A 72089-nucleotide genomic window follows, 5' to 3' on the forward strand; every position below is an offset into this window, starting at 1 on the left:
AACAATTATTTGTTGTGTGGCCCTTCTTCTTGCAAACAAAACAAGTTCTAGATTCTCTTTTCTCTTTATATTTTTTCTTTTTAGATCCTTGTTTATTCTTAAAAATGCTCTTACCCTTTCCATTATAAGGATTAAAGAAAGGTTTAAATTTTACCATATGTATCGTCTCTTTCAGTGTCAGTTCTCTCATATTCTCCATTGAGTGCAGTGATTAGCTCCTCCAGCTTAGGGGCCTTTGATCGCACCGCAACGAAAGTGATGAAATGTAATAATCCTAAAATTTCAAAAAAAAAAAAAAAAAAAGAAAAAAAAGAGAAAAAAGTGATGGTTCATATGAGCATGATGGTCCTTAGGGACCATCACTATTTTCAAAAGCTTTTACCTTGATTAAGCTTTTGCTCCTTGCCAAGTCCTTTAGTAGACGTGGTTTTCACGTATTAAAAGCGGACTTTTACGCGACACCTCATACAAGAGGTGGAGGCATTTTAAAAGAAATTAAATGGGACGAAGGGTAAGACATCGCCTAACAACTCCTTTCTCGCTCTCCCTCTTACAAACACAGTGAGCACCTCTCTCTAGCCGAATTCTTATCGGAAGCTTCCTCTCAAATATTTTAGGTAAGTGACTTCATCATCTTGAAAAATAATTCGTTCTTTTTAAAAATGAAATGAAATAATTATTTTTGCTTATTATCATGAATTTTAGGCGCGATAAGTTTTATACGCAATCGACTTTATTATTTTGAAAAATAATCTTTTTAATAAAATTGTGATATTTTATCTATGTTAGAAATTTTAAATGCTGTAAATTTATAGAAATAAATTTATTTATTTTCTTGTCTATTGTTAGAAAATTTTAGATGCTGTAAAATTATTAAAAATAAATGTGATATTTCTACTGTTAGTAAAATTGTGAGATTTCTTTCTACTGTTGTTTTTGAATATTTACATATTGTAAATTTCATGTGCAAATGTCTGCCTTATTATTTGAAAACTGATATTTTTCCATTTGATTATAGCATTGTCTGTGAAATATTTATTTGCAAATTGACATCTCGTAAATTGTGATAATTCCGTATTCTTGAATTTCTATAAGAGTTTTTTTTTACATATTAGATTGGCAATTATGCTAGAATGTCTTTACGAATTGCTACCTTTCTTTGAGCCCAAAATATTTGACTGGTTATTTTAGAATTGTTATTGAAAGTGATTGTTATTATTGGTTTCAGTGAAATTCATATTAATGATTTCAGTGATATGTTGAGTACATGATATTGCTACTTTCGAATGTTTAAAGAGATTTAGAAATACTTTAAGTATGCAAGTGGGCTCATCTGGTTTGCCAGTGAGGTATAAGTAGACCTATCTGGGACGCCGGTAGGGATTAAGTGGACTCATCTGGAACGCCAGTGAGGCACGATAATAATAATTACTTCTGCTTATTATCATGAATTTTAGGCGCGATAAATTTTATGCGCATGCGACCTCATTATTTTGAAAATAATCTTTTCTAATAAAATTGTGATATTTTATCTACTGTTAGGAATTTTAAATACTGTAAATTCTTAGAAATAAATATCTTAATTTTCTTGTCTATTGTTAGAAAATTTTAGGTACTGTAAAATTATTAAAAATAAATGCGATATTTCTACTTTTAGTAAAATTGTGAGATTTCTTTCTACTGTTTTTGAATATTTCGACAATGTAAAATTCATGTGCAAATGACTGCCTTATTATTTGAAAACTGATATTTTTGCAATTGATTATAGCATTGTCCGTGAAATGTTTATTTACGAATTAACACCCCATAAATTGTGATAATTCTGTATTCTTGAATTTTTATAAGAGTTTTTCTATACATATTAGATTGGCAATTATGCTAGAATGTCTTTACGAGCTGCTACCTTTCTAAATTTGAGCCAAAATTATTTGACTGGTTATTTTTGAAATGTTACTGAAAGTGACTATTATTAATGGCTTCAGTGAAATTCATATTAATAATTTCAGTGATATGTTGAGTACATGATATTGCTGATTTCGAATGTTTAAAGAGATTTAATAATACTTTAAGTATGCATGTGGACTCATCCGGTTCGTCGGTGAGGTATAAGTGGACTATTCGATACGTCGGTAAGGATTAAGTGGACTCATCCGGTATGCCAGTGAGGTATAAGTGGATCTATCTGGGACATCGATAGAGATTAAGTGGACCCATCAAGATGCTGATGGGGTATATAGGTGACCTACTTGGGACGCCAGTAGGGTAATTTGTGAAATCCTTTGAATTATAAACTGTAATTAAAATGTTATATGCATTTCAATATACTTAATTATGCATTTTTTAAAGTGAAACTGTTAATGCATTTCTGTTAATAGATCTCTTTTTTAAAAATATTGATATCTTTCAACTATGATTATTTTGAAGATTATGATGATCATTTACTGAGTAGCCAACCCATCAAATTATGGTAAACATTTTTCAGGATAACTGCGAGTTCATTTTGAGTGCTCGTCAGGATCAACTCTAGAAGATATTGTAGTTGTGCTTAAACTTTCTTTTATTACTTTGTAAGAATTCACCACTGTAAATTTGTCCTATCGAGAGATGTATATATGTTTTGACTGTCACATATCTGGAATATCAGTATTGTAAATTCTTGGGGCAGAACACTTATGGTGTCAGAGCAATAGGTTTAAGATTCTTAGGAATTTAAAAATAATGTACTTCAAATCACATTTATTGCGTGTATAGACTAGGATTAAGTCAAGATCCAGAATAGCTGAAGCTAATATGGAAGGCATTCACAAAGCCTTAGAAAATATGATTGCTCTAATGCAACATCAGATGGAACAATTCACCCAGGCAGTCAGTTACGGGAAATGGTGGGAGTAATATCAGTGATCCAAGGTACTCTTATTATCTTCCAAAAAGTTGCTTATGTTTTGATTGGTCCTGGATCTACTCATTCATTTGTGTCACCACACTTTGCATGCCACTTAAAGGTAGAACCAGAACAATTAGAGTACATTCTAGAGGTAGCCACGTCGATGGGAAATTCAAGGGACACCAATATAGTATACAAATCCTGTGTAATAAAGATAGAAGAAAAGGAACTGTTGGTTGATTTAATACTTCTAAAAATTCAAGATTTTGACGTAATCTGAAGCATGGATTAGCTTTCTGCATACCATGCAAGTATTGATTGTTACAAGAAATGGTTACCTTTAGTATTCTGGATCAACCAGTATCTTACTTCAATGGTATCAAAGAAGACTCCCCAGCATATTTAATCTCCTGTATTCAAGCTAATCGCTTCTTTCGAAAAGGGTGTCAAGGCTTTCTTGCTTATATAAAAGAAGATAGGAAGGAAGAAATCAATTTGGATACCACTCCGGTTATCCGAGAATTTCCCGACGTTTTCCCTGAAGAATTGCTAGGATTATCGCCTGACAGGGAAATTGAATTCTCTTTTGATTTATTGTCAGGGGTAGCCCCAATTTCTAAGGCACCTTACAGAATGGTACCTGCAGAAATTAAAGAACTTAATCAACAATTGGAAGAATTATTAGATAAAGGTTTCATCAGGCCCAGTGTGTCACCTTGGGGTGCTCCGGTACTGTTTGTTAAAAAGAAAGATGGGACCATGAGATTGTGTATCGATTATAGACAGTTGAACTAAGTGATAATGAAAAATAAGTATCCATTACGTAGATTTGATGATTTATTTGATCAATTACAAGGATCACAAGTGTTTTAAAAATTGATCTTAGATCTGGATACCATCAGCTTAAGATTATAAGTGAAGATGTTCCGAAGACAGCTTTCAGAACAAGGTATGGCCATTATGAAGTTTTAATCATGCCTTTTGGATTAACCAATGCACCAACTGCATTTATGGCTTTGATGAATCGGGTCTTTAAGCCCTTTTGGATAAATTTATTGTGGTATTCATCGATGATATTTTAATTTATTCCAAGAATCAGAAGGAACATGAGCAACATGTAAGAATGGTATTGCAAATATTAAGAGAAAAGAAATTGTATGCCAAATTTAGTAAATGTGAATTTTGGCTTGAACAAGTGACATTTTTAGGACATGTCATATCAAATGAAGGTCTATCAGTTGATCCTTCAAAGGTTGAAGCCATTGTTAATTGGAAACAACCAAGTAATGTGACTGAAGTTCGAAGCGTTTTGGGATTGGCAGGATATTTCATAAAATTTGTAGAAGGATTTGCTCGAATCGCAACCCCATTGCCTCGATTGACACATAAAACTGTCAAATTTGAGTGGACAAGTGAATGTGAGGAGAGTTTTTAAGATCTAAAAGTTCGATTAACTTCAGCACCTATTTTAACTATTCCTGAAGGGAGTGGGGCATTTGTGATTTATAGTGATACTTCATATAAAGGCTTGGGCTGTGTATCAATGCAATATGGGAAAGTAGTTGCAAATGCATCCAGACAATTGAAAGAATATGAGAAAAAATATCCAATTCATGACTTGGAGCTAACTGCAATACTATTCGCTTTGAAAATGTGGAGGCATTATCTATATGGACGCCAGTAGGGTAATTTGTGATATCCTTTGAATTATACACTGCGGTTAAATGTTATATGCATTTCAATATACTTAATTATGCATTTTGGAAAGTGAAACTATTAATGCACTTATGTTACTAGATCTCCTTTTGAAAAATATTGATATCTTTCAAACATGATTATTTTTAAGATTATGATGATCACTTATTGAGTAGCCAAACTCATCAAATTATTGCAAACATTTTTCAGGATAACTGCGGTTTCATTTTGAGTGCTCGTCAAGATCAACTCTGGAAGATATTGTAGTTGTGCTTAAACTTTTTTTTGTTACTTTAAACGAATTTGCCACCGTAAATTTGTCCTATCAAGAGATGTGTATATGTTTTGACTGTCACATCTCAGGAATGTCAATATTAGAAATTCTTGGGGCATGACAGTTGAGGTCCTCGCCGCTGTTCTATTGCTTGCTGGTTATCGCCTCCGATCGATGGTTGCCCTCCAGTTTGTGCTCGCTTTGCTAGGCTTCGTGTATCCCCTATGGCATCATCGAGTAGCAAGAAAGGTCCATCCCATAGGTCAACCTTTGCCCCGCTTAATATCAATCCGCTGGCCTTGGTGGTGGTGGATGAGGCGGTCGATCCTATTTTAGTGATGGAAGAGGGAGAGCTGGAGTTTCCACCTGATGCTGTGCTAGAAGACAGAGGAGGGGCTGAGGGGCCTAAGCTTGCAATGGTGGAAGTTGAAGCAAATGTGCCCCTTAATGTGCTTCATACTGAAGACCGGCCACTGCTCCTTCGTCTGACAACAACGTCTTATGGAGATTCTATCTTGGCCCCTGATGTGATTTCTTCTCCTTTACTGTCTCCTGAGGGCGTTGTACAAGATCAGTGTTGGGTTAGGGTTGGTTCTATTGTTCATTATAGCGGGATGGATTTTGATGTGCCCATTGGGGTTGTGTTCAAGGACATTGTTGAGAAACTTAGAGAGGGGAATGCAGCGAAGAATGACTTCTGTGAAGGGAAGGTGAACATATGTGATGTAGGGAAGAAGGATGTCTATGCTGGTGAGATGTCCCCTTCTAAGGAGGTCGTTAGAAAAAAGAAGAAGGGAAAGACTCCAATGAAGGGCATTAGATAGTCTGCTCAGCTATTGGCTCGGGGTCATTCTCCTAGTGCTGCTTTAGGAATTGTCATTCATGATGAATAGGTGATTGAAGTTAGTTCCTCTCCTTCCTCGTCATCTTTGGAAGTAGCTTTTAATGAGGCTATGGAGGATGCACTGATGCAGGAAGAGACCTATTTTGGCACCAGCAGGGATGGGTCAGGCTCTTCCCTCTCTCAACCTTTTTAATGTTGGTGCTTTCTCGGAATTTAAGAGGTTTGAAGACCTCAGAAGTAAGAAAGACATCTTTTTTTTTGTTTGCAAGTATAAGCCTTATGTACTTATTCTATAGGAAACTAAACTTCCCAGTCCCAATTCATCTGGGACTGGGGAGGTGTGGGGTCCTGGAGTAGTCGACTTTGTGGTGGGGCCTTTGGGGGACTGTGGATCCTACAGGATCTTGTGGGTCTAGAAGATGATTTTCAGTGCGGTTTGATGAATGTTTACAGTCCCCATATTTCTGCTCAAAAGGAAAGTTTCTTTATTGATATGTCTGATGTTATTTCTCAGTTTGATTATCCTCTATGCATTGGGGGGGATTTTAATTTCACTAGGTGGCCAGAAGAGAGTTCTCATGGTGGGGGATTACTGCTGCTATGCGCCTTTTTAACCGTTTGATAGAGTCCCATGCTTTGATTGATCTGCCCATTTTTGGCACGACTTTTACTTTGACTAATGGAAGTATCTCTAACTTGTCAATGTCTAGGATTGACAGGTTTATAGTGTCTGGAGAGTGGTTTGAATTGTTTCCCTTAGCATCTGTCAAAGCTCTCCCTAGACTTTCTTCTGATCATATTCCTATGTTACTATCATCTAAAATTTGGTCGGAGGGTCCTAAACCTTTCAGGATGGAAATAGGGTGGCAAAAGGAAAAGGAAGTGGTTGAGCTAATAAGTACTTGGGAGAATTCTATTTCATTTGGTTATTTAGACTTCCAAATATATAAGAAGCTCCTGAATATTAAACATAAGCTTATGGATTGGAAATAGTTAAGTACTTTTATGTCAAAAATAAGATTGATGTTGTTTTGAAATGTATAGAGGAGGCGCTGATGAAGCTATGCAACAGTCTGGGGTTTTATCAGAGGAGCTGGCTATGGCAAGAAGTGTCAAAGTGAATGAGCTTCAGGAGCTTAGAAAAGTGAATGTGTTGAAAACAAAGATCTAGGGTTAAATGGTTGAATGAGGGAGATTTGAACACCACATTCCTTCACGCCATAACTAATGCTCGAAGATGTCAAAATGATATTTCTGGTCTCTTAATTCAGAGAAGTTTCTAATCATGTATTTGGGAATGCCAATCTCGGATGGCCGACTACCAATTGTGGTTTGGGACAAAATTCTTTAGTGAATCCAAGTGAAGCTTGACTTATGGAAATTAAGTATCTCTCATTTGGGGGTAGGATTACTCGGATTAAGACATGCTTGTCGCACTTACGTATATATCAGATGTCAATCCTACAAATCATTTTTTCGGTGGCTAGGAGAATTGAATTGATGATGAGGAACTTTCTATGGGGGTCCTCCTTGGAGACGAAGAAATTTCATCTTCTTCGATGGGATAGAGTGTGCACGCCCAAAAAGGAGGGCAGTCTTCGGATTAGGAAAATTATTGTTGTTAACCAAGCCTTGCTCTGTAAATGGTGGTGGAGGAGTTTAACTTTCAAAGATCATCTATAGTACAAAGTTATCGCTTCGAAGTATGGAGAGGACATATTTGGTATGTGGGTGGGTAAAAGAAATGGCGTTTGGGGAATGTCTTCATGCTGGAGATCGATTTATAATTGTAAAGCCTTGATTCATAAAGACATTTGTTGGACCTTAAGCAATAGCACCAATATTTCATTTTGGCATCATAAGTGGTTGGGGGATGCTCCTTTGAAACTAGTTTTTTCTTTGATTTTCTAAAGAATGGCTAACCCTAATGATGTAGTCTTTAATCTCTATGAGCGTAGGGGCGATCATATACTTTTGGAATATCAACCTTATAATAGGATTCATGATTCTCTCTTTTTTGAACTCTTTGGATGAGGTTAATATCCCTCATAATACTGAGGATGAGGCTGTTTGGGAGATCGATAAGGATGGAGATTATTCGGTGAAGTCTATGTACCAGCTGCTCTTCCACAATAGGTGGCGGTGGTCTTGGCCTGCATTTGTCATCGTTTGGAGGTGGCCTTTACCTCTTAAGGTGCAAGGTTTTTTATGGATGACTGTTCAAAATAAGGTGCTGACGGTAAATAATCTTATCAAGAGAGGAAGAATATTGCCAAATGTATTTCTTCTGTGTGAGGATGGGGAATCTGAAGATCATCTTTTTTTGCACTGTTCTTTTACCTATTATATTTGGAGTAGGTTCTTTGACCTGCTTGGGATTGCGATGGTAATGCCACCAAGTATTGTAGGTATTTTACAAAATTTAGCGATAGACTTACCTCGAACTGGCGTTATTATTTGGCAAATCACAAGAAGCGTAATTTTATGGGAAAACTGAAAAGAGAGGAATAGAAGATTGTTTGACGGGGATTAGCTTGCCTTTTGAGATAATATGGGAGAAAATTTTGCATGCTATTTGATTATATCTGTCATTTACCAAAGTTGGCCAAGATATTCGGATTTGGATGTTAGGAGAAATTTTAAGATTTTGTTTCAGCTGGGTTTTTTGAATTGCAGATCGAAAGGAAGATGGGTGACCCCGGTCTTTGGGGTATTCAAGACAAACTTTGATGGCAGTTCGTTAGGAAATCTGGGTCCTGCGGGATTTGGTGGTGTGCTTAGGGATTGGCTGGGGAATGTTATCTTTTCTTATGCTAGTCATATTGGGGTGCGTACTGCTAATTATGTTGAACTATATGCACTTTTATATGGCTTAAGTATCTTTGCGGCAAGAAACTTGGGGCATTACTGCGTCCTAGAAGGTGATTCCATGAACGTCATCAAATGGTGTAAAGGGGAGCAGAAGTTGCCTTGGGAGTTCAAATATCTGTTTCTTCAAATCTTTGACCTCTCTAGTCCCTTTTCCTTTTCTTTTAATAATGTATATAGAGAAGCGAATGTTATGGCTAATTCTCTTGCTAAAGGGGGTTCTCTCCTCACTGAGACTCTTGTCTCTGACTCTGTAATTTCATTTTAGTTTAATAGAATAGTGGAATTTCGATAATAAAAAAAAAGGATTGCGAAAAAATTAATCCTTTATTGGAAAACTTATTTCACCACATCATTAATTTTAAGATGCCTTTTTCACTACTTTGATGCGATTTTATTTAAGCACAATGTAAGACCAAATGTCAAATGCTTAATATTTTATTAAGAAAAACAATATGACTAGGTCCTAATTACTCCTAGCCATTAAATTCATTTGGGGTGTCACACAATATTCAATTTTATTTTTTTTGGACTCTGAGTCTAACCAAAGCTACCCGATTTTTAGAACTGATGGATAATGATTCTGACCTCCTTGTACTGAAAATAAATAATTTACTTTTTATTGTATTTATAAAGTATTTTTTTAGCCCAATAAACATAAGTCGTTCATTTTGGTGAGATGTTAGATCTAGGCCTTAAAAGGATTTTTTCATTTATAATTTTTTTGGATGGCTTTATTATCATTAGATGAACAATGTGAAAAAAGAAAGAAATGATTTTGAGTTTATAAAGGCCAAGACCTTGAAATTCACTAAATTAATAGTTTAGATTCGTTTTTGGAGGGACTCATTTTGACCATATCTAGGTTTGAAATTGATTGTTATTGTTTTGATTGATTATTGAGATGAAGAGAGTGTGTATGCAAAATTTTGTGTCATACAAATACCACAAACATGATTTTCTAGCAGAGTCATGAGATAATATTGTGATACAACCATTACATGAAATCACTGCCCTAATATCAATATTTATTTCTCAACCCTTAAGACACCCAACAACTATATCGGTGTTCTTATAAAAGTCCTACAAAAGCAATACTAAGAAAGGATCCCAAGCGTCAAACCATAAAGGGATAATTATTGGTCCCGTAGCAAACACAAGAAGAGAGCGCGCTCTTATTGAGGAAGCTTGTTGATCTTACGATGCTAGAAGTCCTTGAAGGTTTTAGTTGAAAACAATGGTGGATTAGTCTCGTTTAGGAGGTGGGAAAGAGGCCCAATGATTTTGTCTGGTGGAGGCACGAAAAACACTGCCCATGACATACATGTTTCGTCCTTGCTCACCAAGCTCCTGTGGAGAACGCTTTTGTATCTTCCATTGCTCAACACCTTCATCACAAATCAAGCAAACTCGAATGAATGGATCTTCCTTTGGGAATTCTAACTATGTCCATAAGGTTACTGATTGATGGGAAGAAATTTGCTGGGAAACTATGCTGCATGTCGAGAACTCTTTTTATTTTAATACTTGGTACCAGCACGATGGCAATACAGCCCGACTGCCAGACCGCTATGGCCATACTAGACTGAGTCTACCCTTGGTCAAGTGACAAGAGAATGAAGAAAATGCACGAGACGGTGAAGAGATCGGATCCCGATGGCACTAAGTGTCACCACATCATAACCTTGAAGTGGCAGTGTCATGGCCATTGGACGGTGCTAGACACTATCACTCATGGTTAGGGGGCAAGTAGTGAACTACAGGCGGCGTTAGGCAGTACCGTTGGGGCTACACAAGAAGACAGCGCACCCCTGGCGATAGCCTCTTGTGAAGCACGTGGCAAGAGCCATTTGCGAGGCGCGCGACGATAGTTCTTGCCAAGGCACACGACGATAGGTGTGGGATGCAAGAAGAGCATGCGCACGACGATAGGCACCGAGCAGGCATAGGAAGCTCGCGGATGACAATAGGCACTGAGCACATGAAGGAATCGCGGACGGCGATAGGTGTTGCCATGACCTCTCGCGGTCAGCGATAGGCATCGTCGTCTACGATAGGCGTGCAACAGGGGGAGACCACTGCGGGCAGCAATTAGTTTCGTCGTCTGTGCTCTTCACTGAGACGTCGAGGACACATCTGCGGATGGTGATAAGCAGTGTCGTCTACAAGCCTCATTGAGAGATAAAGATTGACTAACAGAAGGGAGAAAGGAGCACGCACATGGTGCTGGCATCGCCATGTGCGACCTGTGAAACCATAGGAAGGGGAAAAGGAAAAGAAAGAGGCATGCATGACACTTCCACAGCAGTGCATGGCCTCTGAGGGAGGCTCAGCCGACGAAGAGGAAGAAAGAAAAGAAGACAGAGAAGGTTTACCTTGAGCCAAGGGGTACCGGTCCAAAAGTTTCTCTCTCCTTACTCTTTATCTCCAAACGTGACCCAACGATGAGAAAGAAAGGGAATTCTATTGGAATTCTATTAAGTAAAAATTCTCTTTTGTGAAGGGTTCAATCCTCTTGCGTACAATGATGATACGTAGTACATATAAAATTGTGCCCAAATATGGGTGGATTGATCAAAATTAAACCTAATTACTAGAAATTAAGATTTAACTGAATTAAAAGTAATTAGAAAATAGGGTGCAAATTGACAGATTTGCTACTTCTTAACAAGTTGTTGAATTTCAAGACAATCCCTGTGTTGCCTTAGAACGTGCATGATTTTCATGAATGATCTGGAGCTGTTTTGATGCCCTTTTGATCGAAAGACGATTGCTTTCTTGTAGAGTTCGACATGGAGATCGATTTGATACCAACTTCGAGCCATGGCTCGTATTTTTAGGACACGATCATGGGACTTGAAATTTGAATAAATCTTGAAACTTTGGATTGATTATGTGTTCATTCCTTGATGTTTTTCTATAATTTCTTCGTTGGATCACATTGAGCCTGCCGTCAAGATCAGGGCAACAGACGCAGCTCGATTCCATGCCCAGACGAAGATTTTGCAACTTTGGAGTTTTGGTCAGAATCTGAAATTCCAACGATGGAATTTACAGTGACTTTGTCGGCTTCGTATACGGAATCCGATCGTTCTTCATAAACAAGGTTCAGACTAGATAGCCCTAGACCTTATGCATGCGATGGAACTGGTTTCGCGTTGATCGGGTTCGTGAGCGGTGTGATTTGGCCGCTAGAGCAAGCCATGATACTGCTGATTTTCCTACAATTTATTCATGGATCAACAACTTCTCTCTAGCTATTCTCGGTGATCCGGAATCGTAGCGGGGCGTGTCACATATCGAAACCCTCGTCTCGACGAGTGGAATACGTTCCATCAAGTTTGAGCGCGATACGATCTCGGATGAGGGACATATAAGCGTCGAAAGTCGCCGTTCGTGACTACCCCTTTAATGGAGTTCAGTTGCAGGGTGGTCGCATGGGAATAGTGTGCGGCTCCTCTTGTTTCGTTCTTTTGCCTATAACTTCTTCCTGGAATATCTGTTTAAGCTAAAACTTGACCCTTGGGGGTTTTCAACCATGTCAGATCCAATGGTGGTAGTCCCACAGCAATTCGACTCGCTGAAAAATGTAGTTCCAGTTATAGGGGTCCGTTTCAGGGTGCTAAAGGCTGATTCTACCGAAACCATTTTTCAGTCTGCACTACCTTAAACATGTCGGAATGGACGAAACTTGGCAAGAGACTTTTGAGAGTCCGTATGAAGATCTTGGTCAGTTTTGAGGTTATTTTGAGACTGTCAAAAGTTTCACTGTTTGTTAGGCTTTATTGACCGGGAACCCATGATGATGTAAAATGTCTTCCAACATGGGGTTACCGCATGACACCCTCCTACGCCTCCCCTACTACATCCTTCTTCACAAGCCCATGGTGAAAGGACACCACTTCTCCGACGTGTCCTCCTTAATCAACATGAACCTCGGTTGTGATTGTGAGGCTTAAAGCAAAGCATGCACTTCAAAGCTTGCGCCAGTCTCTATAAAGCCATATCCCAAAGAGCTGTACCATAGTTCTGACTGTGAGGTTTTGAAGCAGAGCATGCAACCATCAAAGCATGTACCCACCTCTACATATCACAAAATGGTGTACCACAGTTCCGATTGTGAGGCTTTGAAGTAGAGCATGCACTTCAAAGAATGCGCCCACCTCTACAAAGCCATATCACAAAGAGGTGTATCACAGTTATGACTGTGAGGTTTAGAAGGAGAGCATGCACTTCAAAGCAGGCGCTCGCCTCTACAAAGCCATATAGGTGTACCACAGTTCCAACTGTGAGGCTTCGAGGCAGAGCATGCAACCGTCAAAGCATTCGCTTGCCTCTATAAAGCCATATATTAAAGCGGTGTACCACAGTTCCAGCTGTGAGGTTCCGAAGCAGAGCATGAAACCATCAAGGCATGTGACCACCTCTACAATGGCATATCACAAAGAGGTATACCACGGTTTCGACTGCGAGGCTTCAAAGTAAAGCATGCAAGGCATGCGCTCGCCTCTACAAAGCAATATCTCAAAGAGGTGTTCTGCAGTCTCAACCGTATACCCCTACACTTGATAGGATGCTTTCACAACCCATTGTACCCATTCCACGCGTCACCATTACCTCAAGACTCTCTTGGCCTCCATTTTTCCATTTGAGTCATACCACTCATAGCCCTCTTAAGCCTCCATCATATACTCTAACTGCCCATGCCCCATTTCTTATCATGCGTGCCCTTATGCTAGACCCTGTTACCACCGAGCATGTTTTACCACTATCCCTAGTGGGGTTACACCTATGCTTTGGCCTGTCATCCCCAATGGAGTTACATGAAGCCTCATCCTTCACAACTGGGAGTCACACTTGCCCTCTTAATCCCCAGTGAAGTTCGCTTCAATTTGCCACTCCTTGTAGGGCCACCATCTTCATCTAAAGCTCTCTGCCGAGTCATACTGCTATCTACAGACCTATGGTGCTTTTCCTAGATGGCGACCCACACAATGGTCCGTGCTGCATGACCTTAAACTGCATAGCCATGATCTAGATGCACGACCCTAAACTCCATGGTCGAAACTATATGATCTTAAACTGTAGTGGAGGTCTAGTTGCATGACCTTAAATTGCATGGTCCTAGCCGCATGACTTGAAACTGCATAGCCATGGTCCGAGCTGCAAGACCTTAAAACTGTAACGCACGTCCCTATAGCAAGAAGTTAAACGGCATGACAGATAGTCCATGCACATGACTATAAGCTGTGAAATGGACGCACCTCTCCACCTGGTGTATTCTACCACTATCCCCAGTGGGGTCACACCTGTGCTCCGGACTATCATTCCAGTAGAGCTACATGTAAGCCAGTGTCCCTTATCCCCAGTAGGAGACACATCCGTATTGTAGCCCATTATTCCCATGAAGTTAGAGTCATTCTTATCTTTTCAATCCCCAGTGGGGTTCCGTTGGTTCTCCGGACTTCATTCTCAGTGGAGTTATATGCATGCCATTGATCATTATCCTCATGGAGTCATATTTACCCAAGTAATCCCCAGTGGGTCCGCTTCTAACCGAGCTACTATCTCCCACGGAGCTTTACTTACATGGAAACCCACTTAAATGGTCTAGGTGCATGACCCTAAACTGTATGGTCCGAGCTATATGACCTTAAACTGTAGCGGATGTCTAGTTGCACGACCTTAAACTGCATGGTCCTAGTTGCATGACATTAAATTGCATAACCACGGTCCAAGCTATATGACCTTAACCCTTAGTGCACATCCTGGCGGCATTACGTTAAACTGCTTTGCATAGGTCCCGGAGGCATAACCTTAAACATGCCCCCACACACGCTCAAACGCCCTTTACGTGCATTTTCACGCACTTCTTCCCAAAGCGACCCATCCGTGTGCGCACATCACCTTCATCACCTCCCCAGTATATCCATCTCTCTCCATTACCATTCATCATTCCTCAGTGAATCTCACCCATGCTCAGCTAGTGGGTCACCATTATCCACTTCCCATTACCCCAAAGTGAGTCAAAACCACCACCATACTCACTCTATGGCTTCCACAGGCTGCCATTCATCACCACCATGGTCCAGCTGTAGGACCTTAAACTATAGTGCAAGTCTTGACTTCATGACGTTAAAAGGTTATGGGGCCACGATCATTGGATCTGGAACGGTCGAAAACCCTTTAGGGTCTAGTTTCGACTTAATCGGGCACTCTAAGACAAAGTTATGGGTAAAAGACCAAAAAGGGGTAGCTCGTGCACTATTGCCGTGTGGCCTCCCTGCACCAAAGCACCATTAAAGGTGACTATTTTGCCAGCCTCGAGCAGTGAATTTTGGGGACCATATCTCATTTGTCCCAAGTCCAATCACGCTCAAATCACGGCCCTCGCAAATCCGATCAACGTAAAACCAGTTGCATCGCATGTGTAAGGTCCATGGCTATCACTGCTCCGAACCCCGCTGATGATGAACGGTCAGATTTTAAACAGAAAGCCGATGAAGTGACTTCAAATTTCGACACCGAAATTCTGTATTCCAGCAAAACTCAAAAGATACAAAATCCTCGCCTAGATATGAAATCGAGTTGCATTTGTTGCCACGTGATCGTGACGACATGCTCAGTGTGATCCAGTGAAGAAATCATAAAAAAACATCAAGGAACGAGCACATTATCGATCCGAAGTTTTCAAGATTCATCAAAATTTGAAGTCGCATGATCGTGACTTAAAAACACGATCCGTGGCTCGAAATTGGTATCAAATCGATCGCCATGCCGAGCCCTATAAGAAAACAATCATCTTTCGTTCAAACGGGCACCGGAGCAACCTTGGATCATCCATGGATGATCACATACATTTTAGGGGTAACAGCATGAACTGTTTTAGAATTTTATGTATTGTTAGGCAGGGGCAAAACAATCATTGTGCATCCATTTTTAGAATTTCATTTAATTCAGTTAAATTTTAAATTTTCAGCAATTAAGTTTAATTTTGATCAATCCACCCATGTTTGGGTCAAAGATTTATATATCACGTACTATCATTGTACAAGGGACCCCACTTTGCTTAATAAAAGTTTCCATCATTTTTCATTGTTGGGTGACATCTTGAGAGAGCTGAGCTTATTTCTTTTCTCTTTTTTTTTTCTCTCCCTTCTCTTCTCTCGCTTCACTTTCTCTCCCTTTCTCTCTCGTTCTCTTCTCTCACTTCGCTTTCTCACTCTTTCTCTCTCCCTTTCATGGGCTTATCTCTTTTGTCCCTTCTTTTTCTCTCTCTTCTCTTCTCTCTCTTCGCTTTCTTTGTCTTTCTCTCTCCCTTTCATAAACAGCGGAACCCCATTGCTGTTTGTGTTTCACTTTTTTTCATTCTCTTTTTTTATTGTGGCCTCACTTGATAACGATCTCTCTCCACTATCCTCCTTGTGGTCCCTCACGACTACAACCTTCCCCTCTTTTCATTGTGGTCCGAGACCACTATTTCCCCCTTTTTTTTTTTTTTTATCTCCCGCATGCGCACTTCCTCCCTGTGCACCCTAAGGTTCACCTCCTCTTTTCTGAGGATCCCTTATTCATCTATCTCCTCTTCACTCCTTCACAGCACCCTTTCTTTGGTGCACGCTCTTGATGACTTCCTCTCTTTCATGTCCTGTGGTCCCGCGAGACCACCTTTGCCCAACATCTTACCAATCGCACTCTCGTGTACTCATTTACGTATTACCCTCTCGTGTACCCATCTTACCTACAGCTGTCTCGTCAATCCATCTTACTTATCGCCGTGTGCACCCATCTTACCTATCGCCGTGCACGCATCCATCTTCCCCAACGCGGCGCGATATATCTTTCCCCAACGCCCCGCGCATCCTATCTTCCCCAATGCTATGTGCGACTGACCTCTTTCCATCACCGTGTGCGACTGGAGTCTATCGCCATGCGTGACAAGCAACCCATTGCCACGTGCGACAACTCCGTCTCGTGCACCCAGCTCCGTGCGTCGCCACTGCCCCTTCCCTGCCTGAGACCAACTCTGCTGAACCCGGCAGCCCCGGCAGCCATCTCTCTGCTACACCACCTCTGTCACTACTTTCTCTCTCTAACTCCCTGTCTTTAACCACGACCCACCACTAGCACTTTTCCCATCTTCACCTTTCCCTGCTCTATCACCTACAGCCAGACTTCACTGTTCTTCTTCTCCTTTCTTACTCTGCTGCAACCCATCGCAACCCCATCTCTCTTCGCTACTCTCACAAAGAGTTCCCCTGCCCATCTCTCCTTCACTTCCATCCATCCTTTCCTCATCACCAACCGCAGCTCCATCTTTCTCCAATTACTCTTGCAGCCTCACCTCTCACAAAAGCAAACCATACTGCTCCCTCACTGTCTCCTTTCTCTGCTACTCAGTAACCAACCCATTATTCCGCCTCTCTAATCACCATCCGCCAACCCTCTCTCAGGTGTTCTCTCCTTGCGACCTTCTCCTCTGCTCAAATCGCCACCATCTCTCCGCTCCCAACCAGCTGCCACCATCTCTCATCAGGTAGCCACGCTTCCTTCCGCCTACTTTCCGCAACCTCATGCAGCCATGATTATCACCTTGCTACCCTGTCTCCGCCCCTCACAGCCTCTCACGAGTGGTCTCAGCCACCTCCATCTAGGATAGCATGCCCGCTATCCTCTCGCGCCTTCTACTCTCCTCTCTCTAAAAAACTCACAAGCTGCACTTCATGATTTTCTCTCTCTAAAAACACCCAAAGGAAATGCCCCACCCCATTTCTTCTTTTCGCCTGGTTTCGTTTTGTTTCTTTGCTTTTCTTTTCATCTTGTTTCGTTCAACCGTCTTTACCCAAGGAAGCTCCTCGTGTCCTTCGTACTCCTTACATCTAAATAACCCAACAAAAAGCACTGCACCCTCTCTCTCATCTAAATAACTAAAAAAAGCCAATACTCTTCCCTCTCATTCAAAGAACCCTAAAAAATCCTTCACTCTCCTTTAATCAATTTATTTCTTTAAGTGGTTTAAAAATCGTCGAGTCGGCATGGAATCGACCAATTTGAATTGGGAATCAGTCATCCCGTGTCGATTCTTTTGTAAAACAACCGGGAATCGCGCGATTCTAAAGAAGAACCAGTGATTCTGTAGAGTGAATCGCTGGATGACGGCCATGACTCGCCTGGTTGACGTCATGAGTCACAAGAGGCAAACACGTGCTCCATCACAAACCCACACTGCTACATGGGTTTCGCGTGCGACTAGCTTTAGTAGCAGAAGACTATTTATCCTTATCAAATTTGTTTTGTGGGTTCGATGTGGGACAATTGCGCCAAGGTAATAGCTCAGAAAGAAATAGGATATAATTATTGCTCGACCTCTTTGTATCTCAACTTAACATTTGATGTGGTGGTTAGAGCGTTGCTTTGTGTATTGTGGATGTCACAAGATCAATTCCTTCCCAAGTGTCATTATTCCTTCATAAACAAATTAATTTTTTCCTTTTTACAAAATAATTTTTTTTACAAAAAAAGTAAAAGTTTTTTATAAAAAAAAATATTTTTTGTTTAAAAAAAATATAAGGTTTTTGTCAAAACAAAAAAAGGTAATACAACAAAAAAAAAATTTCTTATCAAAAAATAAAAGCTTATTGTAAAAAAATTATAAGGTTCTTGTTAAAAAAAAAAAAAAAAGGTAATACAATAAAATTTCTTTTTCTTGTCAAAAAATAAAACATTATTGTAAAAAAATATAAGGTTCTTGTAAAAAAAAAAAAAAAAAAAGTTATACAACAAGTATTCCTTGTAAAAAAAAAAAAAAGGTTCTTGTTAAAAAAAAAAGAAAAAGTAATACGACAAGCATTTCTTGTAAAAAAATAAATAAAAAGTTATTGTCATAAGAAATAAAAGGTTTATGTCAAAAACAAAAGATCAAAAGTAATACAACAAATATATATTGTAAAAAAATAAGAGGTTGGATTTGTTATTATTTGTATAATAAAATGTTTATAAAATGTAGAGCAACAAGTTTAATTTCAGTATATAATGTTGTCCACCAATTCGAGATTTTGGTGGCCATTTTTTATCGATTACAACCATTCTTTATTATAGTCCATCTATAATTATATATTTCATCCATGATAATTCTATGATTTTTCTTTTGTGTGATGTAAATTTAATAGTCAAAATAAGTTCATACAAAGAAAAAACATCTCAATATTCACATATTGATGAAAAAATGAAAATTAATAATGTAGTACCCCGATTTCTTATTGGATTCCTAAAAAGAAACATTTATAATGAATTTTAATAATTTTTTTAGATCTTTTTAAAGCTTAATCCAACCGATTCGACCGATTCCCGATCCGAATCGTCGATTCCCGATCCGAATCGCCGATTCACCGATCCGGATAGATTTTTGGGGTGCTCAATCCGGGCCACCGATCCGTTTTTTAAACCACTACTTTCTTTTATTTATCCTACTCTGCCTTCTTTCATCTACCTCATTACTTTTTTTTTTATTATAACACTTTATCTTATGGACTTCTTTTATTTTACTTTATTTTATCCCTCTTACCTCTTTTGTTTTATTCCCTTTTAATTTAGTTTTATCTCCCCTTTACTTCACGTTATTTACCCCTTTTATCTTATATTCCTTTACTTTATTCTATTTACTCTACTTATTTTATTTTAATTTATTTTTATCTTCTTTATTTTATTTACTTTATTTATTTTATTTTATTTTTTTCACCTCATTCATTTTATTTCATTTCTCTTTATTCCATTTTATTTTCTTTATTTTATTCCACTTATTTTATCTCACCATATTTTACTCTATTCCATCTATTTATTTTATTTTAATTATCTCATCTTACTTTATTTTCTTCCATCCCTTTTATTTTATTTTACTTTATTTTATTTTATTTATTTCACTTCACCCTGTAACGAGGTGGGGACCTATGCCCTACTTATTTGTACTTTTAATTACGTGTGTGTGTTTGCAGAAAAGGACAAACAGGTCAAGGGAGGCGATTCCAAACCGGCCATAGGCTAGGAGGCTTTCCAACATGATCTAAGATGACGCCCACGCGAGCCAGCCGGAGTGTGTCACGGACTCACATGAAGTAAGTCCCACATCACGACCCTTATTCCTTTCTTATCGTTGGTACTCTTTTCCGTGTCTTCTTTATATGGTTCCCGAAAGAGCGATCTCATGTTTCGGGTCCATCTCGAACCCAGAACCAATCCTTCAAGTCAACCCGACTTGGAGGATGAGATCGAGGCACCTAACCACTCATCACCTCTCATTCTCTATGCAAAAAATCTATCTCTAAACTCTCTAGGGTGGAATGCCACCCTCTGAGAAAATTCTCACTCACTCTCTCTCTCATCCAAGATCTCATCTCTCTAAAGAGAGATAGGGGGCACACCCCCATAAGAGACTATAGAGGTGGGCACATCCAACTCATAAAATTGCCTAGACATTGAGGCATTCGCTCAATCAAATTGTTCTTGTTCTCATATTTTAGTGAATGAAATTAGCCAGGACTATCACATATTTAGAAGATCCGAGATTTACTATTGATCTCGTGTGTTATTGGAGGAGGAGTCTTGGTGTAGGGTGTACTAAATCCGATTGAGGTAAACTTCTGGTGTCTTGTTTTATCGTTTACAGTATTTTATTTGTTATGCTTTATTACTCCCATAAGCATTATGTTGGTTTTATTCATTGAACAAAAAAAGTTGTAATTAGTGGCAGCAAGTGAGAACCACTTTTGATTATTTATTTGTATATTTTGAGTTGAGTTTATTGTAATTATACCATTGTAAGTGTTCTAGTCGGTGTGAAAAAGAAAAATGAAAAACAATATACACCATGTTAGATCACCTTAACCTACTTTTATTGGTATTAGAGCTAGATCTATTTGATGTCATATCTTTTTTTTTCACTATTTTTTGTTGAGTTGAATGTTAGAGATTTGAAGTAAAATGGCTTTGTGGTCGTATGGGAAACCTCCAAAAAGATTATTGGCATAATTCATGCACCAAAAAGGTACTATGCAGAATAAGGTATTATGTGTTGTTTTGGACAACTAATATGAACAAGATAATGAGGTATTTCTCTAATGCATACTTCAATAATTTATTTATTTACAGTAGGATCTTCTTGCAAAATTTCAGTGGGAGATAACAGGGGAATTGAGAGTTATGGACTTATCTTTCATGGGTGTCAGTTCTGACTTCTGCAAAATCTAGGAATTGTATATTGAGTTTCATGAATTTTTCCACTTAGTAAGTAATTTTATTTTAGGGTAATATTCGGCGATAGCTCATCAAATTGAGTCTACTTTCAAAATAATTTCGTGGAGAAACTTCTTACAATTTGAAAAATATGGTCATTTTTATTTAAGGGTACACAAGTGCTATTTTTTGCAATGAAGATTTTTTTTTAGTGACATGAATGTCATGATTTTATTTTTATTCTTAAAAGAATATTTTGAGGCCCATACTAAGTTTTTAAGATGCTTTTCGAGCCTAGTTTCTAAAAGAAATTATTTAAGAGATAAATATCCTTGCGAAATAAGGAAAATTTTTTTTATTGGAAAGAGCTTATCCTGAAATTCTGCAGTTTGGTGTGTTTCATTGAGATGTGAACATCTATATTTTCAAGCCTACCTAACAAAGTGATATGAGGCATGTAGAAAGATATTTTTTAACTTTTTGTGTCTACTTTGAAACAAAAGAACTTTGAAAGGGAAACTCCATATTGATAGAGAAGAAAGGCAATTGTACTAGATAGTGTTCATCTTGGAATTCTGCAGTATGATATATACTGTGACGTGATTGTCACTTATTTTATTTTTATGAAGAAAAAATATTAATTTATTATTCACACAACTAGATTAAGGTTTGTTCTTGAGTCTAGTTTTCAACAAAAAAGGTTTGAGGTAGAGATCCTTTGTGAATTGAGATAAACAATTATTTTATTGAGAGGTGCACAACCTAATTTTCTATTGTAAAAATAATATTGTGACGTAAATGTTACTAAATCGTGGACTTACTAAATGGTGTGATTTCGGGATGGCACTGAGTAATATTTTGTATATTTGTGTCTATTTCAATATTAAAAAATTTTTAGAGATAAACTTTTTGTGATTTGAGAGATATCATATTTTTATTATTGGATGCTTATCTTCCATTCTGCAGTAAATTAAAAGATGTGGAATCTTAAGGCACATCTTTGCACTCCTCATAATGTAAGCCTTTTAGTACTCATTCTAATATTTTATATTGTACCATAAGTATGGTTTATAACATTAAGACTTCAAAGAGGGGTATTACAAATTTGGTGAGATATGACACTTTATGTGAATAGTGCTAAATCATGGAATGTAGAAAGGAATAAACACAATATCTATGAAAACATCTTAGTTTCTATTTGCAATGAAGCGATGTGTAGAGTACCTTTGAGGCAGCATATAAACTCTACGATCAGTTGGACTATCAAGATTGTGATTTTTTGTGGGATGACATGAAGAAGAGTATTTCTTCAAGGCATATGTAAGGGAGAATCCAAAGGTCGACGAGGTGGACGATTCATTGACTTGTAAAAGATGATGACCAAGTGATTATTCATCAGTTGTGTGCTCTTCTAAGATCACAAAAGTTCGTCAACAAGCAAAAGCAATAATGACAAATGCCCAGGTACGACACTACATGGTTTTGACGTAAGATCCCACATTACCTATTAAGTTCATATAGGGAAAGAGGATTCAGTAACATTTTTTATGTCTAATATACTTCTTTGATTATAACTTGTATATTTGTTTATGAATATGAATGGAATGTATGAACATTAGTTGATAGGTGTAGACAAATTTAAAAAAGCCAATTTATTTTAATAACCTGTTTTTTTTTGTGCCTCCTTGTGCTTGTGTGAACTACTTAAGGTAGCAAAACATATGGAGATGTGGTTCGATCAAGGTCAATGAACCTAAGTATCAAACATAAGAGATGGATATGACTCACTCAAATATATAGTACGACGGGAGTGTTCCGATGGAACACGGTCTTAGTGGCCATCCTTCCGATAATGTCCAATAATATGGTATGTTGCATGTGATGAGGATCTCATGTTAAGGTCTCCAAAATATTAGACAATAAAATATGTGTATTTTGGATTTAATCATAGATGGATTTTATGATTCTATATCATGACTTGGTAAGTAATTAAAGGTGAATGATGTAAAATAATTTACAAAGACTAAGAATGTATTTTAAAATTAAATTCGACCGGGGACAGTTCGGGTGTAAATTAAATTAAAATTAAATTGACAACCCTTGGTTCATCCCGTTTGGTGATGGTTTGGGTAATAGGCTTAGGTAGGCTAAGCTTAGGTCTTAGGTGGGATACAGAGGGGTAAGTCAAACGCTGAGGAGAAAGAGGAAGAGAGAGAGAAGGAAGATGACCACTCTTCAATTCTGTAGCCTTCCAGCGTCACCTCCCCCGGCTCAGGCACCTCCACTTAAGCTAGTTCATTAGCAAGATTTAGTCGCCTTGGCTCACACCTCTTTACCTGTTTCAGTGCAAGGTCAAGCTCTGATCGTTCCCTGAGTTTGCCAACCAATTCCAGGAAGCCGCATCAAAGTTCATTCATTACACACTTCTCAAATGAGCATGTGTCTGGAGAACTCTCAACCGGAGTACATCAACTTCATTAGCCATGGGGAACAAACTTTATCATTTCAAAAAATGATCGACCAAGTCGCTTTGCATGAAAGGTCCAAGGTCACTGCTATCAGTGCAAAACCAAAGAACCCTATTGTGGCCTCACCATCACAAAGAAAACAAAGGAGCAATAATAATAACAGCAAAAAGAATAATACTATTGCCTAGGTAAGCTAGATTGTCATGACACTTGCTCTGCCCCAAGCTCAAAAGACTAATAATCAGCCTAGGGGCATCAAGAGGACTAATAATGTTAATGCAAACACTAAAACCAGGAGGCCCTTTCCGGAAGTTAAGGTTCTGCCACTGCAGAAACCACTAGCCATGATACTAACTAAAATCCTGCAAGCGGTGGTCATTGTCCTTCCAGACTCTGTCGAACCTAAATACGAAGTTAAAGAGAAGTACAAGTGGTGTGGATACCATAGAAACCACACCCACAGTACTGAGGAGTGCTATACATTAAAATGCACTATCAAGGAACTCTTAGATAAGGGTGCTATCAACACTCCCACCATCACATCATTAGAACCATCTAATCAAAAGATTGGAAGTGTACCACAACTTTCTTGATTTTTCTAGGTACCCCACGACCCTCATTATTGATCTGGCTAGTTTGAAAAAACCTATGCAATCGAGAGTTGAAGAAATATTGACCCGCAAAAGTTGTTCCTCCCTTCACCTCTATCATTTTGGCTACCTATATTGGTTCCAAAAATTATTTGTTATCCAGCAAAGGCCATATTTCGATTTGGATTTAAGGTTTCTTGAGAAACAAGGGGCTGATTTCTAATTGCATGACCTAGAAGAAGAAGCATAAATTTAGAATAGGAAGGAATCAGACATTTAAACATAAAGGTACCAAAGCTCTCATATTTTGGACCACACAAAAAAATCTCGCCAATTGATTCATTATGTGACCATTTCCATGATGATATTTTAGGTGATAATATTTCCTTCTCATCAATGATGTCTGGAGTGATTTAGAGCTACAAGAGTAGATATCTTGAAGCCTGTTTGAAAACTCACATTGGTTGGTTGAATGTGCCGTCTTTAAGTTTGGTCTTGATCGGTGAATTTGACCCATTGTTTAGTATGAAAATGGGTCTACATAAATAAAAGAATAAAAATATTTTAAAAATTAAACATATAAAAAAATATATGGATGAACTGAGCAATCCAGCCAATTTGAGCATCTGTTTCCCTGACATAGTTGCATTGTTCCCTAAGGGCCCGTTTGGCTCCTTGGATTCAGATTCCTAAGAGTCAGGGCAAGGTACATTTTTAAAGAACGCTCGATGGGAGAATAAGATGGTTATGACTAAAATAATATGCCTTGGGTTAAGTATATATTTAACAGTTATGAGTAGTGGCTTTAACGCACGTTGAATAAGGATATGCAAACTCGACGAGCAAGTCCCTTAAAGAAATGTCTCTTTGGCACATAAAGGCTAAATGTGTTCTAACGAACGCCTGATAGATTGAAGATGTCAAATATACAACAAAGCTAGTACCAACATTGGATAGTTATATTAACTTAGGGTCGATAAGATATGAGTATAGTTCTTGATGATACCTACTAAGATATGCCCTATACGATATGAAATACAAGATATGATCAAGATTCACCATGTGAAGGTCTTGATGTGCCTGTGGATTTTTTACTCATCAATTAGTCACTAAATGTTGTAACTTACAACCGATAAAGATATGATGTCCACAGTTCGTTAGCTGAACATATTCAAAGTTGATTTAAGAATTAAAGCCATCTCATTTTTTAGACAGGTACTATGATACATACACTCTTAAGGTCTGATATGCATGTCTATGAGATATATGGGGGAACATGATATGGTTTAATTTATCGGCATCCAACATTAGTTATACATGAGTGTGATAACTTACAAGCAAGGGTAAGTGATCATAGGGACGTTTTTATTTGAGACGAAACTCTTGAATGCATATATTCCATGGCACATGGATGCCTCTCCACTAAATATTGGAGGAGTTTGGGGTGAGATGTGATAGGACTCTTTTAACCCGTCAGTTAAGAATATGGGGCTTTAACAGACTGAGTATAAGGGAAACCTCGACATATGTTGATGTATTGAGATAATTCTCAAAAGATATACATTTTGAGGTCTTGTATATCTTATACTCCAGGAGTGATGTAACTTGGGCAATATTTGGACTTGGCTTAACCAATGTCCGTATACACCATCTGTTAAGATTTACCTTCGCTGACACCCCAGAACTTTATGCTGTGGAATTGAGTCGAGATTCTCAAGGATCAATGTTTAAGGAATTATAACCTCACGCTAAATTTCATATCAATCAAAGGTGTCTTAATCCATCATTCGTATTGCTCAGCAATTAAAGCCATAAAACCCACCTTATACCCCATGCGTTACATTTAGGATGATACCCAATCACCAAAATTGGGAATTCACCCTCGATATGAGGTCTTTTCTCATGGGACCAGGACCATTAGATTCTGATCCTTAAAAGCTGTGGAATTATTTGATACATGTGGAAGAAGTTGTTGCATCCACAATTCCCTGATGGTGCTGATGCATATTCCAACAAAAATACATTGACTTCGAAGGGTCGTATCTCCTTCATCGGAATTCTATTTTCAACTAGAATTGAACCTATTGGTTTCATCTTTGAGCTCTCTTTAACCTCACTAAATTTCATAATTAAAGGATGTGCATCGAGAAAGCAGCTGAAGATATATAGAGATGTGTCCAACTGAGTAGCAGAAATTGAACGAAAGGGCGATGGGAAGCAACATCATCCCGGTTTTCCTCATGAAATAGCTTCTTTGGATCTCACATTTGCAAATTCAAATTCAAAATTGAAGATGAGTATCGACTGGATATATGGTTATCGATGACGATATGCTAGTATAAATGAATTAATTCATATTTATCAATAGAAAACTTGATCATGAAACACGTGAACTGATAAGCAAGAACTCAACTACAAATTTGCGTATAGTTTTTGTGATTTCAAAGAGACCAGTGCAAGGAATCCAAATACACGTAGGATGAAGATAAGTACCAAATTAGTGGGATGATTAGTTAACAAATTCAAATTCGAGTGAGACCAACTAGAAGATTCAAATTCACATGAAACAAATCGCAAATTCAAATTTGCGTGGAGATGAAGATAAGTATGAAGATCAACTCATAGATTCAAGTACGAATCATACAACGAGATCAATGATGCAGATTGAAAGGACTACAACCTTACGGTTATCAGTTGGAGATTAAAGCTTATCACTCCATGAAGACTATAAAAACCCTTCTGATAATCAAGGGAGGGGGTTTGCACATTTTGGTTCGCATATCTTGTTAGCACACTCCGAGTTTTTTAGCATTTATTAGAGTGTGAATGAGATAGAGAGATAAAACAATGATTGTAATATGTAGGGGAGATAGAGAGAGAGAGAGAGAGAGAGAGAGAGAGAGAGAGAAATGGATTTCTTTTGTGCTCTCGGTATCCACATGACGCACGATCTCAAAAGAGGAAACATGCACATGAGTAACATCCCTGCCTTAAATCATGTATACGGGCTGATGTCCCTTTGATGCTATTTCCCTTCATTTATTATGTTTGTATCGTTTTCTTCTTAGAAACGAATGTATAGGTCTCAAGGATAGAATCAAGGGTAGTTAGCCTTATTTCCTTTTATTTTGTCAATGAAAATTGTAATAGAGGATTAAACCTATAGGACTATTCCGTTCCAAGTAACAAATATAAAAAAAACCATGTATTTTTGTCATATGGAAATACTTGGGAGAATTTGGCCCCAAATGTGATGTTCTCTAGTAAACTTAATTGGAGTCTATATTTGTTTTAAGTATCTTAAATTACTTTTTTAAGCATCACACCTTTTCGGAACATCAAAATCTCTGGCGACACCACTGAGGAATGGTTCACCTGTCATCTCTAGACGGGTCAAGGAAAAACAAGATTTCTCTTTCTCTTGGATATTTCTTTTATGACGGTCTCTCTCTAGTATTCTCATTTACCTATCACCTTGACGAGAAATCCCATTTGTTATTACACAGGTCATCAAAGGTATCATATTTCAGTGGCGGATATCACCATGTATTTTCTTGTAGGAACCCTCGTTGTCCCTTTCTCCATCTTCGTGCTATTAGGTCAAGGGATGCTCAATGAGACCAAGGCTGGTTCAAACCCAATAAAGAAAGGAGCTACGACACACAAGCCTAGGATGCAATCTGTGAGGCCAAGGAGGCTCTCTCAATCTCAACCGGAGGTTGATCTCATCTTGGGAACCAAGCCGCTCCAAGTGGTCCTTACCTACCCAAGTTCAAGATGCCAGGTTGTGAATAGGGGTGACAACGTGACGAGGCATGAAGCAAAAGTGTCTCACCAGGCCCCTGATGAGCATGACAGGATGGCAATGTAGCAGAGTCCACAACTCTCACCCTTACTCATATCCATACCACATTCGTTAAGGAGCACTCAAATGCCAGCTATTGAACGACTTATCCCCGTCTTAAGTATTTCCCTTGTTGACCGGCAGTTAGCCATCCCCCTGGCAATGGATCCCCTGTGTGCGACATGCCACTCATACACCGGCTGTTGAACATCTTCATGACGTCAACCTGCCCAGTCCCAAGTACTTTCCTCATCGATCGACGGTCAGCCATCCCCATGGTGTTGGCTCACCCAGCACATGACATGCCACTCATACACCGGTTATTGAACGTCTTCGTGATGTCAACTTGCCTTGTCCTCCCAAGTATTTTCCTCATTGACCGGAGGTTAGCCATCCCCATGGTGCTAGCTCACCCAGAGTGCGATATGTCACTCATACACCAACTGTTGAACATCTTTGCGACGTCAACCTGCCAGGTCCCAAGTATTTTCGTCATCAGCTGGTGATTTACCATCCCAGTGGTGCTAGCTCACCTAGCGAGCGAAATGCCACTCATACACCGGCTGTTAAACATCTTCGCGACATCAACCTACTTGATCCCAAGTATTTTCCTCATCAACCGGTGGTTAGCAATCCCCGTGGTGCTGGCTCACCCAGCGCACGACATGCCACTCATACATCGGCTGTTGAACATCTTTGAGACAACAACCTACCCGATCCCAAGCTTTTTCCTCATCGATTGATAGTTAGCCGTCCCCATGGCGTTTACTCAACCAGCCTGCAACATATCACTCATACACAGGCTGTTGAAAGTCTTCGCGACATCAAACTGCCCGATCTCAAATATTTTCCACATTAACAGACTGTTAGCCATCCCCATCTTGTTGGCTCACCCAGTGCGTGACATGCCACTCATACACTGGTTGTTGAACGTCTTCGAAGCGTCAACCTGCTAAATCCCAAGTAGTTTCCTCATCCACCGGTAGTCAGTCATCCTCATGGTGCTAGCTCACCCAATGCGTGACATGCCACTCATACACCGGATGTTGAACGTCTTCATGATGTCAACTTGCCTAGTCCCAAGTATTTTCCTCATCTACCAGTGGTTAGCCATCCTTATGGTACTAGCTCACTCCGCTCATGATATCCCATTCATACACCAACTGTTGAACGTCTTCATGACGTCAACCTCCTCAGTTCCAAGTGCGTCCATCATCAACTGGCGGTTAAGAATATTCAAGATATTAGGATACTCAGTTCTCCATGTACATCAGCAGTTAGAGTTCTTTGCGACACTAACTTGCCTGGCCCGCGCGATGCTCATCGACCGGGGGTTAGACATCTTCGCAATACTAACCCACCCGGTTCATATGCTGCTCACACCCAAGCAGTTGAGTGTCATCGCAACCTAGTGTTTGAAGGTATTTTTCAACACTTGTATTCCCGATAGGAATAAAGAGCAGTTTGCAACTTAGGTTCGCAGGTACCAAAATGCCTGTGGACTACAGAAGCCGCAGGTCAATAAGCCCTGATCCAGAATTGAAATTTCTGATAGTCTCAGAATGGCTCAAGAAGGTTCAAAAATGTACCTAAAGGTTTCTTATGAACATCTACCAAGTTTCGTCTCAATCCGGCGAGTTTAAGGCAGTATAGATACATAAATAGTTTTGGAAAAACGACCTCTAACGCCTTGAAAATGGACCTTATAAATGTAGCCCAATCACCGGAGCATCAAATGACCACATAACAACCGCCATTGGATCTGAAACATTCAAAAAATATTAGGGACCAAGTTTTGGATCGATCATACGTTTCTGGGCCAAGTTATGGTAAAATTACACAAAATGGATAGGCCTCACACTATTACTACGCACCCTCAATGAACCAATTTCCATTAATGGAAATTGTGTTTTTAGGTTTTGGGCTGAACTTTGAAACACCATATCTCTCTCGTCCTAGGTTAGATCAAGCTCAAATTTTGGGAGCATGTTCGTCTTGTCGACCGGCGCATTTCACTATGTGGCACGACCCATGTCAAGACCCGAGCCGGGAGAAAAATTAGAGAGAAGATTGCGATTCAAGGCAAGGTTGCAGATTTTCCAATAGGAGCGCGCCTAGATCAAATGCCCACATCACAATGCTCGCACAACGAATCGGCCTCAAACAGATCCATTACGATCATGAGGTCAAAGACTTTGTTCGAGCCGAACCTCACACGTGATGGTTGATCCGATTCGCCGCACAACTGATTCGAAGTTGCTGCAATTTTCGGCCATCGAAAACCAAACCTCGGCCAAAATACCAAATTTGGAAAAATGTCGTTCGGACACCAATCGAGCCACATTCATCGCCAAACACTCATGACAGCATGCTTGTCAAAATTTCTCAAAGAAATCGTGGAAAAACACTGAGAAATGAGTATGATCTTGAATAAAAGATCACATGTTTTTCATGATTTTTACACCTCGTGATCGTGGCCCAAAAGTCCGATCCATGGCTCAAAATGGGTATCATAACGACTGTCTTCCCGAGGCGATCAAGAAAGTGATAATCTTTTGGCTAGAAAAATATCGGAAGGACCCCGAACGAGTCCCGAAAGATTGCAAAGGTTGCATGGCCATGACAGGGACTTAACTGTAAATTACACAAAATGGGTAAGCCTCACACTATTATCGTGCACCCTCAATGAACCAGTTTCCATTAATGGAAACTGTGTTTTTAGGTTTCAGGCTGAACTTTGAAAGGCCATCTCTCTCTCGTCCCGGATCAGATCAAGCTCAAATTTTGGGAGCATGTTCATCTTGTCGACCCGAGCATTTCGCTATGTGGCATGACCCATGTCAAGACCCGAGCAGGGAGAAAAACAAGAGAGAAGATTGCAATTCAAGGCAAGGCTGCAGATTTTCTAATAGGAGCGCGCCTCGATCAAATGGCCACATCACAATGCTCGCACGACGAATCGGTCTCAAACAGATCCATTACGAGCACGAGGTCAAAGAATTCGTTCGAGCAGAACCTCACACGTGATGGATGATCAGATTCGCCGCCCGACCGTTTCAAAGTTGCTGCAATTTTTTGCCATCGAAAACCAAACCTCGGCCAAAATACCAAATTTGAAAAAATGTCGTTCGGACACCAAATCGAGCCACGTTCATCACCAAACACTCATGGCAGCATGCTCGTCAAAATTTAGCGAAGAAATCGTGGAAAAACACTAAGAAATGAGTATGATCTTGTATAAAAGTTCACATGTTTCTCATGATTTTTACACCTTGTGATCGTGGCCCAAAAGTCCGATCCATGGCTCAAAATGGGTATCAAAACAACCGTCTTCCCGAGGCGTTCAAGAATGTGATAATCTTTTGGCTAGATAAATATCGGAAGGACCCCGAATGAATCTTGAAAGATCGCGAAGGTTGCATGGCCATGACAGGGACTTAACTGAAATTTTAGGATTTGTGGGTGAGGGGTAAAATCGTCATTTTGACCAATTTAATAATTTTATTTAATTCATTTAATTCTTTTTTTCCCACAATTATGTTAAAAATTGGGCATCCATCCATGTTTGGACTTAAAATCCATATAAGCACGTGATGCTCACATGTAAAGGAACCTCTACGTCAATTAAAAAATTGGCTTTCGCTTGAGTTTTTGGGTCACGGTTTATAGAGAGAGAGAGAGTGAGAGAGAGAGAAGAGAGACAATTTAGTCCAGTACCCTTGGGCGTTAAAGGTAACTTTCTCTCTCCTCTCATCTTTGTCTCTTTTCTTTCTCTCTCCTCTGCTTCTTTCCTTTCTCTCTTCTTTATCTCTCCTCTGCTTCTTTTCTTTCTTTCTCTTCTTCATTCCTTTCTCTTTGTGCTTCTTTCATGTGCTTCTTTCATTTCTCTCTCTTCTTCTTTCCTCTCTCTCTTAGCTTCTTTCATTTCTCTCTCTTCGTTCTTTTTCTCTCTCTTCTATTTGTCTGGCTCGACAATATCCACTATCGAGTACGATATTTCTCTCTCTTCTCTCAGTTCTCTCTCTGGCACGACAGTATCCACTACCAAGAACATCTCTCTCTTCTCTGTCTGGCATGACAGTACGCACTACCGAGTATGATATTTCTCTCCTTTCTCTCTTCTGTTTAGCACGATAGGACTCACCATCGTGCGCGACATTTCTTCCCTCTCTTTTGTCTAACACTGTAAGGACCAAGACTTTTCTGGCTTGAGATGACTCGGTGCGTGCAAGGAAGGAGTCATTGTGCATGCTTGAGATGTCATCATGTGTGCTCGAGGAGTCGTCGTGCGTGCTTGAGATGTCGCCATGTGAGCAAGGAAGGATCCGCCGTTCATGCAAGTTACTGCTGCACGCAGCAGTAAGAGATACAGGAAGAAAAGAGAGCATGCGATAGTGAGCGTGCACGGAAGAAGAAGAGAGAGTGAGCACGCAGCAGTAAGAGTGCTGCCCTGCGGACCAGAGATGGTGACACTGTCGTGCGCACCAGAAGAAAAGAGTGTTGTCGTGCGCTACTTGGATAAAGAAGACACTGCCGAGCACAGTTCTCTCATGATTGTCTGCATGCTCCTTGTATGCTAAGTGGCACTTGCATGTTTCTCCTATTGAAACTTGGCCTTTGCATGATGCCAACGAGGACACTTGTCATGCTCCTTATGCCACCTCCCCCTTTGGCTTATTTAAGCCCTTCTCACCCTTCCTTAAGCCTTTGCTCTCTCTCTCTCCCCCTCACGCCCTCCCCTCAGCCTTAAGAAGTTGAAGACACATACAATCTTTTGAGCATGGCCCTTGGAGTATACTAGGAGTCTTTGTAATACTGTAAGTGGACTCAAGATCCATGTTTCATGTTTGTTTTATGCATGATTCATTGATGTTAATTTATGAAAATTAAGTAGGAAAATGGAAGTGATGTAGTTAGTCATGTGTGCACTCTGTTTTTCCAGAACTCTGATTCTTCTTTGAGCAACTGTTTGAGTTTTGAGAATACCTCTGTTGCGCATGAACATTCGTGGAAAAATACCTCTTTGAGTCTAATTGAAAAAGGAAAATACCCCATATCAATATCTCTTTCGATTAAAGAGTTATCAGACATTTACTAAAATATGCCAAAATTGTACTAAGGAATTTCCAAGGACTATTATATGTTTTGTACAACGTTTTTGACTAGCCAAATTGCATCCAAATTAACTAAAAATACTTTAAATGAAATATGTGTAAATCTACTTCGAAATGGTTTTGGAACCATGCCAAAATCCTTTATGGTTTGGAAATTATACTCATTTTTCCATGAGTGTGTCACTGTGGTGGTTGCTGGAATTTTAATAACTATTACACATCTTGTAACGAGTTGTTGATTGACCAAATATTATCCAAATGAACTAAAACTACTTTTAAAAGAAGGATTCCTGAATATACTTCAAAAATAGTTTTTGGACCACGTCAAAATTCTTTATGGTTTGGAGGCTATACTCATCTTTCTATGAGGACGTCGTTGTTGTGGCTGAAGGAATTCCCAAAAAAGTGATAAGTCTTATGTAATAAGTGCATGTGATAAGTGTTATTTGTTAAGGGGCATGTGCTAAGTGCCATGTGATAAGCGTATTTGATAAGTGCCATGTGATAAGTGTTATTTGTTAAGTTCTATGTGATAAGTGCCACATGACAAGTGTTATTTATTAAGTGTTAATAAGTGTTATTTGTTAAGTTCCATGTGGTAAGTGCCATGTGATAAGTATTAATTTTTAAGTTTCATGTGATAGGTGCCATGTGATAAGTGTTATTTAATAAGTGCCATTTGATAAGTGTTATTGGATAAGTGCTAAGGGATAAGCGTTTTGTGCTAAGTGCTATGTGATAAGGCCCATGTGGTCGGTGATATGTGTGCTTGATATTGAGACAAGCAAAGTGACATGTGATCCAGTGGCGTGCTTTGAGCGTATTGCATTGCCAACTGCTGCCGACAGTTTCCCTAACTTCCTATGATAGGAGGTGAGTTAGGATAAGTGTGTGATGGGAGGATCCACCCCCCAAAATCTCGTGTGATGCAAAAAGAAAAGTGAATCGTGTCTTGCAAGGCAAGTGCCTATCAAAATCCCTAAAGCTCATTGGGGACTATGTGTGTGTATGAGTGAAGGCATTATGAAGTGGGTCACCCACTTGTCATTGCCTTCCCTCTTGAGTGATAGTAGAAGTCCTAAGCAATGGAATTAACTTGGTCTGATGAATAGGGCTTCGACTTTGGGAGCAAGAGAATCAGGGAGTGAGTTGGTTAATGCTTGCTAATGTTGTTTATATTCATTAATATGCTTGTTGAATTATGAGTGATGATGATTTGTTAGGATTCTTGTGATGGGATTATTTGATAATTGCTAATTCATATGTTCCCTGCATTGTAACTGCTCATCCTTGAAAAGAATCATTCTCGACACATTGCTTGATATAATAATGGCACATGGCATTTGAGTCTACTTACTGGTCTTTTTAGCTCATTCTTTCAACTTCCATCCTTGTAGATTGATAGCAGTGAATCGAGGACAGGTGACCCAGGGACCGCGAGTAGAAGTTGAAGTTGTGTTGCTTACAGAAGTTTGATTTCAATTGTATGTTTTTGATGGCTGTTAGCCACAGACTCTGTTTAAAATTTGAAGTTCTGTAATGATCAGAGCCTTCGAAGCCCGCGAACGTTTTTAATTCTTTGGGAAAAGTTTATATACAGTGTATTTCAGTTAAGGATCTGACTGTCCAGCTTTTAGTGAATGTGTGTATTTTATGGAAGTTTTGTTTTCTTTCGTGGATTGATTTGATTACCGTCTTTCTAAGGCGTTGAGCTCACTCCCACCTGAGTGGCATTCGCTACCCTGGTTCATGGTCCTACACTCTGTTGCCCTCCGGGGTAGGGGTCTGGGGGCGGGGCTGTGACAGTTGTGGTATTAGAGCAGCCAGGATAGGATTCTATGCTTTAAAAGTTTTAAAAGTGTCCTTAGCGTGTTGTTTTTTTGTCTTTTTGGATAGGCTTGTAAATGGGTGTTCCTGTTTAATGTCAAGATGAGGAGGACACGTGGCAACAATGCGAGTTCAAGTAACAAGAACACTGAGGCCTTGGGGGAATTTTTCAAAATGCTTGGGACCATAATTCAAATAATGAAAGACCATATGCTGCCTCTGCCCCAAGCCAAGATGATAGTGAATTGATTGAGAGGTTCAGGAGACTTGTGCCAACATTCACAGGGTACGGGGGAGTAGAAAAGGCAGAAAAATGGAAGAGACAAGTAGAGAAGATGTTGGATGTTTTCCATTACTTTGATGAGCAGAAAGTAAGATTGGGGACTTTTATGCTCGAAGGGGAAGCTGAACATTGGTGGAATTCAGTGAAGCAGTCCTGGAGGGAGACGGGGACTGAGGCCACCTGAGAAAAATTCCTAATGGCATTTGATGAAAAATACTTCCCTGATTCTATCCGGGAAAGGAAGGAAGTCAAGTTTATTGAGCTGCAATAAGGAAGGTTGTTAGTGGAGCAATATGCAGCCAAATTCACAGAGCTCTCTCGGTACGTGCCCCATATCGTCAATATGGAGTCACATAAAGCAAGCAAGTTCGAAAGGGGCCTCCGGCCAGATATCAAAGGGAGGGTAATATCAACTAATCTTAAGACGTTCTCCCCCTTGGTAGATCTCGTTATGAAGATTGAGAGAGATTGCGAGGAGTTTCGGTTGAGGAAATAAGGGAAAGTAAGGTCCGCATCATCGGGGAACTTTTGGAAGAGGACTCGACTGCCTCCTAAGGCAACGTGGATGATAACTGGTGCCAGGCCTGTTCTTATTGTGGGTTGAACAACCATTCTACGGATGAGTGTTACAATAAGTTTAACGCATGTTTGAAGTGTGGCAAACCTTGTCACTGGATCAAGGACTGTCCTATGATAAAGCTAGAGAACCGATCGAAGACTCAAGGTCGGGTATTTGCACTTACAGAATAGGAGACCAAGGCATCTACCTTGGTGATAAGATGTACACTCCCTGTTTGTGGTAGAGAAGCTAAAATCTTAGTTGGCCTTGGTTCGTCTCACTCTTTTGTTGCACCTCATTTTGCATGTCATCTAAATATTGAACCTTCATGTCTTGACTATACTTTAGTGATGTGCAAACCTGTGGGGGATTCTATGGAAATTGATAGGGTATACAAACAATGTGAAGTCTTGCTTGACGGATGTGACTTGCCCATAGACTTAGTACTTTTAGATATTAAGGACTTTGATGTTATTCTGGGCATGGACTGGTTTGCCACACACTGTGCTACTGTTAATTGTTAGAATAAGACGGTGACCTTTAGACTCCTTTACCAGCCTGAACTGCACTTTGCGAGTTTCAAAGATACTCCCCCTCTACACTTTATTTCTGCCCTTTGGACTTCCCGTCTTCTGGCCAAAAGATGTGTGGGATACTTAGCCTATGTAGTAGAGAATTGGGACATCCAGTTCAAGTTAAAAGAGATACCTATGGTAAAAGAGTATCTAGAAGTTTTTCTTGAGGAGTTGACCTCTTTACCTCCAGTCAGGGAGATAGAGTTTGTGATAGATGTGGTCCCTGATACTGCTTCCATCTCCAAGGCCCCATATAGGATGGCCCCAGTGGAATTAAAAGAACTAAAAGAACAATTGCAGGAGTTGCTAAAAAAGGGGTTAATCCGACCTAGTGTGTCGCCTTGGGGTGCACCTATTCTATTTGTGAGGAAGAAGGATGGGTCCATGAGACTTTGCATAAACTATAGACAATTGAATCAGGCGACAGTAAAATACAAGTATCTTCTGCCTAGGATTGACAAACTCTTTGACCAACCTCCAGGGGCCCAAGTATTCTCTAAGATTGATCTTCGATCGGGCTATCACCAACTTCGGGTCAAGGAGGAAGATGTTCTCAAGACCACATTCAGAACCCAATATGGTCACTATGAGTTTTGGGTAATGCCGTTTGGGTTGACAAATGCCCCAGCTGTTTTCATGGTTCCGATGAATAGAGTTTTTAGACCTTCTATGGATAATTTCGTGGTGGTCTTTATAGATAATATTTTGGTGTATTCAAAGAACCTAGAAGAGCATAGGTCGCATTTAAGAGTAGTCCTTCAGACTCTGAAGTAAAAAACATTATTTGCCAAGCTGAGCAAGAGTGAGTTTTGGCTTCCTAGTGTGACCTTCCTTGGGCATGTGGTTCCAAGGATGGGGTTGTCGTTGATCTTTCTAAGATTGAGGCCGTACTTAAGTGGGGGGGACCGACGAATATAACAGAGGTTCATAGTTTTCTGGGATTAGCATGATATTATAGACATTTTGTACAAGGGTTTTCGAAGATAGCACTTCCCCTGACTCGTCTAACCCAGGAGGAAATAAAATTTGTGCTGTCAGATGATTATGAGAGAAGTTTTCAAGAACTAAAGAAGAGACTGACTATGGCCCCGATATTGACCTTACTCGAAGGAAATGAGGACTTTGTGATTTACACTAATGCCTCTCATAAAGGGCTTGGATGTGTGCTGATGCAGCGAGGGAAGGTCATTGCTTATGCCTTTAGATAGTTAAAGCCGTATGAGCAGAATTATCTGATTCATGACTTGGAGCTTGTGGCTATAGTATTTGCCTTAAAAATATGAAGACACTACCTCTATTGAGCCCAATTTAAGGTATTTATAGATCATAAGAGCCTCAAGTACCTATTTTCTTAGAAGGAATTAAACATGAGGCAGAGGAGATGGATGGTTCTATTGAATGATTATGATTGTACCATCAATTACCACCCGGGCAAGACTAATGTGGTAGAAGATGCCTTAAGTAGAAAGCCTGTAGTATCAGTGGCACATCTAATGGTTCGAGAGATGAAATTGTTAGAGGATAGGTAGGGTGGCACCCAGCTCTTTCCCTTAATGATGGGGTAGGTATGACTACTTGCAAAAGGGTGGAGCCCCAGCTCTTTCAATAAATCAAAATGGCACAAAAAAAAAACCCCCAGCTCATGAAAATTCTAGAAGGAGCAAAACTGGGAAGGAAATATAATTTCTCTATAAGTGGTGATGACTTATTAAGATTCAGGGATCGGGTCTGTGTTCCGAATGATGAGGATATGAAGAGATATATTTTAGAAGAATCTCACTGCTCCCGTTATTCCATTCACCCAGGGATTACTAAGATGTATCAAGCCTTAAAGAAAGCTTTATGGTGGAATGACATGAAGAGAGATGTAATATTACTTGTCTCTAAGTGTTTAACATGCTAACAGGTGAAAGCTGAGCACCAAAAGCCCACCTGATTATTGCAGCCCATGCCCGTGCTAAAATGGAAATGGGAATACATTACTATGGACTTTGTCTCTGATTTGCCTAGAACAGGTTCTGGGCATGATAGCATTTGGGTTGTAGTGGATCGGCTAACCAAAGCCGCTCACTTTTTGTCAATCCGTACGACCTATACCTTGGATAAACTGGCCCAGTTATACATTAAGGAGATAATGAGATTGCATGGAATACTTGCCAACATCGTGTCCGACATGGACGCTAGATTCACCTCTAAATTTTGGGTCAGTCTATAGTCAGCCTTGGGGATGAAACTTACTTTTAGCACTGCCTTTCACCCCCGGACTGATGGGAAATCAAAGAGGGCCATTCAAAATTTGGAGGACATGCTAAGGGCTTGTGTTACTGACTTGAAGGGAAGTTGAAATGATCATTTATGTCTGATTGAATTTTCCTACAACAACAGCTTCCAAGCTAGTATTCAGATGATGCCTTTTGAGGTCCTGTATGGGAGGAAGTGCAGGTAACCTTTCTATTGGGATGAGGTTGGTGAAAGGAGGCTTTTAGGGCTATAAATTGTTCAAGTGACCTTTGAGAAGATTGCTTTGATCTGAGAAAGGCTTAGAACAGCTCAGAGCTGGCAGAAGAGTTATGTTGATAACCGAAAAAGAGACCTCAAGTTTTAGGTAGGTGATTGAGTATTCCTGAAGGTGTCGCCAACTAAGGGTTTACGAGGTTCGGTAAGAAAGGAAAATTGAGCCCATGATTTATTGGACCTTTTGAAATTCTGGAAAAAGTTGGGAGCGTGGCATATCGACTGGCCCTGCCACCTGAGTTGGCAAACATCCATGATGTCTTTCATGTATCTCTGTTAAGGAACTACCAGCCTGACCCGTCCCATGTTCTAAGATATGAATCAGTTCCAATCAGAGAAGACTTGACCTACATCGAGCAACCTATTGAGATATTGGGTTGAAGAGTGCAGGTGTTGCGTAATAAATAAATTCCTCTAATCCGTGTTTTATGATAATACCATGCAGGAAGAGTCGACATGGGAACATGAAGATGACATCAGGAATAAGTACCCCCATTTATTCAATTAGCAAAAATATGTTTTGAGGATAAAATCATTGTTAAGGGGGGGATGATGTAAGGACCGAGACTTTTATGGCTTGAGATGCCGCCGTGAGTGCAAGGACGGTGCCACTGTGCGTGCAAGGAAGGCGCTGCTGTGCTTGTTGGAGGAGCTGCTGTGCATGCTTGAGATGTTGTCGTGAGTGCGGAAGTGAGCACGTGCGGCAGTAAGAAGAGAGACTGAGCATGTGGCAATAAGAGTGTTGTCGTGCACGCCAGAAGACAAGAGTGTTGTCGTACGCGACTTGAACGAAGAAGACACCGCCCAGCATAGTTCTCCCATGATTGTTTGCATGCTACTTGTGTGCTAAGTGGCACCAGCATGTTTCTCTTGTTGACACTTGGCCTTTGCATGTTTGCCAAGGAGGCCACTTGGCATGCTCCTGTTGCCACCTCCCCCCTTTGGCCTATTTAAGCCCTTCTCATTTGTCCTTAAGCCTTTGCTCTCTCTCTCTCCCTCACGCCCACTCCTTAGCCTTAAGAACTTGAAGACACACACCATCTTTAGATCTTGGCCCTTGGAGTACACTAGGAGTCTTTGTAATAATGTAAGTGGACTCAAGATCCATGTTTCATATTTTTTGGATGCATGATTCATTTTTGTTAAATTATGAAAATTAAGTAGGAAAATGGAAGTGAATCTAGTTAGTCATGTGTGCACTCTGTTTTTCCAAAACTCTGATGTTTCTATGAGCAAATGTTTGAGCTTTAAGAATACCTCTATTGGGCATGAAATTACGTGGAAAAATACCTCTTTGAGTCTAAAAAGGGGGAAAATCCCATATCAATATCTATTTTTACTAAAGAGTTATGGGCCATTTACTAATATATGCCAAAATTGTAATAAGGAATTTCCAGGGACTGTTACATGTCTTGTAACCAGTTGTTGACTGACCAAATTTCATCCAAATGAAATTAAAAATTTTTAAATGAAATATGTGTGAATATACATCGAAATTGGTTTTGGGACCATACCAAAATTCTTTTTGGTTTGGAAATTATGCTCATTTCTCCATGAGTATGTCCCTATAGTGGTTGCAGGAATTTCCAAAACTGTCACATGCGTTTTGTAACGAGTTGTTGATTGAAAAAATATTATCCAAATGAAATCAAACCTCTTTTAAATTTAGAATGTGTGCATCTATTTCAAAAATTGGTTTTGGAACCATGCCAAAAAATTTTATGGTTTGGAAATTATGCTCATTTTTCCATGATTGTGTCATTGTGGTGGTTGCAGGAATTTCCAGAACTGTCACAAGTATTGTAACGAGTTGTTGAATGACTAAATATTATCTAAAGGAACTCAAACCACTTTTAAATGAATTATGTTTGAATCTAATTCAAATATTTATTTTGGAACCATGCCAAAATTCTTTATGGTTTGGAAATTATGCTTATTTTTTCATGAGTGTGTCATTGTAGTGGTTGCAGGAATTTCCAGAACTGTCACACATTTTGTAACGAGTTGTTGATTGACCAAATCTTAAACAAATGAACTCAAAAAACTTTTAAATGAACGATGTGTGAATCTACTTAAAAAATGGTTTTTCGACCATTCCAAAATTCTTTATGGTTTGGAAGTTATGCGCATATTTCTATGAGGACATCGTTGTTGTGGTTGCAGAAATTTCAAAAAAAGTGATAAGTGTTATGTAATAAGTGCCATGTGATAAGTGTTATTTGTTAAGTGCGGTGTGATAAGTGCCATGTGATAAGTATTATTTGTTAAGTGCCATGTGATAAGTGCCATATGATAAGTGTTATTTGTTAAGTTCCATGTAATAATTTACATGTGATAAGTGTTATTTGATAAGTGCCATATGATAAGTGTTATTAAATAAGTGCCAAGAGATAAGCATTTTGTGTTAAGTTTTATGTGAAAATTCCCATGTGGTGAGTGAGATGTGTGGTTGATATTAGGACAAGCAAAGAGACAAGTGATCCAGTGGAGTGCTCTGAGAGTATTGCATTGCTACCTGGTGGCAACAATTTCCCTAACACCCTATGATAGGATGGGAGTTAGGATAAGTGTGTCATGGGAAGGTCGCACCCCCCAAAATTTCGTGTGATGCAAAAAGAAAAGTGAACCGTGTCTTACAAGGCAAGTTTCTATCAAAAGCCCCAAAGCGCGCTAGGGACAATGTATGTGCATGAGTGAAGGTATTACGAAGTGGGTCACCCACTTGTCATTGCCTTCCCTCCTTAGTGATGGTAGAAGTCCTAAGCAATGAGATTGACTTGGCCTGATGAATTAGGCTTCTACTTAGAGAGTAGGAGAATCAGAGAGTGTGTTGCTTAATGCATGCTAACGTTATTTATATTCATTAATATGCATGTTGAATTATGAGTGATGATGATTTGTTAGGATGCTTATGACGGGATTATTTGATCATTGTTAATTAATATTTTCCCTGCATTGTAACTGCTCATCCTTGAAAAGAGTCATTCTTCACACATTGCTTCTTATAATAGTGGCACATGGTATCTGAATCTACTTACTGAGATTTTTAGCTCTTTCCTTCAACTTCCATTTTTGTAGATTGATAGCAGCGAGTCAAGGACAGGTGTCCTAAGGACCACGACTGGAGAGTGAAGTTGTTCTGCTTACAAAAGTTTGATTTCCATTGTATGTTTTTGATGGTTGTTAGCCACAAACTTTGTTTAAATTTTGAAGTTTTGTAATGATCAGAGCCTTCGATGCCCGGGAAACATTTGTAATACTTTGAAAAATTTTATATACAGTGTATTTCAGTTAAGGATCTAGTTGTCAAGCTTTTAGTGAATGTGTGCGTGTTATGGAAGTTTTGTTTTCTTTTGTGGTTTGCTTTGATTACCGCTTTTCTAAAGCATTGAGCGCACTCCCACCTGAGTTGAATTCGTTACCCTGGTTCACGGTCCCGCACTATCTTGCCCTCCAGCTAGTGCAGTAGGGGTCTGGGGGTCTGGGGGTGGGGCTGTGACAGGCACGGCAAGGTTCACCATCGTGCATGACATTTCTTCTCTCTCTTCTGTTTGGCACAACAAGGTTCATGCCCACGCACGACATTTCTTCTCTCTCTTCTGTTTGGCATTGCAAGGTTCACTACCGTGCACGACATTTCTTCTCTCTTTTCTGTCTGGCATGACAGGGTTCACCGTCGTGTACGAAATTTTTTCTCTCTCTTTTGTCAGGCATGCAGGGTTCACTGACGTGCATGACATCTCTTCTCTCTCTTCTCACTCTTCTGTTTGGCAAGATAGGGTTCACCGCCGTACACGAGATCTCTTCTGTTTGGCACTGCAAGGTTCACCGCCGTGCAAGACATCTCTTCTCTTCTCTTATTCTTTTCGTGTCTTCTCCCTTTTGGAAGGTTTAGCGAGAACCAAGCGAACATTCATTTTCTTTTCTCATTCCTTATCCTCTCTCTCTATTTTCTTCTTCTCACTTCTCTTCTCTTCTCTTATTCTTTTCATCTCTTCTCCCTTTTGGAAGGTTTAGCGAGAGTTAAACTAACCTTCACTCTTTTTTTCTCATTCCTTTTCTTCTCTCTCTATTTTCTTCTTTTCACTTCTCTTCTCTTCTCTTCTGCTCGCATTCTTTTCATCTCTTCTCCCTCTTTGGAAGGTTTAGCAAGAGCCAAGCTAACCTTCACCCTCTTTCTTATTCCTTTTCTTCTTCCTCTTTTTAAAACAAATGTTTTTCTTTCTTGACCTTTGAAGAGTTAGGTGAAAGCCAAACTAGTATTTGTTTCCCTTTTTTCCTCTCTACAAAAATATTTTCTTTCTTGACCTCTGAAGAGCTAGTTGAAAACCAAACTAGCTTTCGTCTCTCTTTTCTCTCTGTTTCCAAAAAATACATTTTATCTCTGAAGGGTCTGGGTGAAAGCCAAACCATCCTTCGTCTCTTTTCTCTCTCTTTTAAAATATTTTTCTTTCTTTATCTCTGAAGAACCGGGTGGAAGCAAAACCAGTCTTCGTCTCCCTTTTCTCTTTCTATTTTCTCTTCTCTCTCTCTAAAGGACTAGGTGAAAGCCAAACCAGCCTTCGTCTCTCTTTTCTCTCTCGACTTTTTCTTCTCTCTCTGAAGGACTAGGTGAAAGCCAAACCAGCCTTCGTCTGTTTTCTCTCTCGTCAGTTTTCACTCTCCATCCCCTTCTCTTTCTTTTTCTTCTCTCTAAAAGTCTCTTCTCTCTAATGTATTTTCTCCATCTAACCCCTTTTCCCTTTCTCTTTACTATAAAACATGCATTAAGAGTCCCTCGTCAAGGAGACACCGTGAGGATGTCAAATTGACATTGACTCTACTATGTTATTTTCTCATTTTCCTTTGAGTACACACGCACATGTACGCTCACCCTATGACAAGGTGGGGTCCTCTAGACCCACTTGTCTATACTTTTAATGTGTGTGTGTTTACTAAAATGAAGAAACAGGTCAAGGGAGGTGATTCCGAACCGGCCTAAGGCTAGGGGGCATTCCACGTGATCTAAGAGGGCACCCATGCATGCCAGGCTGAGCGTGTCATGGACCCATGTGAGGTAAGTCCCATCTAACGACCAAATTCCTCTCTCACCGGTTGGTATTCCTACCCGCATCTCCTTTATGCGGTTTCCGAGAGAGCGATCTCGCGTCCCGGGTTCGACGTGAACCCGAAACCATGCCACCAGGTCATCCCGACCAAGAGGGCCAGATCGAGGTACCTAACCATCTTGGCGACTCTACTGAGGTCATGCTACCCCATCATTGGATCGTTCTTATTTGCCCTTTCCTTTCTTCTGTTTCCTGCTCACTAATACACCCACATGTCATCGGGGTTGTTTAACCCCTTCATCCGAGTTGAGGATTTCGTAATCCCCACACTCATGAGTCTTCCTCAGGAAGAGGTTCTATGAACCTCATTTTTTACCTTTCTCCTAAGCATCAACCTTGTGTCGCATTCCTAGGTCTTCACATGGATAGAGGTGAGGAGGGACCTAAAAGTCCCTCACTCTCTACCTCGGGGCAACCAGAAGGCCACCCCTCCCTCTTCCAAGACTAACAATTCATCTGCCGTCACTCTTGTGGGTCTCCGTAAGGCTACCCCCTATTCTATGTGGCTCCGGGCACCTGTCACAAGAGGCTGAACATTAGGAGGAGGTGACCCTAAGGCCACGAACTCCCACACACCGATCAAAGCTTGTGGTCCATCCACTCGAGCTACAACTCGGGGCAACCCTCACGTTACCTTGGGACACTGTCAGAGGGGTCTTCTTGGACTTAGCCCTGCACATCCTTTGCATATGCATCACACCTCGGGGCAACCCTCAGGTTACCTCGAGACACTGTCAGGGTTTGAGTCTTCTCAGACTTGGCCCTGTACATTCTTTGCACATGGGCCACACCACTCGGGGTAATCCTCAGGTTATTTCAGGACACTGTCAAGGTTCGAGTCTCTTGGACCTGGCCCTGGACATTCTTTACATATGCATTGCACTACTCGGGGCAACCTTGTTGCTGCACCTGCTCGAGCAAATGAAAGGCAACCTCCTAGTCACCACTTTCAGCACATACCTGCTCACTCTGTGAGGGTTGGTCACACGGCCATTCCATCATGCACACATGCTCACGGCACTGGGCCTCTTATGGCTGAACATGCTATTCGAGCCTGGGTCGACCCCCAGGTCACCCGAAGCCCTTCTTTAAGGGGCACACACATGCCAATCCTGTCGCCCTCCCTGAGCATGCCTTTGCACTGTGCACACATGCACAGATCCAAACCTTCCCCTAGTTCTGAGGGCAAAGAAATGAACAACATTGAAGACTCCCCTGCCAGTGATGTGAACCCTTTCTCCCCTTCTATTCCCCTTGGTGAGGAAGATGTCAGAGAGGCATGTCACGTGGTAAATATCAAAAGGGTTGCTTGGGGCACAATAAAGACCCTCATCTATGAGGTTCAAGACTTGACTCAGGACAAGGACGAGTCTGCTGACGGGACAGAGAGCCAGTCTGACCCTAGTGAACCCATCGACCTGGAGCCAATTGAACCATAACCAGTTTGAACTCTCAACCCCATCTCTAGTCAGGGCACCAGAAGCGACACCTTCGTTGAGCAGCCTAGGTCCGAGCATGTCGAAATTACAAAACCTAAGCAAAGTCAATCCGAGCTCAGGGCAGCTCATGGGTCTGAAAAAGTCCCTCAGGGGAATCCTAATGCCTCAAGGGAGATGGAAGTTGAACCCGCAGATGAGGCAAAGGCCCGAATCAGGGATGAAGACCCAACTAAACTGGTTAGGTCCAAGCCACTCATTGTTAGAAAGCCCAGATTCGCCCTTTCCAAGTTCTTGAGAAACCCATTGTATGAGGATACATCCCAGGTTTTTGAAGAGGTTGAAATTGAGCCAAAAGTCTGCCTCAACATCTCCGCTCCCCAATATGAAGCTGAAGAGAAAACTGATGCCATTGTGCTCCTTCAAAAGTTTATGGAACTCATTATCGAGATCGACCTTTTGAACAAGAAGGGGACTCTACGACTGACCACCCTCCTTCAGTCTTTGCTTGGATTCAACCCCAAATCAAGGAGTTATGGCGAGCATGAGCTCCAGAAAAACTTATCTCGTCGAAAGGTCAAAACCTCCCTTGATTGAAGTCTCTATAGTCAACAGGCTCATCACATCATGAGGGCGATGAACTATGAGCCCCTGACTAATCAAGGACTTAGAGGCGAAGAGGGAACCGCCACTCCGTTCGAAGTCATCAAAGCCGCTACTGCTCACCACACGACGAGACAAGATAAGGGCTCAGGTACTCTACCTCATATCATCTCTCTCTGAAAAGACATACACGATGAAAGCCTGTAAAGGCGTTTATGGGCAAAAATGTCAAAAGACAAGCATGATAAAAACCCAAAAAAAAAAAAAAAAAGTATAGACATGATGAAAACCCGAAAAGGCATCATGGGCAAGAACATCAAAAGAAAAGAAAAAAATTGAGAAGAAGAAAAAAGAAGAAAATGATGGGGCACGATAGTACCATCAACTTTCATGGGCAAAAGTCATCAAATAAAAGATGGGCACAGTAAAAACACGAAAGGGCATCGTGAGTAAAAACAAAAAATGGCAGACGTGGAGTAAAAATCATGGGCAAAAGTGCCACAAAAAATTATTTTCGAGGTCCTATGAAAACCAGAAATGGCATGCACCTCGAGGACTTAAACAAAAATTTAAAAGGGTGTTTAAGTCAAAAGGATGGCTCTTTGTTGTCTTGCAGTCTCCTAGAGGGTAGTAATGAAAGATGAAGAAATACAAGGGAAGTGCAATACAAGCAAAAGGTAAAAAGTGGTGTTTCATTTATTTAGGCAAAAATTGTGTACAAGTATCTGTATACAGTAAAAAAAAAATGAAACAAAAAAGAGGAAGAAGGAGTGAAGCCACTTCTAGAAATGGTCGATGGTCTCATTAATCTTCGCCCTGGCCTCTTCGGACGTTGCCATAGCCCCTTGAGTGTGCTCCCTCAGTTCAACCACCCTTCGACCCTCTTATGCCATGGAGGCAATCTCTAACGCAATGGTGTGAACGAGTTCTGATAGCTCCTCAGTTAGGACCGCATCGAGGGCCTTCCTCTGATTCATCTCCCACTCAAGTTCATCAAACTCGCTCTTCAGTCTCCGCATCTCGGCTTTTATACCTTTCATCCTGTTAAGACAGGCCTTTCCCTGCCTCTTGAGATCGGATTGTCGATTGGTCACGGCGACTTTCCTCTATACGCAGTAGTCCACTTCCTCACGACGATGCATGATTGACGTTTCCAAAAAAGCCAACTAACTTGCTTTCACCTCTTGTTGTAGCCCTTTGCTCTCCATACCTCCATTTCATTCATGAGACGATCATAGTGGTCAAAGACCTCCAAATCACCCTTAATAGCACGCAGTGCGAGGGCATAATTCTGGAGTTTGGCGACTGTTGGGCCAAGCTCTACAAGGGATCGTCCCCTTGGCCGACGAAGGGACGTGCGAAGCACTTCCTCAGCCATGCTAAGATCGCTATTGCCTTGAGCCTTTGTTAAGGTCAGGTCAAGAATCAAGATCACCTTAGCCAAGGGAACCACAGTTGAAGTGGCCGCAACCACAGTCACTTCCCTAGGAGGAGCCACCTCTGAAGAAATGATGGCCATGTCCATAGCTGCTTCTGGAGGTGCGACCTCGAAGCCTATTGTTTGAACGCGTTTTTCAGCACCTTGGTCCCTAATAAGAAGCAGGTCAATAAGCCTACAAAATAGTGGAAATTCCCGACAATCTCATAATGGCCACAGAATTGGTTAAGATCTTCATCAACACTTCAAAAGACCACTTACCAAGTTTCATCACGATCAGACATGTCTAAGGTAGTGAACACAAGGAAACAATTTCAACGAACTCGATCTCTAGCACCCTGACTAGACCCCGTAATTAAAGCCATACTTTTGGTACATAAAGTAGTTGTGGGACCACCGCCAATAGACTCGGCATGTTTCTGTTTAATCGGACACTCCAAGACAAAGTAATGGGTAAAATACCGAAAAGGGGTAGGCCGCACACTATTCTCATGTGGTCACTCTGCATTAAAACACCATTAGAGGTGGCCGTTTTTACAGTCACAAGAAGTTATTTTGGAGCCTATAACTCACTCGTTCCAAGTCGGATCACTCCCAAATTTGGTGGGCATGTTCATCTCATCAAGACGAGCAATTTGATATGTGGTACGCCCCGTGACGACACCCGAACAGAAAGAAAAACAAAATGAAAGTCGTTGATGCATGAAAGAAGTTGCAGAAAATTCAGCAGCAGCACGCCTCGTTCGAGCAGCCAGATCACGATACTCGCATACCCGATCGACACGAAATCAATAGCATTATGTGTGTGAGGTCCAAGACTATCTTTGGTCCGAACCTCACGTACGATGAACCTGTGGATTTCACACAAGAAGGCATCAGAGCTGCTATAAATGTCGGCTGTAGAATTTCAAGATTCCGGTCAAATACCCAAGACGACAAAATCTTCATCCAGACACGAAATCAAGTTGCGTTCATTACAACATGATCGTGACGACATGCTCAGTGCGATTCAATGAATAAGTCACGAAGAAACCTTAAGGAACGAGCGCACAATCGATCCGAAGTTTTCAAGATTCATCCAAATTTCAAGTCTCATGATCATGGCTCAAAAGCATGATTCATGACTCGAAGTTGGTATCAAAATGATCGCCATGCTGAGCCCTACAAGAAAATAATAATCTTTCGATCAAACAGCATCAGAATGACCCCGGGTCAGCTACGGAAGATCACGCAAGTTCTCAAGCAGCAATAGGGACTGTTTTGAAATTCCACACATTCTTAGGCAGGGGCGAAATAATCCTTTTGCACCCATTTTTAGAATTTCTTTAAATTCAATTAAATTGTAATTATCTTCAATTCTAGGTAGTTTTTAGGTGTACACCCACGTTTTAGCGTGACTCTGTATAAGTAGTCAATGCCTCATTGTACTTCATCTTCTTGGATCAATCAATAAAATTCTGATTTTTGCTTTAGCTTGTGGGTACATCTTGAAAAGAGAGAGAGGAGAGAGAAGAAAAGGGTGGATACCCTTTAATCAAGTAACTTTATCTCTCCTCCCCTCTTTCTCTTTCCTCCCCTCTTTCTCTCTCATCCCCTCTTTCTCTCTCTTCCTCTCTTTCTCTCTCCTCCCCTCTTTCTCATCTTTATCTCTTTCTCTCTCCGCCCCTCTTTCTCTCCCCTACTCTCTTTCTCTCTCCTTCCCCCTTCTCGTGTCTATCTTTTTCTCTCTTCTCCCTTCTTTCTCATCTCTATCTCTATCTCTTTGTTTCTCCTCCCTTCTCTCTCTTCTCTATCTCTATCTCTTTCTCTCTTCTTCTCATCTTTATCTCTTTCTCTCTCCTCTTCGCATCTCTATCTCCATCTGTTCTCTTCTTTTAATGCAGTCGGTGAAGCCTATAGTCGATTGGATCTCTCTCTTCTCTTTTATCACAATCGATGAAGCTTAGTGTCAGCTGAATTTCTCTCTCCTCTTCTATCACAATCGATGAAGCCTAACACCGATTGAATATCTCTCTCTTCTTCTATTACAGTCTGAGAAGCCTAGGGTCGGTTAGACTTTTCTCTCTTCTCTTCTGTTGCAATCGATGAAGCCTAGCATCGACTATATTCTCTCTCTCTCTATCTCTCTCTCTCTCTATCTCTCTCTCTCTCTCTCTCTGTCTCTCTCTCCCTTGCTTCTCTCCCATTACAATCGGCACAAGTCTAGCATCGGTTGGTTCTCTTCTTCTCTTCTCTTTCTGACACAGTCGGTGAAGCCTAGCGTCGATTACGTTTTCTCTCTTTGCTCTTCTGACACAGTAGGTGAAGCCTAGCACTGACTGTATTTTCTCTCTCTTCTCTTTTGACACAATCAGTGAAGCCTAGCGCTGACTGTATTGTCTCTCTTTTCTTTTGACACAGTCGTTAAAGCCTAGTTTCAACTACATTGTCTCTCTCTGACTTTGGACATAGTCGATGAAGCCTAGTGTCGACTTTGTTTTCTGTCTCTTCTTCTGACACAGTTGGTGAAGCCTGGCGTTGATTGCATTTTCTCTCTCTTCTCTTCTAACATAGTCAGTGAAGCCTAACGCTGACTGTATTTTCTCTCTCTTATCTTCTGACACAGTCAGCGAAGCCTTGCACCAACTGCATGTTTTGCCTCTTCTCTTCTGACACAGTCGGTGAAGCCTAGCGTCAACTGTGTTGTCTCTTTCTTCTTCTACCGCAGCCAGTGAAGCTTAGAATTGAATGTGTTTTCTCTCTCTTCTCTTTTGACATAGTCGACAAAGCCTAGTGCTAACTGGGTCTTCTCTCTCTCCTCCTCTGTATAACACAGTTGGCGAAGCCTAACATGGACTGCTTTTTCTTTTTCATCCTTCTAACACTGTCGGCAATGCCTAGCACCGACTACATCTTCCTTCCCTCTTTATCTTTTATCCTCTCATCTTTCAAACTCTTTTCTTCTTTTCTTCTCCCTCCTTTTTTTTGTTCCCCTTCTTCTCTTATTTCATTTCTTATTCTTTCCTCACAACCGTCATTCTGCTACTCTTTCGTTCGACTAAGTGGGATGGAAGTTAGCCTCTCATGGTAGTCTTATAGTCTAGTCGTAATGTTGTTGTTCTAAGATTACGTGGCCCGCTTTATTGCCACGCGACCATTGTGCTTAGCTAGTCGGTACTGGTAATGACGTCTAGTAGTATTCCTGTGAGCCGGTCTTAGTTACTGAGCCTATGTTGCTACCACGTCAGGCCAATTATTCACCAGCTTAGTCACCACTCAGATCCTCTCGCTCAATCTAATTCTTTTCTCCCCCTGTCTTTCTTCTCTTCTTCTTTGAATGCGCATGCTTGTGTATGTTCATCAAAGAGGAAAAAGGAGAGGTATGACCACCTGTCTTATAACCTTGCCATATATGTATGTGATTGTAGAAAACAGAAGAATATAAGCCAAGGGAGGCGATTCCAAACTAGTTTGATTACTGGAGGACTTTCTTCGTTACCTAAGAGGGAACCCACGCGAGCCAGCTCGAGTAAGTCCCACACCCACTTTAAATTCCTCTCTCATCGATTGGTAACAGCTACCATTGTTCTCGGACAAGGATCCCGAGAGAGAAATCTCAAAAATGTCTTTGATCTTCCCTCAAAACTCGAAACGTGTGCCACCCGATCCCTAAGAGGATCTGAAGGGCGAGATCGAGGCACTTAACCAGCTTGGCCACTCCACTGAGGACTTACTACCCCTTTGTCGGATCGTTCTTGTTTGGCTAGTTTCTGCTTTTATTATCTGCTTTCATTATCTTCTCACATTTTATGTATGGCTTGTGGGTTCTTTTACCCATTTATCTGGATCGGCGATTTTTTTATCCCCGCATTCGGAAGTGTCCCTAGGGAATCAATTCCTTCGACTTTGTTCCTAGCCATCCTCTTCAGTAAAGACCCCTTGCCTAGCTCTCAGGACATAACCTGAACCGGTGTGAGGCGAGAGTTAAAAATCCCTCACTCTTCATCTCATCGCTCAGGTGGAAACTCCACCAAGGCGCCCTGCATTGACAGCACTTCTGTTGCCCCACACAGCATGCACCCAGTCACTTGCTGGTCGTGTTCCTGAGGTACGTCAGAAGGCTGCCCAATCCCTTTCTGCAAGAGGTGAACAAGTTGTCATTGCTTTTATGGGTTGCCATAAGGCTATCCCCCACATTTTTGCACCATTGGTCTCTATCCCTAGAGGCTCAACGCATCGAGGCGGAAACCCCACAGTCTCCACCCCTCACACACACCACAAGGCTCGTGGGCTACCTACTTGTGTCACACCTCAGAGCAAACCTTATGTTACCTCAAGTCAACATCTAAGATCTGACCATCTAAGGTCAGGTCCTGTGCATGCTGAGAACATGCATCCCACCCCTCGGAGCAACACCATTGATACGCTAACCCGAGTACTCAGGAGACAACTTCTCATCCTCCTACTTTTCACACACAAGTGCACCCTGTAAGGGGAAGGCCTACACCTGTTCTCTTACAGATACTTTCTCGTAGTTATCGGCCTCCTAAGGCCAGATCACTCGCACGAGCCCGGGTTGACCCTCAGGTCTCCCTTAATCCTTCTTCAAGGGGCGCACACGCGTCGCCTGCACAGACGCCCTTCTGCCCTAGACTTGGGCCTTCTCATGAGTCAACCCTGGTCCTGCCTATTACTCCTTCATCAAGCAAGTACCTTCAACCTTGGCCATCAAAGGTTTTCCCTAAGAGTACCATCCTGAACTAGCCCCATCACTTTTGTCGTGTCTCTAGAGCTCATAAGAGAGCTCAGGGCATTGATTTAATGGAAGATCGAGTCCTTCATCCTCCCCAGCCCAAGATGACTCCACTTCCTAGCACTCATCCATTGCTGCACCTGATGGAAACTGCGCTCTCCTGTGCAAGAAGAGCTGACCAGCCACGACCTAGATCGTAGTTTTGGCACGAGGTTCATCAAAACCTCAAGGCCAAACGTGATAGAGGTCTGTAAATTTTTACTAGGGAGGTGACCAAGGCAATCAAAACAACCAATTCTGACGACCCTCTTCACCTGAATCCCTTCGACCCCCTTCAAATGATGAAGCCTGAAGAAGAGCTCCATGAGCCTTGTGTTGTGGTTACTATTGTAGAAGGAGACCCAGCCACTCAACAACCACAGTCCCAAGAACGTCGAGAACCGGTCTAAATGCAATCAGCATACAAGAGTCGAGTTTAGTTAGGCCATGCTGACCCCCTGCTGACTGACCTACCACGTACGACCCATCAAGTATGCAAGCCCTCAGTAGCCACTAATGTTGACCTGCATAGAGAAACGGTCAGTGTAATAGTTGTATGCGAGCCTGCTGATGCGCAAGATGAGCGCATGAACAAGTTTAAGGATATGGTGCACGTGATGATAGAAAAGATCGATCGTATCGATACCACACGCGAGTCGGCTAATCATGAGGTCAATTCCCATCACTCTGATGGTTCACCTCCACAGAAGCCCCCCCCTTCTACCACACAAGACAATTCTGTCCCTCATCCCATCTCTTGGACAAACATTGACGATATGGTCACCAATAGCCTAAATAATAGACAAATCCCGGGTATACAGGGTGCGGCGCCTTATCAGAGGACATGCCCCTCCTATAATGATCAAATCCCCTTTCCCTGAAATTATAAGAAAGGGAAGTTTCCTTTATTCAACAGGACCATGTCCCCATGCCCACTTTCAGGCAACATGTCGAGAAACAATGGCTGATGGGAGTTCGTTGAGACCCTCGAGGGCCTAGCATTTCAATGGTATGCCCGACTTCCTCCAAACTCAGTCCATACATGGGAGAAGATGGAGAATTTTTTCTATTAATGCCTCTATGAGGTCGAGAGAGAGGTTCAAATCATCGAACTTCTCACCCTAACTCAAGACCGTGATAAGCCTGTGGATCAATTCAAATTAAGATGGAGAAACTTGGCTTCCCGCCATCCTAATCCTATGCTTGAGAAGGAAGTAGTCCAAACTTACATGTGGAACATGCGACCAAAGATCGCTCTACATGTCGAGGCCTCTAATACGACCTCCATTTAAGAGTTGATCTCTAAATCAGTTTGCATAGAAAGTTCATCACGCCACCATGGTATGACACGACAACCATCTACAAGCTCAGCGACCAACCGGCACAATGGTAGCTCTCGGAATAACACACGGGGCAGCCAACAGAAAGGGGTAATCAGTGCAACCGTCATCGTCACTGAATCAAAGAAGGCTCCCCCGCAAACTTTGGACCTCTGTAAAGGGGTAAGCATGGCAAACGTAACACCCCATCTTGGCAAGCAACAACAGTCGTACAATCGGGTACCCCCACCAACCAACCTTGAGCGGGGTGATTATTTCACCAGGCATAGGAACAAGGTCTATCCTTTCGAAAAGGAATGGGTCTTTCGATTATTATTGGAACATAATATGATCCAGCTTTCAGAAGCCAAGTTCCCCGAGTAACCTGGCCTTGACACTCAGGCGAATTATTGTGCCTACCATAAGAGGATCAATCATCCAACAGATGACTGCTACACACTAAAGGATATTATCAAGGACCTAATTTAGAAGGGTCAGATAAAGCTTGAAGATTTAAAGAAGGCCTTTGGGGCAGCCGAGGCCTCCCATGCTGAAACTAGCCAACAGGGAGACGAAATGCCTGGTATCCTTTACGCCTTCTCCATTATAAAACTTCAGGAACGAATAATCACACTAAAGTAGGTAAGACAACCCTGTTGCTTGGCTAAGGAGACTTAAGATCATTGGTGTCTGTACCATCAGATAAGAGGCCATAACCGGTCAGAATGCACAATTTTTCTTTATATATTCGCAAAGAAAATGCGGGAGTGTTAGGAGTTTTACAACCTCCCCGAAAGTGATCCCGAAATCACTTCTCCATCCGGACAAGAAGATCTCCCAAAGTAGGACCTTCCTATCAATGACTCAGATTCTATGGAATCCTCGACTTTCCAGTCATGGATAGTCTACCATGGCCGAAGCAAACTGTCACGCCCCAAGAATTTACAATACTGATATTTCTGAGATGTGACAATCAAAACATATATACATCTCTTTTTAAGACAAATTTACAATGGCGAATTCTTACAAAGTAACAAAAGAAAGTTTAAGCACAACTACAATATCTTCCAGAGTTGATCCTGACGAGCACTCAAAAACCGTAGTTATCTTGAAAAACATGTGTACCATAATTTGATGAGTTTGGCTACTTAGTAAGTGATCACCATCATCCTAAAAATAATCATAGTTGAAAGATATCAATAATTTCAAAAAGGAGATCTATTAACAGAAATGCATTAACAGTTTCACCTTCAAAAATTCATAATTAAGTATAATCCGAATAATTGAAATGCATATAACATTTTAACGACAGTGCATAAATCAAAGGATTTCACAAATTACCCCACTGGGGTCCCAAGTAGGTCACTTATATACCCCATCAGTGTCCTGATGGGTCCACTTAATCCCTATCGACGTCCCAGATAGGTCCACTTAATCCCTGCAGGTCCACTTATACCTCACCGGTGTACCGGATGAGTCAACTTAATCCCTACCGGCGTACCTGATAGGTCCACCTATACCTCACTGGCGAACTGGATGAGTCCACTTGCATACTTAAAGTATTTCTAAATGTATTTAAACACTCGAAAGCAGCAATATCATGTACTCAACATATCACTGAAATTATTAATATAAATTTCACTGAAACTATCAATAACAGTCACTTTCAATAACATTTCAAAAATAACCAGTCAAATATTTTGGGCTCAAATTTAGAAAAGCAGGAGTTCGTGAAGACATTTTAGCATAATTTCCAATCTAATACGTATAGAAAAACTCTTATAGAATTTCAAGAATACGGAATTCTCACAATTTATGGGATATCAATTTGAAAATTAACATTTCACAGACAGTGCTATAATGAAATGCAAAAATTATCAGTTTTCAAATAATGAGGCAGTCATTTGTACATGAATTTTACGATGTCTAAATATTCAAAAGCAGTAGAAAGAAATCTCACCATTTTACTAAAAGCAGAAATATCACATTTATTTTTAATAATTTTACAGTACCTAAAATTCTCTAACAATAGACAAAATAAATAAATAAATTTATTTCTAAGAATTTACAGCATTTAAAATTTTTAACATAGATAAAATATCACAATTTTATTAAAAAGATTATTTTTCAAAATAATGAGGTCTCTTGCGCATAAAACTTATTGTGCCTAAAATTCATGATAATAAGGAGAAGTAATTATTTCACTTCATTTTTTAAAAGAACGGATTATTTTTCAAGATAATGAAGTCACTTACCTAAAATATTTGAGAGGGAGCTTCCGATAAAAATTCGACTTGAGAGAGGAGCTCACTGTGTTTGGACTAGAGAGAGAAAGATCTCAAAAGTTTTCTAAGGTGGGAGTCCTCTCCTCTCCGAATTTAAATTCTTAAGACATATTATTATACTATTTTATTAAGCTCCACCTCATACATAAGATGTGACAATACTATGAAACATGAAACCTTTAAGGCCCACGTCAACTAAAGAATGTGGTAAAGGAAAGAAAAAAGTTAACAAAAGTGGTGATGGTCCCTAAGGACCATAATACTTATATGGACCATCACACTCTAAAGAATTATTTTTTTATTTATATATTTTTTTTTTGAAAGTTTAGGATTGTTACATTCTTCCCGCCTTAAAGAAATTTAGTCTTCTAAATTTGTGTACCAGATTACTGAAAAAGATAGGGATAGTTTCTCTAATATCGTCTACTAGTTCCCAAGTCGACTCCTCTCTTGAATGGTACTGCTATAATATACGGACCAAAGGAATCTCCTTGTTGCGCAACACTTGTACCCTTCTATCCAGTATCAAAATTAGCTCCTCAATGAAGGATAGGTCCTTCCCGATCTGTAAAGGTTCATATTTCAAGATATGGGATGGGTCGGGCTGATATTTTCATAGTGATGATACATGGAAGACATTATGGACGTTTACCAATTCGGGTGGTAAGGCAAATCTATAAGCGACACCTCTGATTCTTTCCAAGATTTCAAATGGTCCGATGTAACGTGGGCTCAGCTTTCCTTTCTTGCCGAATCTCATAATGCTTTTTATTGGTGAGATCCTTAGGAAAACTCGATCACCTTCCTCAAATTCAAGATCTCTCTGTCGGTTATCGACATAACTTTTTTGTCGACTCTGAGCTGTCCTGAGTCTTTCTCGAATTAATGTTATCTTATTTGTGGTTACCTTGACAATTTCTGGCCCCAAAAGCTTTCCTTCACCAACCTCGTCCCAACAGATGGGTGACCTGCATTTCCTTCCATACAGGGCTTCATATGATGCCATTTGAATACTGGCTTGAAAGCTATTATTATAAGCAAACTCAATCATGGGTAAATGGTCATCCCAGCTTCTTGTAAAGTCAATGACACAGGCCCTCAGCATATCTTCCAAGGTTTGGATGGTCCTCTCCGATTGTCCATCAGTTTGGGGGTGAAAGGCAGTGCTAAAGGTGAGTCTCGTCCCCATGGCTGACTGTAGCCTAGCCTAAAATTTAAAAGTAAACCAAGTATCCCTGTCCGATACAATACTAACCGGAACTCCATGCAACCGCACTATTTCCTTAATGTACAACTGGGCCAGTCGATCCAAAGTGTACGTTGTGCGAATCGGTAGAAAATGGGCAGCTTTGGTCAGCCGGTCCACAATGACCCAAATGCTATCTTGTCATGAATTTGTTCTAAGCAAGCTAGAGATAAAATCCATAGAGATGTACTCCCACTTTCACTCTGGTACAGGTAAAGGCTGCAACAACCCAACAGGCCTTTGATGCTCAGCTTTTACTTGCTGGCATGTTAGGCACTTAGACACAAATAGTGCAACCTCTTTTTGCATATTATTCCACCAAAAAGTTTTCTTCAGGTCCTGATACATTTTAATACTTCCGAGATGTATCTTATAACGAGAGTGATGTGCTTCTTCCAAGATAGCTTTCTTCACACTCTCATCATTCAGGACACAAACCCGACCTTTGAATCTTAGCAAATCCTCACTACATATAGAGAATTCGTCTCTCATTCCTAGCTTCTTCTACAATTGTTATAAGCTGAGGGTCTTTCTTTTGTGCCGATCGAATCTGTTGGATTAATTAGGGTTCTACCTTAATGTTGGCAATCATACTTACCACACCATTAATGGACGGAGTCGGATGCCAATCCACTCTTTCCTCTATCAATCTCATTTCTTGGATCATTAGATGAGCTAAGACTCCCGTAGATTTTCTACTCAGAGCGTCGGCCACAACGTTAGCTTTTCCTGAACGATAATGGATTGTACAATCCTAATCTTTTAGGAAATCCACTCATCTTATCTGTCACATATTTAAATCCTTCTGAGAGAATAGGTATTTCAAGCTCTTATGATCTGTGTATATTTCGAATTGCTCACCATATAGATAATGCCTCCACATTTTCAAAGCGAATACCATTACAGCCAGCTCCAAGTCATGAATTGGATATTTTTTCTCATATTCTTTCAACTGTCTGGATGAATATGCCACTACTTTCCCATATTGCATTAATACACAACCCAAGCCTTTATGTGAAGCATCACTATAAATCACAAATCCCCCACTCCCCTCAGGAATAGTTAAAATAGGTGCTGAAGTTAATCGAACTTTTAGTTCTTGAAAACTCTCCCACTTGCCCACTCAAATTTGACATTTTTCTGTGAAAATCATTCTACAAATTTTCTGTAATATCATGTCAATCCCAAAAAGCTTCGAACTTCAGCCACATTACTTGATTGTTTCCAATTAACAATGGCTTCAACCTTTGAACGAGCAACTGATAGACCTTCCTTTGATGTGACATGTCCTAAAAATGTCACTTGTTCAAGCCAAAATTCACATTTACTAAGTTTGTCATACAATTTCTTTTCTCTTAATATTTGCAATACCATTCTTACATGCTGCTCATGTTCCTTCTGATTCTTGGAATAAATTAAAATATCATCGACGAATACCACAATAAATTTATCCAAAAAGGGCTTAAAGATTCGATTCATCAAATCCATAAAAGCAGCCGGTGCATTGGGTAATCCAAAAGGCATGACTAAAAATTCATAATGGCCATACCTTGTTCTGAAAGCTGTCTTGGGAACATCTTCACTTTTATTCTCAAGCTGATGGTATCCAGATCTAAGAGCAATTTTTTAAAACACTTGTGATCCTTGTAATTGATCAAATAAATCATCACTTCTAGGTAATGGATATTTATTCTTCACTGTCACTTGGTTCAACTGTCTATAATTGATACACAATCTCATGGTTCCATCTTTCTTTTTAACAAACAATACCGAAGCACCCCAATGTGACACACTGGGCCTGATAAAACCTTTATCTAATAATTCTTCCAATTGTTGTTTAAGTTCCTTAAGTTCTGCAGGTGCCATTCTGTAAGGTGCCTTAGAAATTGGGGCTACCTCTGGCAATAATTCAATAAAGAATTCAATTTCCCTATCAGGTGGTAATCTTGGCAATTCTTCAGGGAAAACGTCGGGAAATTCTCAGATAACCAGAGTAGTATGCAAATTTATCTCTTCCTTCGATATAGGTAAGAAAGCCTTGACACCCTTTTTGTAGGAGGCGATTAACTCGAATACAGGAGATTAAATATGATGAAAAGTCTTCTTTGATACCATTAAAGTAAAATACTGGTTGATTTGGAATACTAAAGGTAACTATTTTCTTGTAACAATCAATACTTGCATGGTATGCAGAAAGTCAATCCATGCCGAAGATTACATCAAAATCTTGAATTTCTAAAAGTATTAAATCAACCAACAGTTCCTTTTCTTCTATCTTTATTACACAGGATTTGTACACTATATTGGTGTCACTTGAATTTTCCATCGGTGTGGCTACCTCTAGAATGTATTCTAATTGTTCTGGTCCACCTTTAAGTGGCATGCAAAGTGTGGTGACACAAATGAATGAGTAGATCCAGGATCAATCAAAACATGAGCTACTTTTTGGAAGATAATAAGAGTACCTTGGATCATTGATTTTGAGGCCTGAGCGTCTTGCTGGGTGATCGTAAATACTCTTCCCTTCATCTGAGGCTTTTGAGCTATATTTCCCTGCTTTGGAAGCTGTTGCATCTGTAAGCTAGGATATTCTCTAATCTGGTGCCCCAATTTTCCACATTTAAAACAAGCTTCAGTATTCCAATAACGAGGGCTCGATCCTTGGTTTTTCCCACATTTTTACATGGTTCTATTGGGATTTGAAGTGGCAAGGGCCTTGGCTTCTTGTTTGCCCTTCCAAACTGTTGTCGATTAGATGGTGTGGGTCTAACCTGACTTTTCTGATTTTTCATCTTTTGGTAATCTTTGTAATCTTTTTCGACAATTTGGGCTCAATCCACTATTTCAGCATAAATTCTCAATTTTAAAACTGATATTCTGCTTCTAATAGCTGGTCTAAGACCCCTTTCAAATTTTTTCACCTTTATTGCCTCATTATTAATCATATGTGGTGCAAACCTGGCCAATTCAGTAAACTTGGCCTCTTACTGTGCTACTGTCCGGTTTCCTCGGATTAATTCCAGAAATTCCATTTCTTTTTTGTCTCAAATAAAATCTGGGAAATACTTTTCATTAAATGCCTTTAGAAATACCTCCCAAGTTAAGGGTTTATTTTTTTTGACCAATACTCCTTTTGCCATTTGCCACCAATGTTGTGCTTCTTCTTCTAACATAAAAACTGCCAAGGCCACCTTTCTATCATCAGGAAATTCCACTACCTCGAATATTTTTTCCAATTGCATAATCCATCCCTCGGCTTTCAGTGGGTTTACAGTATCCTTAAAAGAAGGTGTGTTCAATTTCTTAAATTGTTCGATATTACTCCCACCATTTCCCGTAACTGGGTGAATTGTTGTTTTTCATCTAATGTTGCATTAGAGCAACCATATTTTCCAAGGCTTTGTGAATTCGTTCCATATTAGCTTCAGTTATTCTAGATCTTGACTTCGTCCCGGTCTGTACATGCAATAAATATGATTTTAAGTAGATTCTTTTTAAATTTCCTAAGAATCTTAAACCTATTACTCTAATACCATAATTGTCACGCCCTAAGAATTTACAATACTGATATTCCTGAGATGTGTCAGTCAAAACATATATGCATCTCTTTGTACGACAAATTTACAATGGCGAATTCTTACAAAGTAACAAAAGAAAGTTTAAGCACAACTACAATATCTTCCAGAGTTGATCCTGACGAGCACTCAAAATGAAACCGCAGTTATCCTGGAAAAAGTGTTTACGATAATTTGATGAGTTTCGCTACTCAGTAAGTGATCATCATAATCCTAAAAGTAATCATGGTTGAAAGATATCAATATTTTCAAAAAGGAGATCTATTAACAGAAATGCATTAACAGTGTAACCTTCAAAAATGCATACTTAAGTATAATCCGAATAATTGAAATGCATATAACATTTTAACGGCAGTGCATAATTCGAAGGATTTCACAAATTACCCTACTGGCGTCCCAAGTAGGTCAGCTATATACCCCATCAGCGTCCTGATGGGTCCACTTAATCCCTATCGGTGTCTTAGATAGGTCCACTTAATCCCTGCAGATCCACTTATACCTCACCGGCGTACCGAATGAGTCTAATTAATCCCTATCGGGATACCGGGTAAGTCCACCTATACCTCACTGGCGAACCGGATGAGTTCACTTGCATACTTAAAGTATTTCTAAATCTCTTTAAACATTCGTAAGCAGCAATATCATGTACTCAACATATCACTGAAATTATTAATAGAATTTCACTGAAACCATTAATAACAGTCACTTTCAATAACATTTAAAAAATAACCAGTCAAATAGTTTGGGCTCAAATTTATAAAGGTAGCTGTTCGTAAAGACATTTTAGCATAATTTCCATTCTAATATGTATAGAAAAACTCTTATAAAAATTCAAGAATACAGAATTATCACAATTTATGGGATGTCAATTTGCAAATAAACATTTCATAAACAATGCTATAATCAAATGCAAAAATATCAGTTTTCAAATAATAAGGCAGTCATTTGCACATGAATTTTACAATGTCTAAATATTCAAAAACAGTAGAAAGAAATCTCACAATTTAACTAAAAGCAGAAATATCACATTTATTTCTAATAATTTTACAGTATCTAAACTTCTCTAACAATAGACAAAAAAAATAAATAAATTTATTTCTAAGAATTTACAGCATTTAAAATTTTTAACATAGATAAAATATCACAAGTTTATTAAAAAAATTATTTTTCAAAATAATTAGGTCGCTTGAGCATAAAATTTATCTCGCTTAAAATTCATGATAATAAGCAGAAGTAATTATTTATTTCATTTTTAAAAAGAATGGATTATTTTTCAAGATAATGAAGTCACTTACCTAAAATATTTGAGAGGGAGCTTCCAATAAAAGATTGGCTTAAGAGAGGAACTCACTGTGTTTTGACTAGAGAGAGAAAGATCTCAAAAGTTTTCTAGGGTGGGAGTCCTCACCTCTCCTATTTAAATTCGTAAGACATATTATTATATTATCTTATTAAGCTCCACCTCATACATGAGGTGTGACAATACTATTTAATGTGAAACCTTTAAGGCCCACGTCAACTAAAGGACGTCGTAAAGGAAAGGAAAAAGTTAACAAAAGTGGTGATGGTCCTTAAGGACCATAATACTTATGTGGGCCATCACACTATAAAGAATTATTTATTTATTTATATATATATTTTTTTGAATGTTTAGGATTGTTACACAGACTCATGTCCTTAAGATGAGAAACAGTTCACCAAGCTAGAGCTGTTGGCAAGCCCAGCGTGGCGAATCAAATATCACCTCAGAAAACCATAAAGAGACGGGCACCAAGGGCTACTCGCCGAAGAAACAAGACCGCTCAACCCACAGTCGAGCAGGATTTCTCAGTCCCCTTCCTCCACTACCAACTTTACTGGACTTCATTCTGGGCACGATCCTTCTTCCTTCTGCATCCTGTCAAGAAGATGTTCACATGACATCTCCCACTCAGCACATGGCCAATGAGAGTGACGACGTTAAAAGCACTCCTCAATGGTCTAAGCAAGGGAAAGACCTAAAAGATCCTCTGCACCCGTCCAACCCTGGTGATGAGTTAAAAAGCTGCCCAGATCGGTGTGATGGGGGGAACGACATTAAAAGTCCCCCACCTTCTAACCCTTCCCGTCCTTTTTTTTCTGCTTCTCATTCTGCCTCTTCTATGTCCCCTGCAGGTACAACCTTGATATGCCTAAACTTTGAGGCTCTCAACCCAGAATTCGAAGGGATCAATATAAGAAGGATGCAACGGAAAAGATTGAGAAAGACCCTGACACAGGTAGCAAGATTCCTAACAGTTTCTAATGCCCTGACAGCTAGAGCCACCTTCTTCAAAGAAGCATAAGAAATGAAAGCCAAAGGAACCCCAGTGGCCCCCTGAGCCTGACTTTGAGCAGAGACTAAGAGAGTCAAGGGCACAAATTTTCTACTTTTAAGAGGCTTGCCACATGATACAAGTCTTTGAAGTACTAGCCAGCGCAGACCAAACACTCAAGATAGCCAATCAAATACCATGTAATTCGTATTGACACACTTCTTGTGCTACAATCGTTGAATCTCAGATTCCCTATAATCCCCAAGTCGAACTCCTGCGGTCTGAGAAACAATCTCTATTCACCGACCTTCCATTCCTCAATATGGGGAAGGTGCATAAATTATGATCCACTCTAGACCTCTATCGGAAGCAGAAATGTCAAGATCATGGGTTTTTGCACTTGAGGTTGATCAAAAGATCTCTGAAAACAATGAGGAAGAGTTGCTAGAAGCCCCGAAAGAATGGGAATAAGGTGGTCAGGTCACAGCTGATGAACTCGAAGAAATAAATTTTGGAGACAAAGATGTCCCTAGACCCACTTTCATTTCAGCAAATACGTCTCCAGAAGAGAAAGAAGATTTCCTACCTTCTTGAGAGCAAACCGAGACGTCTTTACTTGGCATTACCATGAGATGCCTGGTTTAGACCCTCAAGTCAATGTTCACAATCTCGACATTGATTCAACCTTCAAACCTGTCAAGCAGAAATCAAGAAGGTTCAGGAAAATTCTTGTGGTTCATCGTCAGACATCGAGGGATTGAAGTTGAGCTAGTCAAGATCAAGGCAATCTAAGAAATGCTGTCACCGGCTACACTTCGAGAACTACGCTCCCTCCAAGGGCAATTGACATACATTCGCAGGTTCATCTCAAACCTCTCAGGTCACTGTAAACCTTTTACACACCTACTAAAGAATGATACCCCATTCATCTGAGATGAAGCATGTCAGGCAGCCCTTGACAACATCAACCATTATTTACTCTACTCTCTAGTACTCTCTACACCCAAACCCCTCATTCTATACGTGACTACTTTAGACGAGTCACTCGGAGCATTATTGGCATAAAACAATGAAGAAGGAAAAGAGATTGCGTTATATTACCTCAGCCACAGGATGCAAGGGGTCGAGAAGAATTATCCCCCTATTGAGAAGATATGCTTGGCCTTGATCTTCGCAATACGAATACTCTGCCATTACTTGCTTGGCCATGAAGTGAAACTTATATCAAAATCTGATCCTGTAAAATTTCTCATGACACGCCCATGCTTGTCGGGATGTTTTGCTAAGAGGGCATTATAGTTGATGGAGTTCGATATCACTTATGTCCCACAGAAGGCCATCAAGGGCCAGACCTTGAATGACTTTCTCGCAGCACACCCCATACCGACATAATCTCCACTATCAAGTGACCTCCCTGATGAAGAAGTATTTTGTGCTGACCTTGCTCTTGTGTGAGAATTGTACTTCGACGGAGCCTTCCAATCAGATCGAGGAGGCGCCAGATTAGTATTCCTAACTCCTAGAGGAGGAATATTGCCACTTTCTTTCTCTCATTCTCAAGCCAGTTCTCATAATAAGGAAGAATATTAGGCCCTTATAATCGGGCTAGAGATAGCCTTCGACCTCGACTTGGAGCAGCTCAAGATCTATGGCGACTCTTAGTTGGTTATCCAACAGCTCAAAGGGATCTATGATGTGAGAAAGGACACTCTCGAGCCGTATCACAATACTGCAAAATTTATATGGCTTAGTTTGAGGACGTATTCATGAGTCACATCCCCAGGAGGCTAAACTCGTAGGCTGACACACTTGCGAAACCCGGCGCTACAATTTAGTTGTCCTCATTGGGACCCACGCTTGTTTGGTGGTAGAATGGAGACACATTGAACTAAGAGCCAAGGTCGACGTGGATGACAAGAGAAATATCTTCTCGAAGTGCACTTCTATCAGCTAAAGAAGTAATCAAGACTGAACAATGAATAGTACAGAGTCAAGGAGTAAAGGGTCGAAATCAAGAATCAGAATTCTTTGACCCAATGTGCACAGAAATTGAGCTAGTAGAAGATTGGAGAAAGCCCATCACTAATTTCCTAAAACATGGCAGGCTCCCGGAAGATCGTGCCGATCGCAACAGCATACGTCAAATGTCTACTAAGTATACCCTCCTTGAAGGAGAGTATCCAAGAAGCAAATAAGTTGTTAGAAGAACTCAACTCAGGCATTTGTGGACTACACCAGTGTGGTCCTAAGCTCTATGAATGAATACATAGATTGGGATACTATTGGCCTTCCATGATCTCCGATTCCTTAAGCTATGCTAAAATGTGCCACGTATGACAAATACACTCCAACCTAGTTCACCAGCCTCTAGAGCCTTAACACCCTATGGTTGCATCATGGCCCTTCTCACAATGGGGTATGGACATCGTAGGGCCTATTGACCCTCCTTCCGTAATGGGCTATGTTTTTATCCTAGCTGCAACAGACTATTTCTCTAAGTAGGCTGAAGCGGTCCCCCTTAAGCAAGTTCCTAGGACAGCGAGGACAAACTTCACTCGACATCATATCATATACCACTTCGGAGTGCCCGATCGAATTATATCTGATAACAGTCCTCAATTTAGGAGTCAGCACATCTGTCTCTTAATTAACCAGTTCAGTTTCGGATGGAGGTTCTCGACTATGTACCATCCTCGGGCGAATGGATTAGCTGAGGCTTTCAATAAGACTTTGTGCAACGTTTTAAGAAAGTCAATATCAAAAACAAAGAAGAATTGGTGTGAAAAGCTTCCCGAAGCCCTATGGGCTTATCGTACTACTACTCGAAATGCTACTGATTCCACTCCTTATTCTTTGGCCTATGGGGGTGAAGCATTTTACCTCTTGAAATACAAATCCCTTCACTGTGTAGGAATAACCGAAGATGAGAGAGTCAAGCTTTGGTATCAAGAATTGGATGCACTCGATGACAAGAGGTTAGAGGCTCAACAGAACCTTGAACTCAATCAAGGGAGAATGAAGAGGACTTTTGACAAGTCTGTCAAGATCTGCCCATTTACCCGTGGTTATCTAGTTCTGGCTGTCAAGAGGCCTATTGTTATGCATGGCTGGTGTAAAGGGAAGTTTGAGCTTAAGTGGGAAGGTCCCTTTATAGTAAAAAAGGTCTCTCCCAATGGAGCATACATACTAGCACATCCTGAAGGGAGGGAAGCAATGCCCCCTATCAATGGACGATATTTAAAGAAGTACTACCCATAATGCATATTCAAGAAAAAGATACTAAACAAGCAAGATAGTCCAAACAAGTTCTAGCTCTTTTTATTGTAGTAAAAACGAGTTACAAGTTACAAGCTAAAAGAAGCCCATTATTAGGGAGGTTACAAGTCTCTTTCATCTGAGGATAAGAGGACAGTTAGAAACCAAAATCTGTAGTTTTGCTTCTGCATCTGAGGATAATAGGATGGTTATAGGCCAAAACAAATGCCTGCCTCATGAGGAAGAAGCAAACCCACCAAGAAAGGCTTTCGTCATGAAGAAGAAGCGAAACCACTTGGAGAAGTTAACTTCAATTCATCTGACGAGTAAGACGATAGTTACAGGCCAGAAGATGAAGCGAAACCACTCGAAGAAGTTAGCTTCAGTTGATCTGACGTGTCTATCAAACATACAAGCCAGATAGTTCATCTGACGTGTATATCAAATATACAACGAAGGATTCATTCGACATGTGTATCAAACATACAAAGCGGGCTGCCCTGGCAAGGAACTGGCCTATGACGGAAAGCATACCCTGTTCATAGTGGATGCCCTTGCACAAAACAACATGGACCTCACTGTTGTGCTAGAGGACTTTACTCCCAACACTGGTCACAAGCCATGCCTTATCATCATTCGCCACCTTTTGCCGGCTCATGAGCATCACCATACATAGCTCATCACCAAGCGCTGCGAATCTTGCACGTAACTTACTACCATAAGAGAGCATCACTCTCTGCACCATGATAAGTCATATGTGCTGATGAGCACCGATTGAAGTCAGCGCCGACTGTGTCCTCCAAAGGCTAGCGCTGCTTGTGCTCCTAACCCCTAGTGCCGGTTGCCTTTCTTGAGGATCAACGCCTGTTGTCTCAGCGTCGGTTACACTTCTAAACCATCAGCACCGATTGTCTCAGCGTCGGCCCTGTCGCGACTGTTCGCTTCCTCAGACATCTCGGTTTTAAAGCTTAAGTTTTTGCACCTCCTTAATGGTCGCACGATTTCCTAACATCCGTCCACCTTCCCTGCAATGGTTCACCTCCCACGACGGTTCACCTCCTGCAACCGTACACCTTCCACGATAGTCCACCTCTCGTGACCATTTGTCTCTAGTCGAAACTTCTCCTACACTGCCGAAAACCCACTGAAAAACTGTCCCGCCTACGTTTTTGGCAGAGACGTCACCAGATCCTCACCAAAAACTTCTGTAAACTTTCCTTGCCATCCCCGAGAACCTCTGCAAGACCACTAATAGTGTCAGAAGTCACCACAACTTCTAGGAAACCCCTTAAAACTCCCTGAAAAACTCTTAAGACATGCGAAAATACTCACTGTTCCACTTTCTGCCTCTTCTACAAAAACAAAACTGCAGCTGGGACCTCTTCCGTTTCTCAAAAAACTTGCCAGAGAACTCTTCTTTCCCGCTCCTTTCTCTCAACTTCATCAATTTCTTGGCAAAGTCTGCTCGCAGAAGACCTTCCCTGCAAAACTGCCAGGAATCTCACTCTTTACCGAACACCTTCCCTACAAAAATTTTGCTGGAGTCCCACTGCTTGCCGAAACATTAACCGAGCACCCTCTCGTCACTGTTAAGAAATTTTTTGCTTAATTTTTCTTTACCCTTGGTTAAAAGTGAGGTAAAATGGGATTTTACCCCCTTATATAGACCACACTACCCTCAATTGCCCCTCACAAACTGAGAATCCCAGTCGCATCCAAGGAAAGTCAAGCGACGATGAGCCGGGTCGGGCTTTAACATGAGGCCTAAGGTAACTCTCATCTATCCATGCCCAAGGCCGATTGAATTCCAAACAACCCTAGCGCCAGTTGACTTGGCGCCGCGTGAATTCCAAACATCCCTAGTGCCGGTCGCCTTGACGTCGGGTGAGTTTCAAAAAGACCTCAAGGCCAGTCAACTTAGCGCCGGTTGCATTCAAACAATATCACGGGACGTTCACAACGCCAACTAAGTTTCTAACAACCCAACGCCAGTTGCATTTTCAAAAACTCAGCACTGATTGCACACTCGCAAGAAACCATTATCGCTACACCTAGCATCGGCTGTATTTCAAGCAGCTTATTGTCACCTAGTTCGGGCTAAAGCCTTGTGTGTCCTACCACTATCCCCATTGGAGTAGTACCCAAGCCGTGTCTTGTCATCCTCAGTAGACTTGCACATAGGCCGTTGCACCCAAACCATGACCTAGCATCCCCAATAGAGTCAGGAGCTATCCCTCATCCCCATAAGAGTCACATCCATACTGCAGCCCATTATCCCCAGTGGAGTTAGGGTTGACCTCTTCAATTCACGATGGGTCTACCACACACCAAGCTATCTTATTCCCAAGAAGTTGGGTTACCTATTCTCCATAGATTCTCATCTTTCACCCCAGGGAGTACACTTACCCCCCTAAGCCCTAATGAAGTCCTCTTCTGATGACCGTCCTTCATCGGATCACCATTTCCATCTAAGCCCTCAGTTTGTGAATGGTCTTAACTATTTTATCCCCAAGGAATCGGATTTCCATCCACATACCTATTCCCCATCGAGATCCACTTAACCCAACCTTGATCCGTGCTGCACGATCCTAAACTGCATAACTTTGGTCCAAACTATATGACCTTAAACTGTAGCGGAGGTCTAGTTGCATGACATTAAACTGCACGGTCCATGATGCATGACCCTAAACTACACATCCCTAGTCTAGTTGCATGACCCTAAACTGCACAGCTCTGGTCCAAACTATATGACCTTAAACTGTAGTGGAGGTTTAGTTGCATGACCTTAAACTAGACAGTATGTGCAGCATGACCCTAAATTATATAGCCCTTGTCTAGTTACACGACCCTAAACTGCACAACTTTGGCCCAAACTATATGATCTTAAACTGTAGTGGAGATCTAGTTGTACGACCTTAAACTGCATGGTCCGTGCTACATGACCTTAAACTACACAGCCCTGGTCTAGTTGTATGAACCTAAACTGCACAACGTGGTCCGAACTATATGACCTTAAACTGTAACGGAGGTCTAGTCTCACGACCTTAAACTGCACTGTCCTAGTTGCATGACTTTAAACTGCACCACCACGGTCCAACTGTATGACTTTAAACCATAGTGCACATCCTAGCCGCATGGTGTTAAAAGGCTCAGCACCATGGTCCGAACTATATGACCTTAAACTGTAGTGCAGGTCTAGTTGCACGACCTTAAACTTCATGGCCCCAGTTGTATGACTTTAAACTGCATAACCACGGTCCAGCAGTATAACCATAAGCCATAGTACATGTCCTGGCTGCATGACGATAAAATACTTTGTACAGGTCCCAAAGGTATGACCTTTAAAAAACTTGCCCCCTACTTACACATGCCCTTTACGTGCACTTTCATACACTCCTTCCTTAACCTACCTGTTAGTGTGCACGCTCCACCTTCATTACCTCCCCAGTGTGTCCATTCACTTCATCTTCCTACGCCATTCCCCAATGAGTCTCACCCGCGCTCACGAAATGGTGAATCATCCGACCACCTATATTCATTGTAAGTTATGGGTCACCATCTTCCTCTCACATTTCATACATCATCCATCTTTCATAGGTAGCCTAATGCCATTTCTACAAGTGAGTTATACCACTACCATACTTACTCCATGGCCTCCACAGACGGCCATTCATCACCATCACGGTCCAGCTGTATGACCTTAAACCATAGTGCACGTCCTAGTTGCATGACGCTAAATTGTTTCCTACAGGTCCCGGAGGCATGACCTTAAATATGCATTTTAACAAAAATGATGAAATAATGGATATGGTGTATACCTGAACAATGGTACGTGATGAGTAAAAATGGTGAATGGGCATGGTTATGAAACCATGATTATAAGAGTTTCGTGAATAAAAACCCGAGCACGATAAAAACCCGAAAGGGCATCGTGAGTAAAAATGGATGAAAAGGGTGGACATAGCCCAAAGGTTATGGGTAAAAGAGCCCCAAAATAAAAAGAAGTTGGTAAAAACCATCTCTACGGTGCCAATTCCCAAGGTCAAGGGATGCTTGGACCAATAAATAGGTTGATATAGCGTTCGCCTCAACCGGTGGCTTCAGCCCTCACTCAAAGAAAAATCCCTAGTGTCACAATGCCAGGACTCTGAAAGTACGAGCTTCAAGGAAAAGATTCTGACAGCCTGAGTCCAGTTACAAAAAGGACTCGTAAGACAGAAGACCCACCAAGACGGTAAGACATGTCTCATGAGGAAGAGCATTATTCCCAAGTCACAAACATACTCTAGAAATAAACACTCTAAAGGCAAGAAACTGATAAATCCATGGGGAAACCTATCAGAGACTTCAGCTCGCCTAGCCGGCAGTTCCAAACCTTCGGGATTGGCTAATAAAACTGCCCCCAATTGAACTCGATAGACGAGACCTACAGTGGTACTCTGATCGTCAAAAGCAAACTTGGTGTAGCAGCAAACCGTGCCGATTAAAAGAAAATAAAAGAACCCAGACCAAATCGGAACAATACCCTTCCACATGGCACTCAATTGCCGAAAGGGCTTGATTCTGACTAACGAGGTCCGTACAAAATCCTCAGCTTCAGAATCACCAATAGTTTGTATGAGGGTGAGGACTTCGACTAGATCTCTAAAAAAAGTCTCTTCTCCCCCTAAAATTCTCCACAGACAAATCTGCGAACAATGCATCCCTACGTCTGAGCATCCTAGTTACACCATTATGTGAATCTCCTTGGCGTTCCATGTAGGAAGGAAAAAAGTAAAATCCAAAGGATATTTTATGAATGAGTGTCCTTATGCTTCTCTTGAAGAACAATATTCGGTGGGACAAGCTATTTGAACGCATTTTTCAGCACGTTGGTCTCTGATAGGAAGCAGGTCAATAAAGCCTACCAAACAGTGAAAATTCTTGACATTCTCAAAATAGCCCCAAAATTGGTTAAGATCTTCATCAGCACTTCAAAAGATCACTTGCCAAGTTTCATCATGATCAGACATGTCTATGGTAGTGACCACAAAGAAACAATTTTAGTGAAATCAGTCTCTAGCACCCTAAAATGGACCCTGTAACTTGATCCATACTTTGGTACTTCAAATAGATGTGGGACCATTTCCATTAGATTCGGCACGTTCGCAAAACCATATGGGTCAAGTTTCGACTTAATCAGGCACTCTAAGAGAAAGTTATAGGTAAAATATCGAAAAGGGGCAGGCCACACACTATTCTTATGTTGCCACTTTGCATCGAAACACCATTAGAGGTGGCTATTTTTATAGTCACAGGTAGTCTCTTTCGGGGCCTATAACTCACTTGTTTCAATTCTGATTGCTCCCAAATTTGTTGAGAGTGTTCGTCTCATCAAGTCGAGCAATTCGATATGTGGTACGCCTCGTGACGACGCCCGAGCAAAGAGGAAAACTAAATGAAAGTTGCTGATCTGTGAAAGAAGTTGCAGAATATTTAGAAGCAGCACGCCTCATTCAAGCAGCCAGATCACGACGCTTGCATATCCAATCGGCACGAAACCAATTGCATTACGTGTATGAGGTCCGAGGCTATCTCTAGCCTGAACCTCACGTACGATGAATGGTTGGATTCACACACGAAGGCATCAAATCTTCTATAAATTTTAGCTGTCGGATTTCAAGATTCCTGCCAAAAACTCAAGATGAAAAAATCTTCATCCGGACATGAAATCAAGTTACGTTCATTGCAACGTGATCATGATAGCATGCTCAGTGTGATTCAGCAAAGAAGTCACGAAGAAACATCAACGAATGAGCATACAATCGATCTGAAGTTTTCAAGATTCATCCAAAATTCAAGTCTCAAGATCATGGCTAAAAAGCATGATTCATGGCTCGAAGTTGGTATCAAATAATCGCCATGTCGAGCCTTACAAGAAAATAATAATCTTTCTATCAAACGGCATCAGAACGACCCTGGGTAGCCATGGAAGATCACGCAAGCTCTCGGGCAGTAGTAGGGATTGTTCTGAAATTCCATACTTTGTTAAGCAAGGGCAAAATAGTCCTTTTGCACCATTTTTAGAATTTCTTTAAATTTAATTAAATTGTAATTATCTTCAATTCTAGGTAGTTTTTTTGCATACACCCACGTTTTAGCCAACTCTATATAAACAGGCAATGCCTCATTGTGCAAAGGATGGATTCATTC

At 40.7% G+C, this 72089-nt stretch overlaps 1 long non-coding RNA gene across 14 annotated transcripts; it reads left to right on the forward strand.

Moving 5' to 3' along the window:
* The first annotated feature begins 16427 nt into the window (after positions 1-16427).
* LOC110006460 (uncharacterized) lies at positions 16428-41889 on the forward strand. Of its 14 annotated transcripts, none has more exons than XR_016053391.1 (5): positions 16429-17890; positions 19557-19676; positions 20099-20193; positions 22003-22257; positions 41646-41889. It is a non-coding gene; the product is annotated as an uncharacterized LOC110006460 (long non-coding RNA). The 14 variants fall into 14 exon arrangements; XR_016053394.1 differs by having other exon boundaries at positions 22013-22257; XR_016053387.1 differs by lacking the exon at positions 41646-41889 and adding an exon at positions 34207-34423 and having other exon boundaries at positions 20095-20193.
* The last annotated feature ends 30200 nt before the right edge of the window (positions 41890-72089 follow it).

This window comes from Amborella trichopoda, chromosome 4 (genome assembly GCF_054954075.1).
Source record: "Amborella trichopoda isolate Santa Cruz 75 chromosome 4, AtrichopodaSantaCruz75HAP2 v2.0, whole genome shotgun sequence".
NCBI lineage: Eukaryota > Viridiplantae > Streptophyta > Magnoliopsida > Amborellales > Amborellaceae > Amborella > Amborella trichopoda.